This window comes from Pinus tabuliformis, chromosome 8 (genome assembly GCF_031772625.1).
Source record: "Pinus tabuliformis cultivar Carrire ecotype Pingquan chromosome 8, CPIR1, whole genome shotgun sequence".
In the NCBI taxonomy this organism is placed as follows: domain Eukaryota; kingdom Viridiplantae; phylum Streptophyta; class Pinopsida; order Pinales; family Pinaceae; genus Pinus; species Pinus tabuliformis.
Genome location: NC_142294.1, coordinates 1,701,516,455 through 1,701,588,543, shown reverse-complemented (window position 1 = coordinate 1,701,588,543; position 72,089 = coordinate 1,701,516,455). Strand labels below are relative to the sequence as shown.

The 72,089-nt window shown below is 37.8% G+C and overlaps 1 pseudogene; it reads right to left on the bottom strand.

Moving 5' to 3' along the window:
- Nucleotides 1-20,287: 20,287 nt before the first annotated feature.
- Nucleotides 20,288-60,867, bottom strand: LOC149242800 (receptor homology region, transmembrane domain- and RING domain-containing protein 2-like; annotated as a pseudogene).
- Between the last annotated feature and the right edge of the window lie 11,222 nt (nt 60,868-72,089).

The window sequence follows — 72,089 nt, the reverse complement described above, 5'->3', positions numbered from 1 at the left end:
AGAGATCTGTGTGAAAAAGGTATGTGTGAAGAGATATGTGTATGGTGGATTGATTAGTAATCAGGGATTAGTGAAGGTGACTTTATGGTGTTTGGGGTGAGTAATTCAGGTCAGTAATTATTTGTTTTATGAAAGGAAGTGTCCTTCACAATTTGAGTTTGAAAATTGTATGAATGCTGAATCAAGGAGGTCAAGCAAGTAGTTGCTTGCAAATCAAGGGTTGTAGCTCCTTCTAGTAGTAGCTAATAATTTAGGGGTTGTAGCTCCTTTTAATGGTAGCTAATAAACTAAGGGTCATGTTTCCTTTCAATTATAATTGATACAAATTTTAGGGAGTAGAAACTTCCTTTTCGCTGTAGCCAAAGAACTTTGTAACAACAAGTAGAAACCTGTCTTTGTGAAGTAATTTGAAGAAAAAGTTGAAGAATTTGTGTGATATTTTTTGTTTCTTATGTTGAATCTTGTGATTCTCATGTGAACTATTGATGAAGTATTTATTGGTGTCCTAGTATTCTACATTAGTGAAAGAAAGTTTTAAATTCTCTATAATATTGATTCACTCCCCTCTCAGTATTATCCTAGTTTCTAATAGATTCCTCCAAGACCCTCCTTACATATATCATTGCACACAATAAAATCTTCATTTGGAAGAGATATTTTTGGTATAAGTGCACTTGTTAATAAAAATTTTAAATGTTGAAATGCCTCTTTACAATTATGAAACCATTAAAATTTCACACCTTTTTTTTGCAAGGAGGTGATAGGATGAGCTATTTTGAGAATCTTTCATTAAATATTATATAATAACTTGATAAGCCGATGAAGGATATCACCTAAATTGTCACATTTTTGGGTGTTGGCGACTCTTTGATTGCTTTGGTATTTTCTAATTCTACTGCTATCCATTCCCGTGAAATTGTATGATCCAACTAATGAATTTGACTTTGATTAAATGAGCACTTACTCAATTTGGAACATAGTTGATGTTTTCTAAGTACTTGCAACACCATCCTTAAATGTTTTTCATGCTCTTCCATGGATTTTGATTACAATAGGATGTCATCTAAAAATTCTATAACAAATTTATCCAAATAATTCTAGCAAATGTCATTCATAAGACACATGAAGAAACTTGGCACATTAGAGAACCCAAATGGTACCACCATGAACTCATAATACCCACATCAAGTTCAAAATGATGTATTGTTTATGAATTCGTACTTAATCATTACCTGATGGTACCCTAATCTCTCATCAATTTTGGAGAACACTTTAGCTCCCCTGAGCTAATCAAACGAGTCATTTATTCTTGGTAAATGGTATTTGTTCTAAATTGTTACTTTATTCAACTGCCTGAAATCAACACACAACCTTATTGTACCATCCTTCTTTTTAAAAAAGAGCACTAGTGCACCCCAAGGTGACACACTTAGGCATATGTATCGCTTATTTAATTTTTTTCTAATTGCATATGTAATCCTTTACTTAGTTCCGATGTGCTCATTTTGAATGGTGATTTGAGCATTGGGGTAGCTCTAGGTATCAAATCTAAAGAGAAGTCAATATCCCTTTTTGGTCGTAAAATTGGGATTTCAACAAATACATCTTCGAATTCCATAAGTAACCGGTGGTCTTCAATGCTTGGTGCCTGATCCTTGGTTGCCTCCTCCATGTGGGCATCATAAATTCAACATCCTTTTCTAAAATTTCTGTTTAATTGCATGGCCAATATTTCCATGACAGAAATTGGCCTTGGAATTCCCTGCACTTGTCTTTTCTACCATTCTTTATCAAGGAAAGTAAATGATTTATTATAATAGCCAAGTATTTTATGGTGTTTCCAACCAATCCATAACAACTAGGGAATCATATGATCCCAATGGTATGGTTTTCAAATCTACAATTTTTCTCAACTCATTCACATTAATTTGACATTCTTTTACAAGTTAAATAATTCTTCTTTTGAATCCTATAGCTAAGTGAAATAACCAAGTTATGCCATGATTGGTTTCATTTAATTTAAATATTTCCACAAGTTTAGGATTAAGATAACTATGACTAACTCTAGAATCAATCAAAATGGAAATGGGTTGGTCATTTAACTTAGCTCCAACTTTAATCATATGTTCTTGATGATTTAGTCTATTTGTTTTCAAATGTTGATGATCTAAAATCTTGGTCTCTTACCTACTTAATTATCCCCCTTTGATTCACTATGGGATGGTTGGGTTCACTGATTTAGTTGAGAACTGTTCTTCAAAAATGAATGTTTATATCCCTTTTTCCTTTTCTCCACCTTGGCTCTTTTCCTGTCATCCCAAGTTTCGTAGAAGACCAGTTTTTTTTTCCTTGCACATAAAGGTACTTTTCCTTCCTCACAACTTCATCCAAATTCCTTGGTTCATAAAATTTAATTCTGCCACAAATATCTATATTTTTTAGTTTTTTATCCTTTATAAAGTCAACATATCTCAACAATGTTGAAAATTGTAGAAAATCTTGTAGATTCACAAGCACAAGACAAGAATCTACTTCTACTTTCAACCAGCGGAAGCCAATAGATCGATGAAAACAATAAAATCAAGAAGAATATAAATCAATGTCACATAATAAAAGATGTATCTGGGGATTTAAGCCACTACTCAAAACCCCACTATCTGTATTGCATATACCAAAAATATGAGTGAAGATACAAATCTTGTTCCCACTAGAACAATTCCACGCAAGTATGCTCAACTCTCTTAGCTCACAAGCTAGCTCTTGGCCAACACTTATCCAATTTTGCAGCTCTCCAAGCTCCTTATCTCTTGCGTAATTCCTAGGATGAATAACCTGTATTTAAAGGGAATTCATGCTTCCAAAACTACTTAATCCAAACATAGGATCAATCTCTTATGCATGCATGATATTTACACTCTAGTAAATAATACCATTGATAATACAATGTCCCTGCACTCTTGTCTCAACTGGGTCTTTCTCTGAACTAACATGCATGAGTTTCTCATGAGGGAATCTTCAGTTAATTGGAGTAGCACTAGTGGATGCATTAGTTCACCAACTGGCTGTTAGTCCTCTATTAGTTCCAAAAGCAATTTAGAACTGATTTAACTGAACATAACTCAGTAAACTAATTTACCTAATTACAACTCACAATTAAACTCATCATGGACCCCTAAATCTTAGGGAGAACATATACATGACTTCCAAAAGATTTCCAACTCGAAATTCCTAAGTTAATTAAGTTAACTAAACTTAAATATTTACAAGTTGCTATGAGAATAGAATTCAATTTTAATTCTCAGTTTAATTCAAGGACAAATTAAATTGGAAATTCTTGTTGCCATTTCTCAACACTCCCTCTCAACAAGAAAGGGATTACCAGCTACCCTGATCCTGTCTTTGTGAAACTTGAATTTACATCTTGACAATACGTTTGTCAAAATGTCAACATCTTTCTCCTTCATGGAAATGTACTCTAACAACATAATCCGCCTCAATACACAATATCTGATATGATGATATCAAATATCAATATGCTTGGACCGATCATGAAAACTTGGATTTTCAAAGAGTTTGATACAACTCTGATTATCACAGTAAATCATAGTTGGATCCATCTGTTGACCAAACAAACCAACCCAGATCTTCCTCATTCAGATGGCCTCACATGCTACTTGAATCGTATCCATGTACTATGCCTCTACCGAACTAAGTGCAACCGATCTTTGTTTCATGCTATACCAAGAAACTGTTGTTGACCCAATACTGAAGATCCCTCCTTATGTGCTCTTTCTGTCGGATGGACTCCCTGCCCAATATGCATCGTTGAAGCCTTGAAGCTTCACTCCTTCTATCCATCTGTACCATAATCCATACTGAGAAGTACCCCTGAGGTATATCAACACATGCTTTGCCACCTTCAAATACATCTTGGTATGGCTAACCATCGCTTGACTATGTTGATTAACTGCATAGTACATATCCGGTCATGTGTTCACCAAGTACATGAGTGAACCCACAACTTGCCTGCAAACAATAGCTTCCACTATTTCCCCTAAAGTAGCATCCTCCTTCCTCCAGTTACTTGCTATAGGAGTCTCCATGGGTTTGCTACTCTCCATCCAGAATCTCTTGAGTATCTCATTGGCATACTTTCCTCGAGACACAAACAACTCCCCATCTCCCTGCCATACCTCCATGCCAAGAAAGTAATTCATGAGCCACATGTGCTTCATCTCAAATTCTATTTCAAGGTCCTCCTTGCAAGACTTGATCAACTGATCATCACCTATCAGTATGATATCATCAACATAAATTACAATTATCAACAATTTACCTTCCACCACTATGTGGTACAGGTTCACATCTGCTTCACTCTTCCTGAAGCCCAACCCAATGAAGTAGCTATCTATCCTAGTGTACCAAGCACAGGATGATTACGTCATCCCATACAATGCTCTCTTGAGCTGACACACATGTGACTCAAGGTCAAAGGTCTCAAAACCTTCAAGTTGCTCTGTGTACACCTCTTCCTCAATCATTCCATTAAGGAAGGCTATATTCACATCCATTTGATGTATATTCCAACCCATTTGTGCTGATAGTGCCAATATGGATATGATTGACGAGTACCTTGTAACAAGAGCAAAGGTCTCATCATATTCAATCCCCTCTACTTGTGAAAATCCACGGGCCACAAATATAGCCTTATGCTTCTCCACACTACCATCTGCAACTTGCTTTACTTTGTAAAGCAAACGGGATCTCACCACTAACTTTTCCTCTGGTCTCGGAACCACATCCAAAACACTGTTACAAAGTATGGAGTCATACTCTCCACCACCTCATCAACCCAAACCAACTATTGCACTACTTCCTTAAAGGAAGATGGCTCTATCACAATACATTCACCCATAAGAGCCATGTATCCATTTTACTTCTCAGTGACCTCCTCTACCTACACTGAGAAGTGGGTGCTCCCACATTATCCCGTGCATCATCCAACAATCTGTCAACCTCTCTGGTGCGCTTTCTTCCCTCTCTCGAAGGCTCCACCTTAGTGGATGTCTCCACTCCCGGATCCTCTACATGTGGCTACTCCACATCAATTTGAGGCTTCTCAACCATAGGAGCTAAAATTTCCTCATCTGCATGTAGCTCAATCTCCCTCTCAAGGGAAACTCACATGGCCTTCTCCTCATCGAATCTGACATCGCTGCGAACCACTATCATCCTGTTGGTTGGAAAGTACACCCAATATTTGTGAGGTGTATTAATGTAACCCACAAATATCCCCAGCTCTATTGTCGGATCAATCTTTTTCCATGCATATTTGGTCACATGGAACTATACCGATGACCCAAAAATCCTAAAGTAACCAACATCTGGCTTCTTACAAGAATAAGCCTCCTTTGGTGTCTTCATCTCAAGTATCTGATGTGGGCTACGGTTCTAAACATAAATCATTGTGTTGTATGCCTCAATCCACAAGTGTAGTGGTAGGGCATAATCATGCAACATCTTCCTCATTGCCCCTACTATCCTTCTGTTCTTCCTCTCGGCCACCCTATTCTGCTGAGGGTTATGGGGTGTCGTTAACTCCCATTTAATACCTTCCTCTGCACAGAATTTCGTAAACTCATTTGAGACATACTCACCACCATTATCACTCCATAGAGATTTAACCTTCTTTCCCAACTCTTTCTCCACCAATGCTTTAAAATCACAGAACTTTGTGAAATTTTGATCCTTTTTCTGCATGAAAAGTATCGATCATTTACGAGAATAGTCAAACAAATATAACATAATACCTGTGTTTGGTTGTGGATGCCATCAAGAATGGTCCACACACATCTGAATGGACTCACTCTATAATAACCTCTGCTTTATTGCCTCTGTCATGAAAGGAAGACTTGGTGTATTTTCCCAAAGTACACCCCTTGCATGTATCAACTTGCTCAGGTGTACCTTTGGGAAGACCGGTAGACATCTGCTGCTGTTATCACTCAGGTTGTCCTTTTGATCAACACAAAAGGATACGACCGAGGTAACCACAGACCAATCTTTGGACTGCAGGTTCTAGCCCACCCGCAATCAGAGAGGGCTCTCTCTTTCTGATTTAGCTTTGTTGGACATTATTTTAGGCCAGTTATTGAGTTCAAGGGGGTTTTGTTTAAGTTTTGGTGGGAAGGATGATATTTCAGGTAAAGAGGCAGGGATAGCACGAAATTTTTAGAACCATTGGGCGTGGAGTCAAGGAGTAAGACTGCTAGTGCGTTTTCCTGGTCACAAGAAAGAATATGGAGCAAGCTAGCTGCATATGAAACAATAATTTAAGGTAAAAGATGGATTAAAGGCTAAGGAATGAGAGGCAATTAAGAATCTCACAGTTAGTTAAGCAGAAAGGAAATAAATGAGCCCTATCTAGGAGCAGTTAAGAATTCCTAGATAATAGTCATTCATATGTGAAATAGATCAAACATGAGCCATAAAGGAATTCATATTTATGCCTAAATCAAGAGGAAAACATTAATAAGCCACAGAAACTGAGCATAGAGTGCGGCTAAGAAAATTCTAAACCAATCCTTTGTTTTGTAACTTAAGCATATGTGAAATTGGAATAACAGAGGTAAGAAACACTTATTGATTCATACTGCAGCACAAGAATTCCACATTCATTTCTTCAGACCATTAGACACAGAGCAGATAGTCATTCCTCCAAGCTTTTCAACAATCTTTGATTAACTAAAACATTTCAGATATCCAGTGCGAGTCTCTCATGAATACTATCAACCAACCAACCCTTAAAACAATACAAAGGGTGGTATATAAAGGGAAAAATATCAAAACTTGTTTACTATAGCTTGACCTAAATAGGTCTGAAAGAAAAATGATTACTTTAACCTAATCCTATCCAGTAATAAATTCAAGGAAATATCTTTGAGCTGCGCTGAGGGCAGCCGTATCAAAACTAAGTTAATGTGTTGTCCTCGGTGACTTGGTGTAGGGTTTCTGCAATAACTGTGCATGGGTCTCTGGTCCATTGCTGTTCGGCGGCTTTAAATGCTTTAACTGTGATTTGAGAGCATTAATGGGCTTACACCGCTTTATTTGACTTTGTTGGAGGCCATTCAATGCTAAGCTGCCTTGGGAAATGAAGATTTTGATTAAAACATCCAACTGATACTCTTTGCCGCTCCATCCTTCCTCTGATACTCTTTCGCAGTGGAAACGGGCCGTTTCTCTCTTTTGCTGTGTATGAAATTGTCAAATAAATAGTTAATGGCCACTGTTTGGCCTTCTGTTGCTTTAAAACCTTCGTTTGCCCCTTTCTAAATGCTTCGCAAAGAAAAACGGGTCATTCTGCGCCTTTCGGGCTTGCTGGGGGCTGCACGATGAGGGTCTTTCCACTTTGGCCCATTTCCCGGCGCTAATCACGCATGAAAAACTGCCTCAGAATTTGAATCCGGGCTTCCTAAGCACGATTTTCGCCTTCGTGCCTTTTTGCTAATGACGTCAGCATGATGTCAGCGGGTGGGACCCAGTACAACGGTGACGTGGCAGGGTGACGTCAGCAGGGTGATGTCAGCATGTACGACGGGTGACGTGGCATTTACACGGTGGCAGAGACATGGCAGGGTGACTAGGCAGTGTGGTGTCAGGAGGCTGACGCAGGCAGATGACGTCAACAGGTGACGTGGTGCTGACGCAGGAGGGCGGAAGCGGTTTTCGGTTTTGGGCGCATCGCCTTTGGGCAGACAGCGATATCGGAGGAGGGGCTCCGCCACAGCCGAGAGGGCGACGCGTGGTGGGAGTACGGCGGGAAAACCGCCCATCTCCCGGACGCTAACCCTCGGGCTATTTGGGATATGAGGAGGCCCGCCCACCGTAGATCTGGGGCGCGGGCGATCGGACGGCCGACGGCATGGACGAGGCGGTTGAGGGTTAAGGGACGGGCGCGCGAATATTCAAATTTTAATACAATGCCGCCGGGGGGGGGGGGGGGTTTAAAACTTAGGAAATGTGGGTTTTTGGGGATTTTAAAAGTGAGCGGGTCGAATATTTGGTGGGTAAGACCTTAGGATGAGGTGGAAAATGGGTTTTTTCAGGGTTAGGGCTTAGGGGAAATGGTTATTAGTTTGACCAGTGGTCAAACTAACCCTTATAAGGACATAGATGGGCTAAAAACAGCCTCAGCTGAACTGTTTTTTCCCGGACTTAGATGAATAGGGCTATAGTGCCAGGGAGGGGGTATTATTATATTTTTGGGATTTTTATACATAGTTTTAGTAGGGGAAAGGAAAATAGATAGGGGGCTAGATAATAGAGTTAGGAGTTAATATGGAGATGACAAGAAAGCGCTAAAGTAAGGGACCTTAGGCTACAGAGGGAAAATATAACTTGTAGAAAAGATATGAGTGTATCTAAGTAAAGCAGATCTGTACTTAGGCAAATGATATGAAAATGATGAAACTAAGAGGAATCAAGTAGATCTTGACCTCTTCGGGGAAGTTAGTAAGTGATTTAGGGAATAAGAAGAAAGTGGAGTTAGTGATGTTCAACTTGAGCTCCTCCAAATGGAAAACTGCCTCCAACCTGTGATCTGAAAAGATATAATACTTTAAAACACAAAAGTGATCATGAATCATCATTCTGTAACCTCAAAACTACCTACCCAGCCTACTGGCCTAACATTTTTTCTTCTTTTTGGTTTGGGTGCACTTAGACTTGCAGACCCAGCTTTATAATTTTTCTTTTAACTGTCCACCTATCTAAATCTACACTTATTTCTGCCAAGGACCCAGATTAAGCAGTTGGGCTCCTTTGATTCTCTACCTATCTACAAATCTGCCAAGATTAAGCTGTTTGGACAGATATCATTCTCTATATTCTAAAACAAGAAATTGAAACCTAGGGAGGCCAAGATTAAACTGTTTGGCCTTCCCTTAACTGAAAACTCATCAAAATTGGAATACAGCAGTGGCATTTGGACTAGCACTCTTTCATGGCCTTTTATTTGACCTCTTTTGGAAATATGGAACCTTGCAGCATGAAAGATGACATATTTGGCATGTAAAAATCTCAATCATGAAATATGAACACCTGTTGCAATAGGAGGCTAACAGCTGCAATATCTTCAAATCCCCATGATGCAAGTGGCCCAATCACATGTGCTACAACTATCCAACGTCTCGGCTCTGCACCCTTGCTTCTTTTGCCCTCAAAGAAACACACTCTACCTCCAACTTATATAGATTATTCACCCGAATCCCTATCTTCCTACCTAACTCATGGCTATGTGTCGAAGGAACACCTTTACTTTCGAGAATATCACATCATAGCCTCTATCCTCAAGCATGGCAATGGATACCAAGTTCTTCTTTAGCCTAGGCACATACATAACATTATTCAAGGTGAGTGGAGCCCCGTGCTCCTTTTGAAAAGTATTCAGGTCTAATCCAGTAACACTATACTTCCCATCGTCACCTATCTTGATATGCATCTGGAGATCTTTCTCCTCAAGGTCACTGAATAACTCTTTTTCACTAGTCATGTGGAATGAAGCTCCATTGTATAAGTACCATACACTTCCCATCATTAATGACACCATGCATGCAATGAGGGAAAAGTCCAATTTGAATTGAGAGGCCAAAGGCCCACCCGCCGCTCCTCCTGATGACTTCTTCTTAGACTTCTTGAGTGGAAAATTTGTATCAAAATGGCCCAGCTCATGACACAAGATGTATCTAGGGAAATCCAATGCTCAAATGATCCAAAATCTTTTTCTTATAGATGTGTTAAAGAATTACATGCATAAGTTGTAGCTTAACATAGAAAAATTAATGTGCACATGAGAGAAGAGGAGAAACACATAAAGCATGAAAGAAGACAACAAGACTTGATAAAAGAGTTCGTTCGACTTGGACTACGTCTCCAGGCCCTGCTCGATCAATGGGGAGGCCTTCATTCATTAAGTGGCATGAGAAAGAAGAGTATAATCATCAGTGACAAAAAGGAGTTTTATACCTCCATACTAAAAAATGGCCAAAAAATGCAGAAATCTGATGGAGAAATGAACAACTCCATTGCGTTCGTGGCATCGAGAAGTGCTGAAACCATATAAAATTTGTTAAATTCTGACAAAGTGAAAATTTGGCCTTCCTGCAAAATTCTGCCTCAAGCTGCGTGCACTGCCTCCTCTACCTAGGTGCACTAACAAACTGCGTTTAAGTATAAAATCATCGGTGGATTTTCCCAAGTTTCTGTTGTGGCATGTTGGTTAGGGATCTGATTAATAGGGAGGAGGTTAGGCGGTCAAACCCCACCTCCTCCTTTTTTTTACATTATAAACCAACCTTTTTTTAAAAGTAGATTTTTGGTTGGGTTAGGCCCGCCTTGGGCGGTCCGCCCACCATACCTTCCCCCGGCTGGCTCCATGCATTAATTGTTTGGTGACTCATTTTGTTTGGGGTGTGGCTAGGTTCATGCCTCAAGGGCCGACCCACCACCCTATATTTAATGTTGTGGGTTGTTGGGAGTTCTGTGGTGTGGGTGGTAGGGTCATGGCTGCCCACCCCGTTTTGTTTACACAGTTCCGTGGGAGGGGCTGGGGGTTGTGGCCTGCCCCTCCACCAATTTTTATGTTAATATGCGGATGGTAGTTGGGGTGGCGGGGTTGGTTGCCCGCAACCCCCTTTTTAATATATTTTTTTTGTTTTTTAAAAAAAATTGTACAGTTTTGGGAATTCAGTTTTGGACTGAAGGAGTATTTTTAATGAGGTAACAAATTTTCCCAGAATCTAACCGAGTTAGCCGGATTCCGTCTACCGGAAAAAGTCCAAATTTTGCCTTCATTAATCCTGCCCAGTCATCAAAAGTTAACCTAACTTTGTCTGCCTCTATCTCCATCATCCGAACTCGGATTGGAGTGTCGTTCACACCGCTGGAATCAGGGTGATGAGCACTTCGATCAAAAAGTTCATCGTCTTTCCACCACTTTTAATTTTGAGCTTTTTTCATGCCATTGTGTCTAGAGATCCATTTGGATCAATCCTCCCCATTGAGGAGCTTTTGGACTGCTAAAAGCTTTATCAGTAAATTGGCAAGTGAGGGAATTGTTCCCTCACTCTTTCTTTTTCCAGCCATTTTTCCTTGTTAGGGTGCATCCCCTTGAAACCAACTTGAAGGTATTCCACGTCTCCCCATCTTGAAGTCCTGGTTTTTCTGTTAAGGATGATGTCTTCAGATAACTCATCGAGATACTCTGGTGCAAAGTCATCAACTATAGGGACATGCCCACCTCTTTAGTGTCCATGATCAATGGTGGCTCATACAACTTTAAGTTCTCCACATTCACTACGGAGTACATCTGCATATATATTGACAAATCGAGATGAAAGGAATTGTTTCCAATCTTCTCCAAGATGGTGGATGGACCATACCAGATTGGTCGCAACTTCTTCCCTTCTCCCTTCATCCTGTCCTTGCTGATATGGAACCACACATTTTCGCCCACTTGAAATTGATGGTTGAATTGGTGTTTGTCATGTTGAGCCTTGTACCATGCTTTAATTTTCTCCATCTGCTTCTTTACTGCTTGGTGAATCAACTGGATCCGCTGAATGAACTGTTGCGCTTTGTCCCTGTCATCACGTCCATTGGAGTCATATTCCCTTCCGAAGACCATATCAAAAGGGTCTTTTGGCAGGTAGCCAAAAGATGTCTCAAATGGTGAATGATGTGTAGATGAGTGCATTGCTCGATTGTAGGAATGTTGCACATATGGAAGATTCTCATCCCACAACTTAGGATGTTTTCCACAATAGCCTCGCAACAAGTGTACCATGGTGTGGTTTACAACCTCTGTCTGTCCATCATTCTGTGGATGGAATGTCGTGCTTCTTTTCAACTTGGTGTCCATCATCTTCCACAAGCTGGTCCAAAACTCTCTGAGAAAGCGAGAGTCCCAATTTGACACAATCGATGTGGGAAACCCAAAATGGACCCAAACATGCTGAAATAAAAGATGAGTAGTCTGCTCTGTAGTGATCTACTTTTTACAAGGCATTAAAATACACATCTTACTAAAACGGTCAACGACGACATACAAATAGTCATGACTTTTCCTATACAAAGGCAAACCTCCTACAAAATCCATCGACACACTTTCCCATGGACGACTCGAAATAGGGAGTGGTGTGTAGAGCCTAAGTTTTCTATTAGAGGGCTTTGAAACAAAACACATCACACACTCCTTTACATAGCGAGTCACAATGTTCTTCATATGAGGCCAAAAAAAAAATCTTTGTACATGACACAAAGTTTTTTCAATACCAAAATGACCAGCCATAAGGGAGGTGTGGGCCTCCAGGATTACATGTACCCTTTCTCTTGTCAGTATGAACAATTTTCCAAGGTGATATAATAGTTTCCCTTGCAAGTGATAGTTGTCCACCTATGAACCATGGGTTAGTTTTGCATAAATCTCCTTAAAGTCATCATCGTTAGCATATTTTTCAACATAACTTTCAAAGGATAACGAAGCATTATGCAAAATAACAAAAGTAGAAATAGGAGGGCGAGATAGCATATCGACCACTTTGTTGCTAGTGCCCTTCTTATAATTTATTACGAGATGAAACTTCTGAAGAAAACCCATCCAATTGAAATGAGGAGATTGCTGCAACTTGGTTTGTGACTGAATATACTGCAAGGGCTGATGATCCGTATGGATGATGGTCTCCTTGCCGATTAGTAGTATTTCCACTTTTTCACACTCTGGACCAAGGCATATAATTCCTTGTCATAAGTGGGATAGTTTATCACAGCTTGAGAGAACTTATCTGAATGGTAACATATCGGCTTCTTTTGCTGCATCAGTACAACTCCCATGGCATATCCACTGGTGTCTATTTCGATCTTGAATGGCTGTTGGAGATTTGGTAAGGCCAAAACCGATGTGGTGCTGATATTTTCTTTCAATATTTCGAAGGACTTCTGTTGCTTTCCTCCCTGTTGAAAGACTTTCTTTACACTTGTCAATGCGTGTAAAGGTGTTGCAATAATAGAGAAATTGGCAATAAATCTCCTCCAATACTATACTACACCCAAAAAGCTGTGAACCTCGGTTACACTAGTAGGCTTAAGCCAATTTACAATTGCTTCAACTTTAGAAGGATCATTTTTTAGCTGACCATGACTAAAAATATGACCTAGCTAAACCAAAGAGGTTTTCCCAAACTCACACTTTGACAATTTTACATAGAGTTTTTCATTTTTCAATACATCAAGCACTTTCTTCACATGACATACATGTTCATTCCAACTTTTACTAAAGACAAGAATATCATCTAGATAGACAAGAACAAGTTCATCAATGAAAGGCCTAAAGAGATCATTCATGACTCTCATGAAACTAGCTGGAGTGTTGCAAAGTCTGAATGGAATCACCATCCATTCTAACAACCCCTATTTGGTCTTGAAGGCCATTTTCCACACATCTTGCTCTGCAATTTGGACCTGGTGATAACCACTACGCAAATCCAATTTGGTGAAATAGATAGCATTCTTTAACTGATCTAATAAGTCATCAATGTGGGGAAGAGGGTAACGATTTTTCACCGTGATTTTGTTTAGTGCTCGATAATCCACGCACATCCTCCATGTGCCATCTTTCTTCAGCACTAAGACAATCGGTGAGCCACATGGAGAAGTGCTCGGTCTGATGACCCCTTGGTTCAATAGTTCTTGCACCTACTTTTTGATCTCCTCCATCTCAATGGTCAACATCCTGTACATGCCAATATTTGGTAAAGGAGCGTCATGTTGCAAATGGATCTCATGTTGGATTTCCCTCTTCGGAGGTAATCCCTTTGGTTCCTGAAACATCTCATCATAGTTAGAAATTAATTCACATAATTCATTTTTATGCACATGATCACAACCCTGGAAAGCATCGGATAATTCTACATCTTTCCCCCTTACAATCATAAGCATGCAACCCTTACTGGAATTCACCAAACTCTTCATTTGTCCTGCACTTACAAGGCTAACATTGATTTTAGTTTGATGAGCCCTTACAATATATTCTACCCCATATTTTTTGATTTGGTATTTGTTTTCATGATGGAAGAAGATTTCCTTTCTATCATATAGATATGGACTCCCTAACACCATGCCACATATATCCAATGATATCACATCATGTTTTACCTCATCCACTAACTTAGAAGCGATCACAAATTTAACCTTACACTGCTTAGTTACATTTAGTTTTGATTTATCATGTATCCATCCAAGTGGGTAAGGTTTTGGATGTAGTTTGGTTTCCAAGCCTAGCTTCTTTAATAAGGACTCTGAAATTAGGTTTTCTTGGGATTCGGTATCAAATAGAGTTTATACTTTTGTATGATTTATGATAACTTTAATATGAAATATCTAAATTCTCTTTCATTCATTACGAAGAGACTCATCTATTGAACTAGGACCTTCATGTGATTGAGAATTAACATGAGGTGTAAGAGTACCTTTTGTTCCTGCTGCTGTGATCAATGCTTCATATCCCGAATCAGATCCAAGGTCTTGTTGCACAATTACCACTATCTTCTGCTTGCCTTTTCCTCCATACTTCTTTGGTCTCTTTTTCGGGTATTGTTTCCAAAAATGATCGTCGTCATGACCTTCATTTTTGTAGTGATTGCATAAGATCTTTCTCCTTCATCTTTCTTGGTTAATTTCGTCCTCTTCTCCTTTCCTTTTCCTTTCACTTTGGGTTTTCCATTTGGAGGTTTGAAAGGTGGTTTCTTGAAATGATCATCTCTTTAATTTTTGCCCCTGTTCTCAAGATGAATTGCCTTCACACTAGCAGAATAAATAGTAGTTGGTTCAAAAAATAATAATGAATGTCTAAGGTAACTATGTAATGATCCAATATACTTAGTTACTACTTCAGGTGAGTCAAGTGCAATTTCCAAATTAAGTGCCTATTTTCTAAATTCCTCTGTAAGCTTCGAACATCCTGACCTATGCCTTGCCTTAATTATTGCCAATCCATTAAGGATTTTTGTTTGTAACACAAGGGATAGAATTGTTCCTTTAATGTAGAAATGAAACTAGGCCATGAGGAAAGAGGATGACCCACACTCTTATTGATTCACAATTTGCTTTCCCACCAAACGAGAGCAATGCTACTTAGCCGAAGAGAGGCCACCTGAATATTTGCCTCGTCCTCTTCGATCCGCTGAATCCTGCAGTAGATTTCAATCTTCCTAATCCAGTTGTTAAGCTTTTCTGCATTACTTTCACCATTAAACATGGGAAGATCAAATTTCACATATAATTTAAAGAAAGGTTTCTTAGATGCATCCCTTGAATTTCTATGATGATGGTGATGAGAGGAAGAAGAACTTTCACTCATGGAAGGAGAAGGAGGGGGTTCTTCTCCACCATTTCCATGCACTAAACCATGTTCTTCTAGATTTCTCTCTTCTTCTTTCTCTAGCCTTGAAAGCAACTGACCGACATTCTCTGCCATTGTATAGAAGGTTTTGCGGAAATTGCGCTTCTCTTCATGATGAGCCTCTTCACCTACCATGTTTCTCCTTCAATGTGCATGCCCCGCTTCGGGACCGAAATATTTTAATTTCCCTTCGCCTCTTCAGAGCCCATTTCTTGTTAGCATACAAACATGCAATTCACATCTAAGAAAGACCTGCTCTGATACCACTTGATCCAAAATATTTTGCTTATAGATGTGTTAAAGAATTACATGCACAAACTGTAGCCTAACATAGAAAAGTTAATGTGCACATGAGAGAAGAGGAGAAACACATAAAGCATGAAAGAAGACAAAAAGACTTGATAACGGAGTTCGTCTGACTTGGACTCTGTCTTTCAACCCTGCTCGATCAATGGGGAGGCCTTCATTCATTAAGTGGCATGAGAAAGGAGAGTACAAGCATCAATTACAAAAAGGGGTTTTATACCTCCATATTGAAAAATGGCTGAAAAATGCTGAACTCTGATGGAGAAATGGATAGTGCCATTGCATTCATGGCATCAAGAAGTGTTGAAACCATATAAAATTTGTCAAATTCTGTTAAAGTGAAAATTCGGCCTTCTTGCAAAATTATTCCTTGAACTGCGTGCATTGCCTCTTCTACCTAGGCGCATTGACAAACTACGTTTAAGTATAAAATTGCTAGTGTATTTTCCCAAGTTTTTGTTGTGGTGCGTTGGTTGGGAATCCAATTAATAGGGAGGAGGTCGGGTAGTCAAACCCTAACTCCTCCTTTTTTTACATTATAAACCAACCTTTTTTTAAAATAGATTTTTGGTTGGGTCAAGCTCGCCTCGGGCGGCCCACCCACCATACCTTCCCCCCGCTGGCTCCATGCATTAATTGGCTGGTGGCTCATTTTGTTTAGGGTGTAGTTGGGTTTGTGCCTCAAGGGCCAGCCCACCACCCTATATTTAATGTCGTGGGTTGTTGGGAGTTTCATGGTGTGGGGTGGCGGGGTCATGGCTGCCCACCCCGGTTTTGTTTACACAATTCCGTGGGAGGGGCCACCAATTTTTATGTTAATATGTGGATGGGAGTTGGGGTGGTGGGGTTGGTGACCTACCACCCCCTTTTTTTATATATTTTTTTGTTTCTAAAAACAAATTGTACAGTTTTGGGAAATCGGTTTTGGATCGAAGGAGTCTTTTTAACAAGGCAACAATTTTACCTGGAATTTGGCCGGAGTTGGCCGGATTCTATACACCGGAAAAAGTCCAAATTGTGCCTTCATTAATCCTGCCTAGTCATCAAAAGTCAACCCAACTTTGATTGCCCTTATCTCCTTCATCCAGACTCAGATTGGAGTGTCGTTCACACCATTGGAATCAAGGTGATGAGCACTTCGATCTGATGTCAAGTTCATCATCTTTCCACCACTTTGAATTTTGAGCTTTTTCCATGCCACTATGTTTGGAGATCCACCTGAAGATCCAAATTATGTGCATCCGATGTTGTTGGCTTATGAATTTCTTGATAAATGAGTTCCTTTAAGCCATTATCCTCTAGCACAACCTCCATTATGTCCCTCAAGGCTATAACATTTGAGCTGCCTTCCAAGGCATACTCAAGCTACAACTATAGAATGTCATCTACCGATCTTGAAGTATGTTTTGCAAATTCAAATTTCACCTGTAACCCAAAACTAAAAACTTCGAAATATCCTCTAGTATATTGTTCTCAACTGTGATACCATGTTGAAAATCTTGTAGATTCACAATCTCATGCAATTTACTAAAGCACAAGATAAGAATCTACTTCTACTTTCAACCAGCGGAAGCCAATATATCGATGAAAACAATAAGAACAAGAAGAAGATAATTGAATTGAGACTTCTGTGATCCATACCATTTTTTTGAAGAACTCGTCGGCAAAAATCACATGGAGAAATTTCTGTCGACGCGTTTTGAACCAACCAGTGTGGTTCATCATCAGGACAAGTTGAATGAGCAGATCAGGCTATGCACTTTAAATAGACAGGGCAGAATATCCAATGACTCAGATTCCTCGATAAGGTCACAGCTGAAAAGACACCAGCTGGTGTCTTTTCAGCTGTGACCTTATCGAGGAATCTGAGTCATTGGATATTATGCCCTGTCTATTTAAAGTGCATAGCCTGATCTGCTCATTCAACTTGTCCTGACGATGAACCACACTGGTTGGTTCGAAACACGTCGACAGAAATTTCTCCATGTGATTTTCGCTGAAGAATTCTTCAAAAAAAGAAGAAGATAAATCAATGGCACATAACACAAGATGTATCTAGCGAAATCCACTACTCAAAACCCCACTATTTGTATTGCATATATCAAAAATATGAGTGAATATACAAATCTTGTTCTCATTAGAACAATTCCGTACAAGTATGCTCAACTCTCTCAGCTCACAAACTAGCTCTTGGCCAACACTTAGAAAATTCTACAACTCTCCAAGAACCCGATCTCTTGCATAATTCCTAGTATGAATAGCCCGTATTTAAAGCAAATTCATACTTCCAAAATGGCACAATCCAAAAATAGGATCAGTCTCTAATGCATGCATGATATTTACACTCTAGTAAATAATACCACTAATAGTACACTATCCCTGCACTCTAGTCTCAATTGGGTCTTTCTCTGAACTGACATGCATGAGTTTCTGATGAGGGAATCTTTAGTTAACTGGAGTAGCACTAGTGGATGCATTATTGCACCCACTGATTGTTATTCCTTTATTAGTTCCAAAAATGATTTAGAACTAATTTTACTAACTTAACTTAGTAAACTGAGTTATCTAATTACAAATCACAATTAAACTCTACCTGGACCGCTAAAAATTAGGGAGAACATATACATGACTTCCAAAAGGCTTCGAAATTGAAATTCCTAAGTTAATTAAACATAATTAGCTATTTACAAGTTTCTATGAGAATAGAATTCGATTTTAATTCAAGGACAAATTAAACTAGAATTTCTTGTTGCAATTTCTCAACAAAAATTGAGTTAGGGTAGAGGGAGAATCAACATTCTTAATTCTTTGCCTTATTCAATACATTTACCTTCAATGTTAAAATTGTTACACAACTTTAATGAGAAAATACACACCATCCAGAATCAAATTAGGACACATAATATAAAAAAAATTACTTGGAAACCCACCAGGCAGAAAATATTAGAACAACTTTGTCTTTATTAATGGATGTAGGCACCAACCTACAATTACATTCTTTGCAAGAACCCACTTGTAGTAAGCACGAATCCCCTTTCAATTTTTTGTAGCAACCCACATATAGGGGACTCCAATCCCATTCAATATCTCTAGTTTGAATTGTATTTAATTTTGATCCAATAAGTTCCTCTTCAATAACCTTCATTGCTAGTCTCAACACTTGACAACACTTTGTCATGCAATATGGTGTGAACCATCTAGCTTCCTATTCTAAATATGATTTGAACCAATCAACACTTTGTTCTGCACTCTAATTTTAACCATTCTTCTCTCTATTATGCCTTCCAAAAAATACCCATACTCACTATCACCCCCTCACTTGTTTTTACCATATATTTATTATTTTTGTTTTCTCTTAGCGACTATGGTTTTAAATCAACCCACGGTATCATGTATTGACGATGTAAAAACTTGTAAATATTTCAATTTCCAAAGAAACATGATATTTAGTTTCTTTTTCAACATTTTGATTCTAGCCTTCTATTTCTTGTGGCTATGAATCACTCGAAATATCCAAGGTGGGGAATCCACTCCAAACATGAACTTTACCTGTAGGTTGTATTTGGCATGAAGTGTTGTGTTATTGTAACATGTTTCTTTCACGTATTCACGTGTTGATTTGATACAAGAACTAATGTGCATAAGAGCAGGGATGTCTTGTGAGACTAAGAGACTCAAAATAGGCTTTAATTGAGAGTCTTTCAATCTATTCCAAGAGTTTTCATATATTTTTCTTTAATGTTGTTAGCTAATATGATATTTTTATTGAATCAACCATCACAAATTAAATATTGAAATCATTCTCATCTCTGTTATGTACCTTGTGATCTAAATATTGTACTAACTTTTCACAAAGTGTGCGAGTTCAAATTCAAATTTGGGAACATATTCATCATGCCTCGAAGACTTCTCGAAAATCTCCTTGAGTTTTAAATCAAGAACTCTAGGGCATGGGCCAAGGTCATTTTTTATGTTTAAAAATGGATCATGTAGACAAAACCAAACCATGTAAAAGCCACAAACCTCCCTATCATCACAATGAATTTCTCGTTAGCCCTTTCTATTTCTCTTCTTCAATGAGATTTCGGGCCACACCTATGAGTTCATTAAGTAGAGACCTTTGAGCATCCACCATTCAAAAAGTAGTAATGTTTTAATTTCAACCTAATTATGTTATGCTCTCCACAATTTCTTGTCCACTTGCAGTTGCCTCAATGATATGCACTAATTTTATAAATGATGGAATAGCCCAAATTTTCCATCACTTTCAATCTAATCCAAACCTTCTGTTGGCTACAGCCCCCATGCAGTCATAATTGTCTCAAAAGTATCTTCTCACTTTCAAGCACTCAATAAAAAAATACATCATTCGAGAACTCTGTTGCTGGGGATTCTAGCCTACTCAGATAAATTTGTTGCAAACACTTCTGAATTCTCACAAATCTTGGTAATGCTATGTGCCTTTGAAAGTTCCCAATTTAATTCCTTATGTAACTTGATTGTTTTTATCCTTGCATTACACTTTCATAATAGAAAAAATATTTGCCATGTTGTGAACCTAGAGTCCATGCAGAGGAAATGAAATTTGTGGTGGCATGGGAGGATACACTATTTCTACCTAATTTTATAGTCTTCATGACATATTACATAGGTCTCACTACATAGGTCTTGCATGTCTATTTTTCATCTAGTACCAGACTAAAAATTATAATACATAATGCTTTTACTAATTGACCACTCATACCATGAAATTCATGAACACGTGAATGATGTCCAACATTTCTTAATCGATACCTTCATACAATAAGAGGGGAAATTAATGCAATTTCCCTTACCGACCATGTTTCGCTATCACATGAAGGCACACACAAAAGTTCCATATTTGGATCACTAACATATTTCGAAATATTTTCTCATGCTTCTTTAGAGTCGAACACTACATGAATTAAGACACCATATAAATTTCAAGCCATTGAAACTAGATCAATACTATCTTCATTGTTGTGGATAATGGCTACACTAAATCCTATATATTGTGCAATTCTAGATTTCTTCTCAAAGGTGCATGTACCCTAGATTAATAGAGAAAATAGTGCATATACACCTTCATGTGGGACTACTTTATTAGTTAGTGATGTATATGAATATTCAAAAAGTTTATCAATTTGTAAAACAATATAAGCTCATGGTCCTCTAATTATTGGAGAAATGTTTGCTTCAATAGCTTCAAATGATTGATATATATATTTTCTAATTAGGACCACTTTCATAGACTACCCTCCCAAAAGTAGAGAAAAAAAATCCAAATGTTGTTAATCCTTCTTTGTTCCTCTTTAAAATCTTTGCTCCATTTTAGACACATGAACCAACTCACGCATTATACCCTTACGTCACTCCTCCTACAAGGATGCATCCTATGATATTATAGCTTGCCTATAGATTGAAGAAGATTGACAATTTCTCCCATAATGTCCCGAAATTTTGACATCTAATATTTTTTCATATAAATTCCATCGCAATCATTCCCCCGTAATCAAATTACAACTCTAATCAATGACACCACTTTCTTTGGAATCAATGGCAACACATGTTTACTAATCTCCCACTTTGGCATTGATGGCAGCACCAATATACATAATCTATACATTGATGTGTTTGTGGTTGAAAGCTCCCCCTATCCGCTGGTTTTCTTTTCTTCTTCCATCTCTGCTTATTTCTCCCCCTTTGACATGAATGTTAAAGCGATGCATGGTTAGGCCTTCTTTGGTCGTAAATTACATGGATACTACTCCCTTTCACTTATGTTGTCTTTTACAACTTTTGATGGGAACATAACTCTCCATGGTATCAAATGCATTGTCTTTGTAACTTGCGCCACTAATGATCTACTCCCTTTTTTATTTTGTTGTATATTGACACTTTTATCGCATAACGTAACTTATGAAAAAGACATGGCAGGGGGGATTGAAATTATGTACTGTTTATTTTACTTAGAAAATGGAGGAAAAAGTAATCCCAACCTCTATCTAAGGTACTCAAAATTATATATGGAAAGAGGTTTGGTAAATATATCTACAACCTTCTCTTTTGAAGACGTATTCTAGTTTGACATTATGATCAACAATCTATTCTTTGTGAAAATGATACTTTATGGGTATGTGCTTTGTCTTAGACTGAATAGCATGTGTTGGGATGCATAATTGACACCTTTCTATACCTATTTTCCCTACCTTTTCTTATCATTTTGACTCTCATAGCCATACCTTATGGCTCTGACAATCATCATTAACTAAAGTATGTTTCCTTTCTAAGTGTTATCCTTTTTATCTATTTTTTCTTGTAATTTGACATAGAAGCTAACTACTTTAGACTACTTCATCAATAAATTGAAAAAGGGTTATGACATGGTGTGCGACTTTTTGAGATACTGTTACAAGACTATATTTCCCATTTTTTCCTTGCAAAGAATGGATCAATGAATTTGCTAACACTACTAATACATGTTGAACTCATATTGGACACACTATTCTCCTATGTTTAGTAATGAAGATTGATTTGGAAAGACATTGCGTTAGATCTAGCTTGACCATCGAAGGAAACATTTGTGGACAACGCAATTGGACTAGTTGGAATAGTTAGGGTTATTAATTGAAAAATCATTGTAATATTAGACAAGTTGTTACAACTTTGGTTTCAACTAGGGTTATTTGTTAAAAGAGAATTATTGTATATTTTTTATTTAGATCACATGAGAATTGAGATATTTTCATGATGATATTGTCTTTAGAAAATATGAATGCATTTTGTACTTATAAAATAATGTCCTCTCTCCTGTGAGGCACACATAGAAGAGAATAAAGGAGGGAGTACCAACACTATAATTTTGTACTTCAACTTTTCATTTATGAAAATATCTACCATTTGTGGCTTCATACCTTTATTATGAGTAACTTGTGTGTTGTATAATATACCAACCAATACTAAGAAGGAAGGGCCTTCCTTCTTAGCAGGGGTCACTAGTTAGAAAGTTACTGTAGCAGTGTGTTTAGTTATGATTCATGTGTGATTTATTGTTATTGTTACAGTCTTTTTCATGTATCAGATAGTTGCAGAATTCTAATCTTTGTTATTGTGTGACAATATAGGTCCTGTACCTATCCATTTATTAGTGTGGTGTTTATTTGATTTTTGTTACAACTCTTTTTCTTATTTACTTTATTTAATGGGTGTTTCAATCACTTGAGTGTTTATGGTTTCCAAGAGTGTTATTTATTTGAATTAGAGTGATTGTGTGACAACGTTGATTTTATTATACAACATGTGTATTTCATTTCTGAAAGTGTGAGCAAGATCTGAAGTGTAATAGAAGGTGTGTTATAATCTCTAAGAGTGACATTACAATGATTAGTTTGAGTTTTTATGAGTACTAATTCCGTTTGTTTCTGCATATATTTTGTGTGATAACCTTGAAACAAAATCCTACCCAGATTGAAAATTAATGTGAGAGGGAAATCAATTGTTCTGAATTAAAAGGGAAATTGATCCACCCAACTTTTTGGCACAATTGTTAGGGAGGCTATAGAGGTGCATATGTGTGACTAGTTTACATGCATTGATTGAGAGTGTGGTAGATGTGTTTCTGACTCTGAGGTTTTCAGGAAATAAGACAAGAGGTAAGAACTTGTGCATCGCTTCAACATAGTGAAGTGGGAACAACGTTGCAAGGATTTAGGGCACATAGGATTGCATTACATGAATAATGAAGAAGAAAAATACAATGCCAACAAAGAAACTAACCGTGTAGGTAGAAGAGAACAATAAAGAAAGAAGAAAAATCATGATATGGGAAGAGTAACATTTATATAAAATATAGTCTCAAAAGTTGAAGCATAATCATCTACTCGAGAAGTAATATCTAAGAATAAAGGATCAGGTAGAGCTTCTCAACAAAGGGAAGCAACCCCTGAGTCTTTTGTGCTGGGTGCACATGTTATGGAAGCATAATTTTATAAACATTCAGTATTAGAAACAAGCCTTGAAGTTTCTAGTACATCTATATCAGTAGGGGAAACATATCAATATTTGATAGAAGGAAAAGTGGATATAGATGAACGAGACCTAAAATCAAGTCTTGAATAATGACCACTTGATTAATACATTTTAGATTTTGGTAGTGTGGTGAAACATCCTGCTGGCCATTCTATTGCAAAGGGTGTTGTGAAGTCATTAGGACCACCTGGACAACCTGAATAGTTTGAGCAACCTAAACAACTTGAACATCCTGAGCATTCCCCATCACCGAGGAGGGATAAATCTCCTCCACTGGGAGGGCCACTTGTAATAGTTGTATAAAACCATAAATATTTTAGGCATAACCAAATGGTGGGAAGCTTAGTTACCACTTTCAAGTTCCCTATTAGAAACCTCCAGAGACAAGCCCCAATCAAGATAATCCCTTTGTCTACACTTCCTATTTTTCAAGGTACAATCACAAAATATATGGATACATTTCTTTTTGAATTTGATGTCCTTTGCAAAAGTTATGACTACACCATTAATGAACAGAAACTAAAATTGTTTCCAACCACATTAAAATGGGTTGCACTAAGATGGTTTATGGGACTTGGTGGAGCATCCATTACTACTTCGGATGGGATGAAAAAGATCTTTTAGAAAGTAGCAGGATTATTGTCATTCTAGAGATCAGGAGGATGAACTATTAATAATCACTCAGACACCAAATGAAAACTTGGAAGAGTATGTCGAGTGCCTTTAGTAATTTGCAAAGAAATCAACATAGTGATCTAGATAAGGAAATAGTTTAAAGCCATTTTGATCAAGGGAATGCAGGATGACTACCTTGATATGCTAAATATTTTAGGGAAGAGAGATATCTCTAAGGAGCCTTATGAGGATATTGTTAAACTTTGTTGAAGGAGTTCCAAATGATCAACAAGAGGCAGGCCTATGACACATGGTGCTTCTACCAGGATTCTAAAGTCAACCAATAATGGGGAAACACAAGCAGAAATTGGAGATTTGTTGGATAATTTTAAAACTGATATTATCAGCTCATCATCCTCTTAGCTTGATGTATTCCAAGCAAAGAAAAGATAAATTGAAGTAGAACAAAATTTAGTTATATTCTTCTCTTGGCACAGGAAGAAACATCCCCTGAGGGAATGTCCATTTAATAGATACAATATATGTGAAAATGATAACTCTACAGAATATTGTCCCTCGCTACCTAGGCTAAAATCAATTTTTAAGGAAGCAAGGGAGGATGCTGAAGTAACATATTTCATTGGCACTAATAATCCCTAACAGTCTAGGCCATCAGGTATGTTACAGGAACCCTTCTATTCCTTTAATTCTTTGTCTGGTATGTGTGGTCCACAAAAAATTTCCCAACCAATACAATACCCCATAGCTCCATGGAAGCTTCCTAATCCACCTATGGCCTAATATCTTGTGCCCTAGCTTTAGTGGCCTTCTCCTTCATGGCCTTAACTGTGGTGAGGGATTTCTTTTTCTAGCCAATTACTTGTTAAGATCTATTGCAACAATAGTTATAAATTCCCTGCAATGTGCTTATGAGTGGACCTTCATTACATACCCAACTACCTATACAACCTAACCCTAATCCCAATAATAAGGCAATATAGAAATTTGAAATCAAAATTCTCCCTTCTTATTATATCTCACCTGTGGAATGCAATAAAATTCAATCAAAATCAGGGAGATTGATAAACCTCACTACTTGTCCTATTATCATAAAAAGTGAGGAATAAAATTTATCAAGAGAAGAAATCCCAGTGCAATGATATTTAGAGAAGAAACAATTTGTAATAGTCGATGTTACCATTATTGCTAAAATAATTGACAATAATCACAAAGCTGTAATAACTAGTGATATTACTAACACCGCTTTAACAACTAGTAATACCCCTAATGTCTCTATAACAACTAATGCTACCCTGGTTGTGAAACCTGTAACAACTACTCGGAATGAAACTTCTGTGCATCACCTTTATCCCAAAAGATTAGATGAAGTCAAGAACACTCCTCAAACAAAGTCCGACTTCTTAAAGGAAATAAAAAAAAAGCTTATCTATTTGGATTTCTTTGCTTCAAGAAATTTGAGATGTTCCTATTTATGCTAAAAATGTTAAGGAATTATGTGTCAAAAATCCAAGTAGGAAACCTCAGGACCCCTCTATTGTGCATGTAATATGAAAGTTATAAAAATTGATGTTAGAGAATAATACACTTGCTAAATATGAAGATCCCGAGAACCCAATAGTAGTTCATATTGGAGGAAGAACTCTTCCAAACAACTCGATTGATTTAGGAGCAATAATTAATATAATAGCTAGGGAAATTGTTTGAACTACTTGGGATTACCAATCTGAGACCAACTCCCACTGTTTTAGAATTAGCAATGTTAATGCTGCTTGATAATTTTCCAACACTAAGGGGGTCTCCTTGGTATGAAGTCCCAATTATACCTCACGCCATTTGGGTTAGGAGCTCCATCTGGATACCGACCTGACTGCCATTGTATGTGCATTTTTCTTTGTAGAAATTTCTCTATGGATTAGCTAGCTCTTATACCATGTAGAAATTATGCAAATTCTCTACAAATCTTGCCTTGAGACCTATGTAGAAAATCTGATTGTAGATTAACTTGATAATGCAATATAACTAAACCAAAATACTATAATCTACTTCTACTATCAATTTGCTTTGCGAAGGCTTAAAGATCGAGCTGAATCAGAGCTAAACACATATAATTAGAAGAAGAAGAATCAATGCACATGAAACACATAAACTACTCAGGGAAAAGCCTCAACTAAAAACCCCACTATCTGCATTATCATACAAGATGGAAATACATCAAAATTATACAAAGCCTTAGCTCTCACAGCTAGCCAGCTCTCAGTACAATCCTCCTGGATGCTCATAGGCAATCAAGGCTTCTCACAAGCCTTCTCCTCTACCCTCCAAGCCCCTATTTCCTTATGAAGTTCCACTGGGATGATCTCCTTCACCCAATGGAACACTGCTCTCACACACTACTCTAAGACACTGCTCTAAGACACTGCCAGAACTGCGCAATCCTCAAGGAACCTTACCTTGACTACATGCATGAGCTTCCTTTATAGGAGAAAAAATGCAACTGACAGTGCACTGTTCTTTACATTTAGCTCAATTGGGTCTTTCTCAGAAGATACATGCATGAGTTTCTGATGAGGGAATCTTTAGTTATCTGGAGTACACCAGTTGAGTGCATGCATGCATCAACTGACTGATAACTCAAAATTAGTTCCTAAAATAGTTTGGAACTAATTTAACTGGACTTAACTCAGTAAACTGAGATAACTAATTACAACTCAAATATAACTCAATATTATCTCCTTAATTAAGGGATAATCTCCTTAATTTAAGGGATAACTCTTGCATGACTTCATAAAAAATTCTAACTTGAATTTTTCCAACTAATTAATCCATAATGAATTAATTAATTATTTCCAGATAGCTGGTGAGACTAAATTCGATTTTAGTTCACAATTTAATTCAAGGACAAATTAAAATTGGAATATTCTGGATTCTATTTTTATCATTTCCTGTTGCTATTTTCTATATTCTCTTGGATATAAAATTCAGAGATAAGTGTGAGTCTGGATGAAATATGTTAGAAAGATGTGAAAAATATCAACTCTCCATTGATGTCTCATGGGAAATGATATAACAATACAACAAAAACATCATGCACAACAATATGTCTTAAGGAAGCATCATATAGTTGAAACTAACTAAGACATACACAAGGGGAAAGCACTAGCAACCAATTACAAATTAGTTCACAATCAACCATTAACATTAACATTGAACCAAATGCAAAGATTCAAAGCAACACACAAGATGCATGAAAATGAATTAGTTTATAAACATGTAATCGATGTGTAACCACATGAATACATAATTGAAATATTATATAGCCAATATAACAACAAAGTAATGCACAAGAATCAATGCATGAACATAAATGGTTCTCATTAATATGTCGCCCATTCGAATACATATTCAATAAGCTCATCAAAATCCAATAGTGGGATGAGAGTAATTCATATCATCTTCATAAAATAGCACTAGCCTCACAATCCCTCCATCTATAGGCTACCAAGAGAAAGTCCTTTCAGCTCCTCAAGCACAAGATAACAATCCTTTAATTAGCCTAGCTTAAGTGCTAAAAGTACATTTTTCTTAAAGCACGAGGTTACATTTATAGAAATGAGGAGGGTGACCTTTCATCTTCTCGTATGACCTTTGGGCTCCCTCATGACATTTCAAATTATAATTGAATTTTGAGCTCCCCTAGGCCCTTTAGACTTTCACCATGACTTTTAGACTTCCATAAGACCTTTGGCATTCTCTTTTACCCTTCTCTATGGTTGTCCTTAATGAAAGAATAAAATTTTATAATATGATATTTGGGAGTCAACAAGCTTTCTTGTAGTATTTTGTTGATGTATTTGTGACCCCTGGGGTAATTGTCGTGTTGAGTCAAAAAATTCACAATCACCACCAATTGGATAACACATCCATCAAACATTTAGATATAAGCGCCCTATAACTACTTCACAATTCTAATATTGCAAACATAAACAACCATTGATTAAAACAAAAAGTTAGGACACTTCATAATAATAAGTTAACACAAATATAATTTTCATTCTTTCATTCCACATGAATAAAATTACTACCGTGCATATGATAAGTATCAAGAGATTTGAAGGAATTTTAAAGGATGTGTCATACCTAATAAATTCATAGTAATGTGTTTAGGAACCATACCTAATCATGTTATTGATGTTAATTTATCTTATCATTCAAGACCTATGCCCATTAGCCTTCAAATACATATGTCATTGTGTTAGTAGCCTTGAAATCTAGTAATACATCTTGTTGAACTTTGGAAATTACCCCAAAATAAAAAATAAAAAAAATTAACATGCTCTTTATACTACTTATGAAATAATTGTAGGTTTTAACCCCGTACAGAAATTACCTGCATACGAATTCTAATAATAGAAAATAAACAAAGGTGAGATCATAACACATAAAACAAATAAACACAAAGATTTTTCCCTGGATCCCAAAACTGGGACTAACAAATTGATTTTTCATTATGTTCCTTTCAATGTTACAATACATATATATACATGTCGAAGCATCCATAAACCCTAACCCATTAACCCTGTATTAGAACATAACCATAGTTCCCTTAATCGGATCTACATAATACCATGGTCTGAAAACCATCGTGCCTAAAACCATGTGTGAAATCCATGCTCAAAACCATAGGTAATATAGGGTCTGAAAAAAAAATTTCCCAGGGCGCTGCCCCCTGGACCCCGTGCAGGGGAGACCCCTCCATACCCCCTCAAAGGGGGGCTACCACCCCTGCGTGACCCCCCCGCTAGTCGTGGAAAGAATATAACACAACCCAACAATAATTTTCCATAAATTCTTGAATTTTCTTGAGCTTCTCTTCTCAATAATAGATGCATCCATCATACCATAATATATCTTCAAAATAGATAAAATTTCCAACATTATTTCCATAAATGTTTTGGCCACCCTAATATGGCATTATCAACATGAGGCCTTTTGATTTGACTTTATTTCCATAGTGTTTGAAATAATTCTGCATTTATTATACATTTTGGGATGCAACCTTCTTGCAACATTTTACATAGCACATGATCTATCCTCCCAACACATTTCGTAAAATTCCATCATAATGCTTCTAATTACAATGTTTGTTAAGTTACAACACATTTTGAAATATCCTGCAAGGTGATTTCATTCCATATTGTCTCTTTAGTGCTACTCATATGTATTTTGAATTTAGTGCTACTCATATGTATTTTGAATGCAATCCATTTGCATTCATTACCATCCCCTTGCAACACATTGTATATCATACCTTGCAATCCATATTGTCTCTTTAGTGCTACTCGTGTATTTTGAACGTAGTCCATTTGCATGCATTACCATCCCCTTGCAACACATTGTATATCATCGTTTGCATCTTTGCCATAACCTCAATGCATTTCTTGTATTATTCTTGCATTGTGGTGTTTGCAACACATTATAGTCTCCTCTCACTGCATTATGTCATTTCATTACTTGTTTGTGGCATACACTGCATTATGTCTTTTCATTACTTGCTCATGGTATGAATTTCCAACATATTCCATGGAGAGTTCCATGAATTTCCAACATATTCCATGAATTAGCATGGATAGTTCCATTAAGAGTTGCATAGCGAGTGATGGTGAGGTTTCTAGTTCTACCCTTAAATTATTTGATGGAGAATTCAATGGACTGCAATTTGGAAAACAACATTTTGGATCATAACAATTCCTTTCTCGCATACAATATTATGATATGTCTATGTGACAATTCCACAACCAAATATAAAGTGATATGACACCCTTATTGAATGACAAAGGCCATCTTATTTCCGTAGGATTTTGAACCACTATTTATACAATGCAGATCCATCATAGTTTTCTACAAATTACTTTCTCTATGTATCTCACTCTAATGGGATTTCTGAACTTCGACGTGCCTTACTGTTAAAAGGATGTTCTGAACTCCTATGTGGTCATATAGGGGCATCCTTATGTGGATTGCAGATTGTGTGGTTTATTAAACTATTAACAACACACTGTAATGCGTTTTTTTTTCAATGGCTTCTAACATTGCTTTGGCACCAAGGTTTCATGCAACCTTTAAGTAATTTTCCACGCTTTTTCGATAATTATCACCACCCCTATGTATGTGCCCCTTGAGTTTGATCAAGTGCACTGGTATTATCTATCCAAATGCTTCCATAGTTTCATTGCCCAATGCGTTGTTGGTTACTCTTTCGATGCACTAACATTTGTTTAGAGAGGACACTTGTTGTATTTTACATCATTTAATATATCCACCCTTTGATGTCTTGATTTATTCATAAATGCCTCAAGAGGTAGCGTTGTGCTTCCTTCCACATTTTTTATTATATTTTTCCATCTCGTCTCCCTTGGGCATGTGTATTTTCTTGTTCCATAAGTTTATCGAGCCCTTTAACAACATGGTGGATATATTTTCTTAGCTATTTTGAATATAACTTTCATTATCCACCTTGCATGCCACAACATAATGTAAGTTAGTAAAACTATGAGATATAAAATTAATTCAAAAAACTTCATCATTAAAATAATAACAAAAGGTATTGGGACATGATTCAATTGAGTTTCAAAAGGCCCAAAACTTTTAAATGAGTTCACAACAGAAAATTCCTTAATGCTTCAAATGTTCTTCTTAATATAAAAATATATGATGCAATATATAAGGCTTAGAAGAGCTAATCTCGAATGTATGGTGAAACTTCTCCACCAATTTAGCGGTACCTAAGCATTAATTTAGCTTTATGATAGAGACTATGGTTAGTATGAAATATAAGTTTAAGTAAGAAGTAATTATTATCATGACAATAGGATTTGAGATTGAAAACACACCTTAAAGGGCGAGAATCAAGATTAAGTATGAGTGTAATTATATAAAGTAATGTTATGCTACTTAATTATAATGTAGGTTTTCATTTCACAACATGTGAATGAAACAATTCTCCTTCAATCCCTAATGCATCAATAAGATTGCGACCCAAGATGAATCAAGGGGCATCCATAAGCATTGAGAAGTTAGATCGTTGAACAAATTAACCGGTTCAAGCTACAAACATACTTGTTCAACCTTGAAAAGTCGAGGGGGACCCAAATTTTGGTGGTAAGAAATTTTTAGGGTGTTTTTGTAGTAGCTACAAGCAGATAGGTTGAGAATCATACATGAAGGAGAATTGGATGATGTTATTGATCTGAAATATCTAATTTACTAGCATTAACCAAGATCTTTTCTTTGGTTGATGTTAGCAGAATTGCTTGAAAGAGCATGTAAAAACCATGTATGAAAACACTTAAAGAAGAAGCGGCATAAAGGAGTTCATAAGACAATTCACACAAACATTTGAGAACAAAATTTTTCTAGTGTGGACTATGTCTTTGAGCCTTGCTTCAATAGTGGGGAGGCCACTTCATTCATCTCATCAAAAAAATGAAAGTACATGGAAAAATACATCATTATACCTCCATTCCTGGGAGTAACTTGAAATTTGGCTACTGAAATTGCAACAATTACAACACCAGTAGATCCATCTCATCCTCTTGATACTTTTGACTATAAACATGACCTACTTCTAATAGGTGCATTGTTGTTTCGAACTTCATTCACAATGATTAATAACGAAGGTGGGTTTTTACCATGACCCTTAAATTTTGCTGCCTAGATGCAAAAATTGATTGCACCATTGTGATCCTGTGAAATTCTGGTTAAGATGAGTATAGTGTTGGCCCCATTCTTCCACTTGCAAATTTAGCCCCATAGAGAATCTTTTAGATTCCTCAAAGATTTTTCATAAAAAGTTTTTTGGGATATTCTAGGGAATATTCTACCTATGGAACTCTGTCTCCAGGTTTCTGCTTCAAGGTTCCATCTCCAATTTCCAATGGTTGGAGTTACCATTTCATGGTTCTGCCTCCATTTTCTCTTGACCTCCGCATGTCAGTCCTCCCATAGTCAAATGAATTATGTTTAAATAATAATTGTGTGGGTGTTAATATCTGTAACACCCCCTTCCACATTTACCCAGTTTGATCGGCCTTCCAGGGTAAACATGAGAGGAAGAGCTACTATGACATGACCCGACCTCCTAGATTCATTAGGGAAGTGGAGTCAACAACCAAAACTTTAATGACCTTCCTCAGGAGCTTCAAGACCCCCAAGAGATAAACAACCACTCTAGGTGCCCAAATCCTGAGATGGATTAATTTTTCACTGATCTAGGCTCCCAACCACATGCACAATCCTGCAAGCCAACAAATGTGACCCTAAGGTCGCATGCATAAGACTGGCTCCAAGCGGATACAACCCAAATTTCCTTATTTTGAGGGTGCGGTTAAGGAATCTGAGCCACCTTTTCAAGGTTAGTATTTAGAGCACTACCCAGAACTTGATGAAACTTTCTAGAACAATAAATGACATAAGGACAAAGACTCTAACACAAAAATTTATCAAGGAATTGACCTAACCAGACCTAACCATGAAAGATATTTCGTCAAACATATTGAGAACATGTAATCTACAGGTCATGAATTCATATCTAAACATAGGGGTTTGACACTTATCTGAGAATAATCAACAAGGTCTAATGACCTCTCATAATAGTTACAAAAACATCTATTATGTCATGCATTCAATAATCATTCATTTACCAATCAAAACATGATAAGAACCATAACTAGAATCTATCATGAAACCATGCTTATAGCCAATGTATAGCCAAAATAATAAAAATGATAGAATAACCATCAAATCCACATAATAACAAGTATAAATACTCGTGGAATATAACAAAAAAATAGCTCTTATTAACATATTCAAAATCCAACTAAGTTAGGGACTTCCACGTACTTCCCGACCATAGATTGGGCTGAAAAAAATATAACAGAAAAATAGCTCTTATTAACATATTCAAAATCCAACTAAGTTAGGGACTTCCACGTACTTCCCGACCATAGATTGGGCTGAAAAAAATATTTCTTTTAGCCAATCACCCCCGTGCCATATTCCAAGTGAGAATGTGGGATCTCATGGAATAAACCAAACATAACCAAACTAGGGATTGTAGAGGCCAAACCACCTCAACCCTCAACCAATGATTCCACCTCATTGTTAGACATCACTAACACCAACTTGATTGGTCTCTACCCAAGTTTTCCAAGGCTCTAGAGCATTTTCCCAATGATGACTCCAGGAACTAATAAATCAACCCACAACCTTCCATGGCTCTAGAGAGTTTTTCCAACCAAGGTTCCAAGATTAGTAATCAACCCACTGAGGGATTTAGAACATTTATTCAACCAAGGCTCCAGGACTAGTAACTCAACCCAAGTTTCTCCAAGGATCTAGAGCATTTGTTCCAACCAATGGCTCCAAGGACTAATAACTCAAATCGCAACCATAAGGAACCTAAGAAACAATCATAAACAATCATGGAAAAACCCATAACACCATGGCTATCTAGGAAATGGGAAGGATAAGCATACCACTGTTAATCCAGGCAATCCTCCATTCCAATGACAATTCATAACAAAATAACCACATGCATATACTATGCATGCCAAAACTAGCAAGGAAATCATACATGTAATTCAATACCTACAAAGAAAACCTGCTATCCCTTGCACTTTCCAGCTTTTTCCTTTTCCTTCTTTCTCCAAATCCAATGTAAACTAGAGTGCTCCAAGCATGCTACAACAATGCTCCAAGATTTATCCTAGTGTGCAAGAGTATGAGAGGGAGAACATAGAGAGAGATCCAAAACTAAACTAACAAAAGGTTACATTGAAAAAAGCTATGAACTGATCCTCAAAATCCTTTTTATCATTGAGGCATATATTTTCTTCATTTTCCTTCATTTTTCCTCACATGCAATTATGTGATCTTTCATGTTCCTTTTCTCCTATTTTCCATTATTTTCATAAATAAATGCCAATTATTTCCTCTTTTCCTTTGTCAATTTCCATATCCATTTGATAATCACAAGTGATCCCAATCACTATGTTTTTCCCAACATTCAACTTGTAATACATGTCCCATGACCTTGGTTATTATTTTTATTTATTTACATAGGAAATCAACCAGGGGATATTATAGACCCCTCCCCCTTGGGGGAACACCGTCCTCAGTGCTCAATGACACTTATGAACCAAAAAAACACATGTTGCCCATGGATATTTATAACCAAAATATCATGAACATTGTACTACTTATTTGAGCTTTATAACATAGCTCGATGTAGTATTTACATACATATGAATATATAGACATAACCAAAGCACAAAATTAAAAAATATAGCAAAGCACATGTCCTTAACCAAAAAATAGAGAAGGATACATATCCTACATCTAATAAGCCATCTCCATGTAGCTTCATTGGGGCCAGAGTGCTTCCACTACACTTTAACTTGCTTGGTTGCTCAATTCCAAAGCATGAGAATATTTCCATGCAAAATGCATTGAGGTTCTAACTGAAATTCTCCTTTTGGTTCCACCTATAATACAGACCAATCAATCACATGATCATCATCTTTCACATACTTCTTAAGAAATGACACATGGAAAACATCATGTGTTGGGTGTGGAGCCTGATTATCTTCCTGATTCACATATATTTATTCCAGCTAGATGTATACCCTAGGAAGATTGTAAACACTTCCACAAGTTTGGGGGGGGGGGGGGTGGGGTTCTAGGGGACTTGTCCCCCTGCGGAGGTCCTTGGGCCAATAGGGGTTCAAGGGCAGCGCCCTCGAAGGTAAAAAAAGATGTAAAATTACCTTGTAAAATATTGTAATTTCATAGTCAATTTGAGCAGTTCATTAGGAGGATGATCTAACGGTAGAAGATATGTTTAATTTAGTGTTTTTTTCCCTAGAAGGAAACCCCTCACTATATGTGAGGGAATTGTGTTGCGATTGGAGAGATATGCGTATTCTGAGAGAGAAAGGGAGATGAGACTATGTGAGAGCGAAGAGGAAATTACATTGGATATGTTGTAGGTTGTATCTCTTCATTTTGCTAGATAATATAAAAGGAAGGACTGGCTATTTCACCATGCATGTAGACCAAATTCAATGAACCACGTATATCTTTGTATCTCTTGTTTTATGCATTTTTTGTGTTTGTTTTTCCACAATATTTTATGAGAACCATTGCTGTGTAATATATAATTTTCTAATATCATGGACTTTCATTGTCAAAGGTAGTGCAAGTCTATAGGCTGCTGGTCCAATCCTCTCAAGAATGTTTAAAGGCCCACAATACTAAGGTTCCATCTTGGCACATGATCCAATCCTTAAGGAGCTTTTCTTGGGCTTGATGCGCAAGTAAAATTGTTCCCCAACTTGAAACTCAAACACTCCATGCTGATATTCATAGCTCTTCTGTATATCGTGCGTTGCCTTTAAATTCTTCTTGATAACTTGCATTTCCTGTTCCATCTCTGTCAACATGTCCGGTCCAATCAACACCCTATTTACTGGATCACTCCAAATAATAGGAGTATTACAAGTCCACCCTTAAAGTGACACAAATAGACACATCCTCAATGACTTGTGATACCCATTGTTATACACAATCTTCACTTGTGGGAGATAATCTTCCCACTTTCATTGTTGATGCATAACATATATTATCAATATGTCATCTAAAATCTTGTTGACCCTCTCTATTTGTCCATCTTTCTATGGATAATAAGTTGTACTGAAGGACAAATGTGTCTTCAAACTTGCAAATAACTCTTTCCAAAACCTAGAAGTGAACTTGGCATCTCTATCTAACACAATCTTCGTAGGAATACCCTATAACGTCACTATCTCCCTGATGAAGACCCGTGCTACCTCACTAGCTGAATTTATAGACTTCACTAGAATGAAGTGAGCTACCTTGGTCAACTTGTCAACCATAACCATAATAGAATCATGCTGTCTAGATGTCCTCAACAAACTTGTAATGAAGTCCATGGAAATGACCTCACATTTCCAGTTTGGAATTGGAATCGATTGTAGTAACCACATGGATGATTACACTCTACTTTTACTTGTTGAAAATCTAAGCATCTCGCAACAAAATCTTCCACCTCTTTCTTCAAATTTGGCCAATGGTAGAACTTCTTAACCACTGTAAATATCTTCTGATATCCCATGAGACTTGAATACAGATTGAGATGAAATTCCCTCAAGATAAGCTTCTTAAACTCACTATTGTCTGACACATAGATCTTGTCCCTAAATTTTACCGAACCATTTGCTATGAGATGATAGTCCATATCCTGTTCACGTGTACCCTACTGTTGTAACCTGTGATTAAGCTATTGGTACCTCTCATCCTATTCTCCTTCCTGCAAGATCTGATCTTGTAAATCTATCCTATATGAACTCATAACTGCTATATGATTTACGTGCACTCTTCTGCTAAGAGAATTTGAAACCTTGTTCACTTTTACCTTAATGTAACTGATCTCAAAGTAAAACTCATTGATCATGGAAAACCACATATCTTTGCTGGAATTCATATTAGGTTGGTCAAATAAGTATCTAAATCCATTGTGATCACTCATCAAGATGAACCTCCTTCCAAGAAGATAGTGTCTCCACATCTTCAATGCATGAATTATCACTTTCAACGCGAGATCATGTGTCACATAATTCTGCTCGTGCTTATTCAATTTCCTTGATTTGTAGCACACTACCTATCCTTCCTGCATGAGAACCCCACCAAGCCCTCTCTTGCTAGTATCTGTACATAGCACAAACTCTTTGTCTAGATCTACAATCTTTAGAACTGGAGCATTTGTAAGAAATTTCTTCAACTACTCAAAACCCTCTGTACATTCCTCAGTCCATTCAAATTTCTTTCATTTTCAGTGGAATGATGTAATAGGATAGACAATCCACGAGAAGTTCCCGATGAACCTTCTATAATAACATGCTAACCCCATGAATGATCTGACCTCATCCACATTCCTAGGAGCTACCCACTCCATGATAGCTTTGATCTTTTTCGGATCCACTACTATGCCTTCCTTGGAATCCACATGCCCCAAATAATGAATCTATGTCTGAAAGAAGCTACATTTACTAGGCTTCGCATACAATTGATGTTCTCTCAATATATTTAGCATTGCTACTAAATGTTCTGCATGCTCTTCGTCATTATTAGAATATATAAATATATCATCAATGAATACAATCAAAATCTTGTCCAGTTAAGGAAGTAACACACTATTCATCAAACACATGAAAGTAGTTGGAGCATTAGTCAAACCAAAAATAACCACTACAAACTCACAATGCCCATACTTGGTCCGGAAAGAAATCTTGTAAATTTCATCTTCTTTGATGTGTACCTAATGATATCTTGATCTCAAGTTGATCTTCGAGAACACTGCTAATCCCTTCAACTAATCAAACAAATCATCAAGTTGCAACAATTTAGGGTACCTGTTCTTAATCATCACCTTGTTCAACTGCCTATAATCAATGCAAAACCTAAGAGTACCATCCTTCTTCTTCACAAACAATAATGGTGTACCCCAAGGTGACAAACTTGGCATAATTTATCCCTTTTCAAGCTTTACCTTCAACTACAACTTTAGTTCCACTAACTCTGGAGTGCTCATCCTGTACAATGTCTTTGATGCTGGTGCTGCTCCAAGCATCAACTCAATATAAAATTCCACTTCCTTGTGAGGCGGTAACATTGAAATCTCTACTAGGAATACATCCTGAAACTATTGCAAAATCATATACCTATTCAATACCTCAGTATCCTCAACATCATTACCTTTATCACTAAAAATATGCACTGCAAACAATACACATCCTTTCTTGTGACTACACTTTGCTTACATAGATGTAATCATATTAACTGATGCCACCTTTTTCTTACCCTACAAAATTATCTATTCTCCATTGTAATCCAAGCACTCAATAGCCTTTGGCATAATAATCCACCTTATTCCTATGAATGTACAACTAATCCATATCCAAAAAAATATTGTATGATCCAAATGGAATCACATTTAGATGCACCAGTGTAAACATACTATTTTTCTCAAATGCACAAGTTCTTACCCAAAGATGTACTCTTTTCTTAGTACTTGTAGAAACTGCACTAACCAAGACTCTGCATGCACTTTTTTATTCAAACCACACTTATCCAATAGGTCATGATTGGTATAATTGTAGTTAGATCCAGGGTCAATCAAAATAAAAACAACTTGATCACAAAGCTCACCTTCCATCTCGATAATAAATGTTTGATGATAAACCTTCCTATTATCCAATGCTGCATAAATCTGAGGAATACTCCATCCAACATACCCCAATTTATGTGCCTCCTAAGCACTATAAATATGTGATCTACCAGCATGATGCTTTGGGAATCTCTCCTGTGATGATCCTTACCACAAATCCAACACTGCAAAGGCTTCCTACCATCACCCGTGTTCTGCTCCTTAGAGTGAAATCCTTGTCCTCTTTCTGTTGCGTTGAACTTCTTGTGTGGTGCAACATTCTCCTTGTCATATATATCCCGTGGCTTTCCTCTCTTCTTAATCCAATTTCATTTATTCTTCTCATTACCTTTCCTATCCTATTTAGACTCATACCGACGCTTTGATTGCTCATAACAATGTTTCAACTTTTTGATGGCTTCCACCAACAATCTAGGCTCATAAAACTCAATCCTATATTTGAATGATACCGACAACCCACTGATAAATCTATGAACATTTTCTTTATCCTCCTTAAGATAAGGCACATATCTCAACAACTCCAAGAATCTACTAGTATACTCCTCATCAGTCATCGATCCCATATTCAACTCATAGAACTCCTTTTCCTTGTCATCATAGTATCTCTCATATATATACTTCTTCTTGAAAAGTATCTTGAACTCACTCCAAGTAAACTCCTCTTCCTAAATGCCTCTGACATTCTTGAAATCTTCCCACCAAATATCTGCTTTCCCTTTAAGACTGAGGGTAGTTATCTTGAATTTCATGTTCTCTGAGTAATCATGAAACTAAAAGAACTTGTTCATCCCAAGAAACCATGCTTCTACATCCCATGACTTATTCATTTCTCCATCAAATGTAGAAGGCTTCACTTTATTGAACTCTTCTGGAAAGTATTTGTTCTCATTCCTCCTATACAGATGGTAATGATGATGTTGATGCTATCTTTCTGAACTAGAACTAAAATAGAACACACAATAATCACCCCTCTTGTCAGGTGTTTTCAAGAACCTACTGTCTTTGACTATATCATCCATATCAATCCTGTATCCTAACTGAGATCTACTACCACATGCCCCATTAGTCCTTTCCTCCTTTCCATGATTGATCTTGAGTGGTCCCTGTCTCTACAAGTATGAAAAACAATGAATGATCAATGCATTAACCTCTGCTTGTTTCTCCTATGCCCTGGAAAGTCTTTTTCATGACTAAATTATTATGTATTTATCTTCCTTACAACTTCTAATATCTGCTTTCAAAATTATAAATGTATTTGCTATGTATGGGGAATACTCATCACCATGATGCTCATCTGATCTATAGGGAGAGTCACTTGAAATATAATCCACCATTTTGATTAACATCTTTGATCTTCTACTTGCTGCAAGCATACTATGTCAGATAAACCAAACATAAACATAATCAACATACCTTAGTGAATTTTAGGGGAGGCTATCTCGTTTGCAAAATCAATCCAGATTAGCACGATACATGTATATATACAAAGTCATATCAATAGGTTGACATCATTCATGATAACACCAACTGCATACAATGACCTCATGCATGATAATCATAACCATTACGATACATGCATAACAACATATAGACATTAACATTCATGCATGAAAAACATATTCCACCCATCCAGTCAATGTTAGGGTCCCACCCTAACCCCCTTATTTATGTCATGGGATCACGTCATAGTCAAGAGTCAATAAAGCCCATATTAATATTTGTAAGTGGTTAACCCGTAATTAATGACGGGACCACAATTAGTTGCAAATGGGTCGTAATATTAGATAGATGGTATTAATAAAACCCACGGTATTGGCCCGTGGTATTGCATGTATGATTCATATATAAAGGATAGAGACTCTCTGCAAGGAGCATCATGTCTTATTTTGTTGTCGAGCTCTGCTCTATTGGAGGTTTCCCCCTCGAAGAGGCAAGTGAACATTACTCTGAATAATCAAATCATTGCTATTCTGTGTTCTGGGTATCTTTTCTTCGCATATTCTGTATTTGGGTATCATTTTGCAGGTTAAGAGCATAACAAGTGGTATCAGAGCACTTTCCAGGGCCAATGAGATCTCCAATTCTTAGCAAAAAAAATTTCGGCTAGAGACGTGTTCCGGAGTCTTTAAACCACGGGATCTGTCGTTGAGCACATAAACCTGCGGATTTAGGGAGGCATGCATGCAATAAATACAAGACGTGGTCACGTCGGTTGGACTCCCTTGTAACCCCTGTGGGTACCCCTTCGAGTAGTAGCGCATTAGACAGAACCGCGCATAGACTGTCTTCCACATACCCTCTGGGTATATCGGAGGCCCCCTAGGCTCCCTTGAAACCTCGCCATAGATAAACCATCGGCCGTCTTGTGGCTACAGTACACCGAGAACAGCACTTGGAGAGATTACTCGCCCGTACGATAGGGTAGTCGGGTTGTACGGCTAAGGGTACGGTAGATCCTCCTTAGTTAGAGCCCTGAAACATTGGGCCGAGTACTACTGCCAGACCCTTATGTATATTGCGATCTGTAGCACCTGACACTCCTCAAGACCATAGTTCCCTTTTCTATCGGGGGATCGCACATCATCTATATCAGATCCGCTTGTGCAAAGGAGTGCAGTAGCAGCAGCAGACATCAGTCCCGCAGTCTCGAGTTCGCAGATCAGTCATTCCGATCTATTAGATCCAGCCGATCCACAGCAGCAGTCTGAGATCTTCCGGGGCGCTTATTGGTGATCTAGCCCATCAGAATCAGGACGACGAGCTGAGCACGGTGGTACCATTCAATTATTAGTGAAAATTTTTTAGGCGGTCCCAATTGTTCATCAGGTTGGTGTATGGTAGAAACTAGAGCCCAAGCGATGGCCAATGAAAGGATGGACAAACTTGAAGAATCCATGCAAACCCTCACCAATCAGCTTAACGGACTATGTATCCAGGTCCAACAATTAATCCCGAAGGGCAAGGAGCAAGCCCATGAGGAGGCGTATAATGGCAATGAATACAATGAGGGTGAGTCTAGCCACTCTCCTCACATCTGGCACACCCACCAACAACCTAGTCAGCGACCTCCCAAGTTGGATATGCATAAATTTGATGGGTCTCACCCGTCGGCATGGATAGCCCAAATGGAGCAATATTTAAAATTGAATCGCATCTTAGATAATGCGACTCAACTTATGTTGGGGAGCATGTACTTGGACAATGAAAGGTGGCAATGGTGGGAATGGCATCAACGTTGCAATGGACCTTTTAGGACTTGGTGCCAATTTACTAAAGCTCTTCAAGACCGCTTTGAACAAGAAACCTCTTTTTTGGGTCGTCTTACTAAGCTCCAACAGACGGGTACAGTGGATGAATATATTACAGCTTTTGAAGCCTTAGCCTTCCTCACTTGGGGTCTCTCAAATGTGTTCTACATGGAATGTTTTATCAGCGGTCTTAAAGAAGCCATCAAAGCTCAAGTCTTACTGCACCACCCTCCCACATGGATAGAGGCTTGCAAGGTAGCCCATAACGTGGAACGTGCATTAGCAGCCCAATACAGTTGCCCAAATTTCGCCACTAAAGGTCGCCCCCCATAAGCTCACAACATGACTCAAACACTGTGTCACCTGCGGAAATGGCCAAAAGAAGAAAGCAGGGACTATGTTACTACTATGATGAAAAATACTCCCCAGGTCATAAATGCAAGGTGCCCAAATTTTTTCAAATAGATGCCATTGACTACAGCTCAACAGAAGAAGATCCACCACTTGAGGAACATGAGGCGCTAGAAGAAGACAACCAAAGGGACAATGTCTCTCACGAACCAGTTATTTCGTTGCATGCGTTGGCAGGGATTTCTCCCCCTCAAACTCTCAAAATCATAGGTTTTCTTAAACGTCGCCTAGTAGTAGTCTTGATTGATAGTGGAAGTACACATAATTTCATCCATCAAAAAGTCGCAGAAGCAGTGCATTGTTTTGTACGAGCAGTTTCTAACTTCCAAGTCCAAATTGTAGATGGGGGCACAATGAAATGTGAAGGCCGCTGTGATAATGTCAAACTTCAAATGGGGGATTATCAGTTGAAAACCCACATGTTTTCCATACACATGGGGGGTTGCGAAATTGTCCTCGACGCTGAATGGCTCCGCACTCTTGGGCCAATCACAATGGATTTCCAGGAGTTATATATGAGTTTTAAGCAGAACAACTCCACACATACCCTCCGTGGACTCCAGGCGGGAGCCCCCTCTATCATCAGCTCACATAGGATGGAAAAATTGTTAAAAAAGGGCCATCATGGAGTGGTAGCTCAATTTAATGCCATCCAGGTAGTCGAAACCAAGTCTCTGCCAATTCATCCTGAGATGCAACAGATTTTAAATAACCATCTGCCGGTCTTTGACAAGCCTCATGAGCTTCCACCCTCGTGAGGGGAACATGATCATAGCATCACCTTGGTTCCAGGGGCCCAACCCCCAAATGTGTAGCCATACAGATATCCATTCACCCAAAATAATGAAATAGAAAAAATAATCAAGGAACTTTTGGAAGCAGGTGTCATTCGTCCCAACATTAGTCCTTATTCATCCCCTGTGGTCATGGTGCTCAAGAAAGATGGGGAGTGGTGAATGTGTCCCGACTTCAGGGCCCTCAATAAGTTGACAGTCAAAGATAAATTTCCCATCTCGGTGGTTGACGATTTGCTGGACGAACTCAATGGGGCTCAATTCTTCACTAAGTTGGATCTTCGCTCAAGCTACCACCAAATTCGCATGAAGGAAGTCGACATTCCCAAGACTGCTTTCAGAACTCATGAAGGCCATTATGAGTTCCTGGTCATGCCATTTGGTCTTTGTAATGCCCCCTCTACTTTTCAGAGCCTTATGAATCACATTCTCAAACCATATCTCAGGAAATTTGTCCTTGTCTTCTTCGATGACATCCTCATCTATAGTGGCACTTGGGCTGCACATCTTCAACATGTAGATCTACTCTTGCAACTACTCTGCAAGCATAAATTATTTGTCAAGATGTCCAAGTGTTCGTTTGGCATGGAAGAAGTTGAGTATTTGGGCCACATTGTGGGGCGTGAAGGTGTCAAGGTGAACCCCAAAAAGATCCAGGCAATGCAAGAATGGCCTCAACCTAAGACCTTGAAGAGCTTGAGAGGATTTTTGGGTCTCACAGGATATTATCATAAATTTGTCCGCAACTATGGCCGCATAGCGAAGCCCCTCACTCAAATCCTAAAGAAAAATTCCTTCTTCTGGAACGAGGAAGCATAACAGGCATTTACCACTCTAAAAAACGCCATGTGTTCCACTCCAGTCTTAGCACTACCTGACTTCACCAAATCCTTTGTCATTGAATGTGATGCTTCGGGGACAGGTATTGGGGCGGTCTTAATGCAGGAAGGGCAACCTTTGGCCTTCACAAGCCAACAACTAAGTGGGAGGAATCTGGGCCAATCTACCTACGAAAAAGAAATGATAGCCATTTTACATGCAGTCGAGACCTGGCGACCTTACTTATTGGGGCGACGTTTTCAAATCCGCACAGATCATCACAATCTTAAATATTTTTTGGAGCAATGCCTATCCTCCCCATAACAAAATAAATGGCTTGCCAAATGCTGGGATATGATTATGAGATCATTTACAAGAAAGGGAAAGACAATAGTGTAGCAGATGCATTATCTCACCAATTTGAGGAAGAAAGTACTGTGCTAGCAATTTCCCTCCCCATTCCAGAGTGGATTTAAGAGGCTCGCAAGGAATGGTTTTCACACCCCGGGCTATCCCAACTCATTTCTCAATTGCAGGTAGATCCAAATTCCACCAAGGGCTACTCGTGGCAGGATGATATTCTTCGCTACAAGGACAGAGTCGTAATAGCACCAACATCCACCCTCAAAAGTCGCATTTTGGAAGAATTGCACTCATCTCCCATTGCAGGACATTCGGGCTTTCAGAAGACGTATGCTCGCACCAGAAGATCATTTTTTTGGACAGGCATGAAAAAGGACATCCTTACTTTCGTAGCAGAATGCGATGTCTGTCAACGCCACAAAGGGGAAACCATCAACACACCAGGCACATTACAACCATTGCCCATTTCGACATCAATTTGGACGGAGGTTTCTATGGATTTCATTACAGGTCTTCCAAAGTTCGGGAACAAGTCAGTCATCATGGTGGTTGTGGACCGACTGTCGAAGTATGCTCATTTCTACGCCCTACCCCATCCGTTTACACCAACTTTGGTCGCTCAATATTTGATGGATCAGATTTTCAAATTGCATGGCATGCCCACTTCTATTGTGTCCGATCGCGACCCGATCTTCACCAGTAATTTTTGGCAGGAACTTTTCAGGATACAAGGCACTCAACTAAAACTCAGTACTTCCTATCATCTGCAAACGGATGGTCAAACTGAAGCCGTCAACAAATGTCTAGAAACTTACCTTAGGTGTTTCACTTCATAAAAGAAACACCTTTGGGTACAGTGGTTACCTCTGGCTGAATGGTGGTATAACACCAACTATCATGTCACCACCAAAATGACTCCCTATGAAGCAGTATATGGTCAAGTTCCGCCTTCCCCTACTTCTTATCTCAAGGGGTGCTCCAAAGTACAAGCAGTGGATCAACTCCTACAACACCGCGCAACTATGCTCGCCCATCTTAGAGAGAATCTTCATCAAGATCAGAACCGCATGAAGCAACAGGTCGACCAGCATCGCTCAGAGCGCCAATTTCAAGAAGGGGATCAGGTCTTTTTGAGGCTGCAACCATATAAGAAAACATCACTCAAAGACAAGGGTTGTCAAAATCTCTCTCCAAAATTCTACGGACCATACCAAGTACTTCAGCGCATTAGAGAAGTGGCTTACAAGTTGGCTTTGCCACCTACTGCAAAAATCCATCCAGTTTTCCATGTATCGTGCCTCAAGAAAGTGATTGGGAACAATTGCCGAGTTCAAACCAGTCTACTTGAATTAGACGAAGAAGGGTCAATCTGGCTTCAACCCGAACAGGTTCTAGACACACGAGACAATCACCTGCGCGGCTGCATGATCAAGGAAGTCCTCGACAAATGGAAAGACACCTCTCTGGAAGATGCAACTTGGGAACCAACCACTATTCTTCAGCAGTTTCCGCAGCTTCAGCCTTGAGGACAAGGCTAGTCTTAAGGAGGAGGGCATGTTAGGGTCCCACCCTAACCCCCTTATTTATGTCATGGGATCACGTCATAGTCAAGAGTCAATAAAGCCCATATTAATATTTGTAAGTGGTTAACCCACAATTAATGACGGGACCACAGTTAGTTGCAAATGGGCCGTAGTATTAGATATATGGTATTAATAAAACCCACGGTATTAGCCCGTGGTATTGCATGTATGAGTCATATATAAAGGATAGAGACTCTTTGCGAGGAGCATCAGGTCTTATTTTGTAGTCGAGCTCTGCTCTATTGGAGGTTTCCCCCTCGAAGAGGCAAGTGAACATTACTCTCTGAATAATCAAATCATTGCTATTCTGTGTTCTGGGTATCTTTTCTTCGCATATTCTGTATTTGGGTATCATTTTGCAGGTTAAGAGCATAACAGTCAAAGTGTTGAACTTGAGAGCTTTGATACCATTATGTAACATCCCTCCCACATTTAATTAGCTTCACTAGCCTACTGGGGTAAACTTGAGAGGAAGAGCTACTATGACATGACCCAACCTCCTAGCTTCATTAAGGAAGTGGAGTCAATAACCAAAACTTTATTGACCTTCCTTCGGAGCTTTAGGATCCCAGGAGCTAAACAACCACTCCAAGTGTGTTAGGTCCCTATAATACTAGTGTATCCCAGTCATTGTTATTGTTAGTGTAGCCCCCTATTGTTATTGTTATGCCCCATAACATCCCACTATTTTTATTGTTGTGCCCTTACATTATTGTTGTCATGTAGGCTCTAATTATATTGTGACCCTTTAGACTCCTATATATAACAACGGGGTCTTATCATTTGTATCATCCAAGAAATTTTTCATTTATGTGATATAAAAGAAGTTTCCCCCTCAAAAAGGCTATTTCTCAAGTCATTGATCTATGTTTTCTTCTATTTTGTGAGCTGCTTGCTAACATTTGGTATCAGAGCTTTGGATTCTAGGGTTTCACTACTGCAAACAGGTCATCTCGACATTTTTTATACAACTTTTTTCTACAAAGGCTTAGAATATAAAATTGAGATTACATGGAGCTGAAAGCTTGATGAACTTCTTATAAATAGTGCAGATCTTGTTTTGTTATATTGTTTAAGATATGGTCCAAAGAAGTTATGATTTTTTCATGCTCCAGAATTAAATCTCAAACATGTGACCTTGGGAAAATGATCATAATTTCCTCTATGAGCATCGGATTTGAAATTTAGAAAAAGTTGTTGAAATTGCATGGATTTTGGTTTTTCATGTATCATTTTCAGCGCTGAAAGTTGAAACAGTGACACATGTCATTCCTTACAAGCTCACTCTACTGAACCAGTCCATAATCAAGGAATCGTGGGAGATTTGGAATAACATTATCTTGAAGAAACGAATTTTTATTTAAATTTTAGCATTGGAAATAAGACTCAGAGGGCCACCACAAGATAAAATTTCAGACCTTGGAGATTCAAACTTACTATGTTACAACAATTTCAATATATAGCTCCTAAAAAGCAAGAAAAAGGTGTGTATGTTTTTAAATTTTGCATTAATTTTGTTTGAAAAATCAGTTCGAATTTATTCAAAGGGCATAGTGAAGCATATATATCATTGTTTTATTCCAAAATGTATCGAAAAAAAAAGATATACACACCTAATAAGAAAATAGAAAGCTCTTCTATGACACATGAAGAAGAGGAAGAATTGCAATATGATATATCAAAATTACAAGACCAAGTGCAACGAATTTCACTCTCACAAAGTGAAACAAAAAATTAATTAGATGCTTTAAAAGTAAACATGGAAGGTTTAAAAAAAAAACATGGGATTTTTTAAAGTAGACGTGGACACGATGAATGTCAAGTTGGAAGGGTTGACAAAGTTGTTGCAAGTAAGGCTTCCCAACAGTGACAAGATAATTCATGAAAATCATGATGAGGACAATAGGAATATGAATTATTATTTTAGAGACTCCAATGTTGGGTTTAAAGTCCACCACAATCCAAATATCGATATGAGGAAGTTTTATGGCAAGGATTCAGTAACATGGATACTATTGATGGAGCAATATTTTGATCTCCATTATGTGCAACACACACAAAAGGTATGCATTGCACCTTTATATTTATAACCCAATCGATTTGTATGGTATTGATGGCTTTGTTCTCATAAACCACTTGTCACTTGGTAATTGATAAATCTCAAAGAAAAGGGTTCAATGGAGGAGCCCATTGAGGAATTCCAAAAATTGAATATCAGGGTAACTTATATTCCATAGGAGCATAACATTGATGTATTCATAGGTATTTTAAAGGATAACATCCAATATGAGGTTTGTATTTGGGAACCCGATTCATTGGAAAAGGCATTCAGGGTGGCAAGAAAAGTTGAAAGAAAAATTATGGAAACAAGGAAGTCTACCACTCACAACTATAAATATGGAAGTGTTGGTGCTCCTAGCCTTTCATAAACTACAAGTTTGACACCATAACAATTGGAGGAAAAAAGAGCAAAAGGGATTTGTTACAGTTGTGATAGAAAGTATACTAAAGGTCATAAGTGTTCCAAGAAGAAATTATTCTACATAGATTGTGAAGATGAAGAAGAAAAGGAACAAGAAACATCAAAAGAGGAGGATGTACACTAGAAACCAACCCCATAGAAAGAAGAAATGAACCCGAGCATATCTTTTAATGATTTGGCATGCATTACCACTCAAACTCTCAAGATAGAAGGATATATCAATAAGAAAAAGGTAATTGTGTTTATTTATTTAGATAGTACCCATAATTTTATTTATTATAAGATAGCTAAGGAATTGAATTGCTTCATATATCCAGCACTAGAGTGTCAAATCATGGTTGCAAATAGAGACACTATAAACTGCTCTCGAAAGTGCTATAATATTAAGCTAACCATTGTGGAATATGTATTCAATAGTCTAATGCTTTCCATTGCAATGGGTATTGCTGATGTTGTACTAGGAGTCCAATGGTTACAATCTTTGGGGATTATAGATTTTAATTTTCAAGAACTTTTCTTTATTTTTTTTTGGGAAGGAAAGGAAGTTGAAGTAAGCGGTATTGTAGGGAAACTAGGAAATATAATCAAATCTAAATTATGGCATGAAAAAGTTTATGAAAAAATAATAACGGGGCATAATTTCACAATTATGCTCATTAGAGGTTCAAACATCAAAATAATTTATTTCTCCAGATCTCCAAAAAGTCTTGGACAATCATTCCAAGGTATTTGAGACTCCCAAATGTTTCCCACCTATTCATGATCATGATCATGCTATTCATTTGATTCCAGGAAGTGTTCCTCCAAACATAAAACCTTACAGATATCCCTATGCTCAAAAGAGTGAAATTGAATGTATGGTTGCATAAATGCTAGAGGCCGGTATAATTCAACCTAGTTTGAGTTATTTCTCTGCTCCAGTAGTATTGGTGTACAAGAAGGATGGATCATGGCATATGTGTCTAGATTATAGGGAGCTAAAAAATATCACTATTAAATATAAATTTCCCATTGCTATCATTGATGAATTATTGGATGAATTACATGGAGCAATTTACTTCACTAAGCTAGATCTTTGTTCAGGATATCATCAAATTAGAATGAACACTGAAGACATTCTAAAAACAACATTAAGAACTCATGAGGGTAATTATGAATTTTTGTTCATTCCTTTTGGCCTTACCAATGCACCTTCCAAATTTCAAGGTTTTATGAATTCCATTTTTGAACCCTTAGAAAATTTGTGTTAGTATTTTTTGATGATATACTAATTTACAACAAGTGTTGGAAGGATCATGTTCAACATGTTGATAGAGTGCTCAAACTATTGGAGGAGAAACAATTATATGCAGAAACCTCCAAATGTTTCTTTGAAGTGCATGAGGTGGAATATTTGAGTCATATTGTATATCATGAGGGTGCTAAGGTAGACCCTAACAAAATTGAAGCCATTAAGGAATGAAAAATCCCCACAACCATAAATCATCTTTGAATAATTCTCAGGTTTACAGTGTATTATTGTAAGTTTGTTAAGATTTGTGAGTGAATAACAACACCTCTAGCAACATTATTGATGGAAGATGCATTTTCTTGGACTCTAGAAGCAAATAAGGCCTTTGAACATCCTAAAGAGGAAATGTGCCAAGCACTGGTCTTACCTATTTGAGACTTCACAAAAACCTTTATTGTGGAATGTGATGCCTCAGGAAATGGAATTGGTGCTATTTGAAAGTCGTCTAATCAAGGGAAAGTATTTACACAAACCTATTTATAAGAAGGAAATTTTGGTAATACTACATGCACTAAAGAAATGGAAACCTTACCTAATGGGAAGACACTTCAAGGTAAAAACAAATCATGATATTCATAAATACTTTTTGGAACAAATATTTTCTTCAGAAGAGTAGCAAAAATGGGTCACAAAGATGTTGGGTTATGAATTTTAAATCATCTACAAAAAAGGGAAGCAAAATGTTGTTGCAAATGCACTCTCAAGAAAGGATGAGGATGTGGAAGCATTTATTTGTTCCATTTCTATTATCCAGCTTGATTGGATAACTAAATAATGGGATGAATGGAAGAATGATGAAGAGGTGTGGACACTCATTCAAGATTTGTAGCAAGATCCAAATACATTTAGCTGGAAAGATGATTCATTATGGTACATATTGCTTATATCTTTGTAATAATTCCCAACTCAAGCAAAATACTCTTTTGGAATTGGACACCTCCCCCTTAGGAAGGCAATCAGGATTTTTAAAAAATTACCAAAGGGTCAGAAAAGAATATTTTGTGGATGGCCTTAAATATGATATTCAAAAGTTTGTGGCAGAATGTTTGGTTTTCCAACTCTTGAAAAATGGAACAAGAAAATCCTAATTTAATTTTGTCCTTGAATTAAATGAGAAATTAAATTGTAATTCTAATTCTCATAGAAACCTGTAATAGTTAACTAAGTTAATTTGACTTAATTGGCTTAGTTAATTCGAGTTGGGAGTCTATTTAGAGTCATGTAGAGTGGTTCCTAAATTTTAGGGGCCCAGGTTGAGTTCTTTTGAGTTGTAATTATTTAATTCAGTTTAACTGAGTTAAATTTAGTTAAACTAGTTCCAACTGATGAGGGAATTAGTGGGAGATCCAGTAGTGGGGTGTAATCTATAGTAGTGGGGTGTAACCAACATTGCTCAACTACTAAACTGAAGATTCACTCATAATTAACTCATGCATGTCAGATCAGAGAAAGACCTAGTTGATACTGAAGTTCAGGGACAATGTATTATCAGTTGTATAATCATCTGAATTGTACAGGTGGTGCATGCAATTAGAGGAATGCCTATGATGGATTGCACAGTTATGGATGAAGAATTTCCCAATTAAATATGGGCTAATTCCCAAGGAAATTGCGCAAGGAAATAGGAGCTTGGAATGTATCAGATTTGGCTAAGTATTGGCTGGAGCTTATTTGTGAAGCAATGAGATAGATTGTGATAGTGTAGGGGTTTCTCAGGCTTGAGAAATCATTATAATATTCTCATATTTTCTAATTAATGAAATCTACAGGTAGACAGGTTTTTAGCTGTGCCTTTCCCCATAAATTTATTGTGTTATGTGCGATTGAATTCTTTCTCTTTTAAGATTTGTGATTTCATCGATCATTTATTGTTTCCACTGATGAGCAGAGTAGGTTCAAGTCAATTTTTTTATCATATTACAATTTTCATTTGTAATCTACAATGAATTTCTACATGGTATCAAAGCTGAAATCACTATAGAAGAGGAGAATACAAGTTTGTCTTTTGCAGGAGAAATCCAATTTGCAGTATCATACTCCAGAGCCAGCAAGATGCCGTTCTATGGATTGAGACTTGAATATGCCCTTGAGGGTAGTTAGAACTATATTTCTTGGAAGGATAGGATGGAGGAAGTGTTTGAAGATAAAAATCTTAAGTAATTCATAGACAAAGACATTTCTAATCCAACCGATGCTCATGATCTAGCAGAGTGGATAAAGTGTGTGGCAAAGACAAGAAGGATTATCCTAGAAGGAGTTTGATATCATATTGTCTTGAACCTCCATGGCAAGGAAACTCCATTTGCAATGTGGAAGGCCTTGATAGACCTATTTCAAAACAACATTGACCATAAGAATATGTCACTAAAGGACAAGCTTAGAAAGATAAAGATGGAGAAGGGCAACACAATACCAAAGTACTTGACGAAGTTCACCCAATGTTGGGATGAGCTTGGAAGTGTCGGTGTTATAGTTGCTGAAGACGATTTTAAAACTTCTTGGACTTCCCAAGAGCTAGAAAAGTTACTAGGACTAAGTTAGTAGAGGGAGAAGCTATCAAAGTGGAAGCGGTTGTGGCCCATCTTGGTACAATAAGAGATTTGGCAGAACACTAGAGATGGATCCTCATCCAAGCATGATAATGAGGAGAATTGTGCCTTCTATGGAAAGGCGAAGAAAGGGAAGGGGAATTCATCCCATTCCAAATAATATTCCATTCAAGGTGGCAAGAAGAAGGACATGTTGAAGATTAAATGTTTTCATTGTCACAAACTGGGACAATATGCCATAAAGTGTCCACATAAGAAGCCCGATAAGAAGCCCTCAAGAGGAGCAACAGGTGAAGTTATTTCTTTGCAATTTGAACTAGATTTCACCCTCATCACTTGTATGGTGACATTGGTGATAGGTAGTGTGTGGTACCCGGATAGTGGAGCCTCATTCCATATGACTGGAAATAAAGAGTTCTTTAGTGACTTAGAGGAGAAGGACCTCCATATGCACATAGAGATGGGAGATTATGGGAGGTATAGCGTGACCGACATTAGTACTATTACCTTTCAAAGGGAGTTGGATACTCTTGTCACATTAAAAAATGTCATGTATGTTACAGGTTTGAAGAAGAATTTGGTTTTAGTTGTCATGTTGGAGGACCATGGCTACGATGTGATATTTAGCAAGGGAAAGGCTTTCCTTCGTCACATAGCCTCAAGAAAGGTGAAGCAGATCAGGGTTTGGGTGAAGAACCTCTAGAAATTGGATGTAGAAGACTACACTACTTTGAGCACTAAAGTAGAGAAGGTGCAGAGCCGAGACATTGGTGAGTTGTGGCATAGAATATTCGGTCACTTTCACCACGAAACCTTGAAGACCATGCAACAAATTTCTACAAGACTTCCCAAGGGTACACTAGAGCAGAGGGACACATGAAAAGGGTGTATAATAGGGAAGTATACCAAAGCTTCCTTTTATGATAAATACAATCCAACGCAAGTGATCATTGATTGATTTCACTCAAATGTGTGTAGACCATTCTTGATAGCATCCACAACCAAGCATAGGTATTATGTAATATTTGTTGATGATTTGTCTCGTAAGTTTTGGATTTTCTTCATGCTAAAGAAAGATTAGACTATTAGTTTCTATACCTAGGGACCTTGGTCATGTTAGTATTTCTATGTATCTAAGGTCAAAATTTGTAAATATTAGTCATGATCACCTGACTATTATTGTTCAAAGAGGTCCAGGTCTACATTGGGTATCATGTAAAGCTTTTGATTTTGTTAAGAGTCCAATGTATAAAGTCATGTTTTTCCTTACAAAGGGAAATCATGGAAAGTCTTTGGTCACTTGGAAAGAGGTACAAAAATCATGCTTTACAAGTCCTTCGTTATTGTGAGTTGGTTGGTCCCATTCTAAGTCATAGTTAGAATGACACCTAAGTCTAGAGATAATGTCTACATAAAAATAAATCATGAAACAATCTTGACATAGAGTTGGAGGCTCTTTGATATCAGTTTGGATGTCATTTCAAAAGGACAAAGTGATGAACTCAATAGGGAATAATGGTCAGGAAGATAATCCTTTCTTTTCCCAATGTGTTATGTTTTCAGAAAAGTGTTGCACATTCATGATGTTCTTTCTAAATCATGATCACCACTTTCACTCCCACTTGAAGGCATTCCATGTGATCATTTGAAATTGCCTTTTCATCCCTTATCACTCAAGTTTTCATTATCTACATCGAAAATCTTGGTGGCTCATTTCATTTGATGCGAAAGGGAGGCAGGGGCACTGCAAGTTCACACAATGCTCAAATTCTCGCATGCCGATAGTCAAAATTCGCTCAAAGGTAAAAATTTAACTCTATCTTTATCCTTAAGTCTTGAAAGAACTCTAAAATTTGTTTTGGAAGCCAACATAAGCCATCTAAAGCCTGCAAAAGGGATAAAATTTCTGTCACTTCTTTTATGAAATTCGCTTCGTTTTTTTCTTACTTTGCATTGTGCTTTTATCATAACCTGTTGCAATTTCACACAGTGGGCTCATCTCCCTCTTTTCTCGCTCCTAATTCACCTTTCCACTATATGAACCTTTACATGTAATACGTTCCTTTGCCTTAAGACTATAACAAAGTTGTTCCCCTTAAAATTTATGCCTAAAGGTGTTTTAAAAGTCAAAGTTCTTTAGCGTTACATTTCTGGCTTACGCACTGCGATTGTCCCTAGTTCAGATTCTTGCCAACAATTATAAAATTCAGAGTTTTATAGGGTTTTCGTGAGAAATTCCATAGATGTAAGTCTTAGTATAATTGTTGGGTTATATCTTAAGTCATTGTCACAATATTTAAATACCATAACACCTCCATTGTTGCACTAGCAAGTTGCTCATAGCCTTAAACTATTCATTGCTATAAAAGAGAAACTATGCCAATTCCAGAAGACAAAAAACACAAAGGATGAGGACTATATGTTTTAAACCATAGGATATCACAACCATCAATGCAGATCCAACCATCAAAATGGCCTTTCAACAAGTAGGGTGTATGAGATTTTGTGAGAAAATTCAGGGGTATCATTTGCAGTTGACAAATGAATTTGCTAGGGGTTTTGATGGTGTGCAAGCAAAGGTGGGAAGTCTGAATTTTCTAGTCTCTTGAAACTAAACCAATAGCTGAGGCCACTGAGATCCATTTGAGTGGAGAGGAATGGTTAAAAGGAATGAATTTTGATTTCATTGATTTTAAGGACTTTCTCAAGCCAAAACCCCAGAAAGAGTATGGTTCAGTTGTTCCAAGGAGTTATTTACAAGATCATCATAGAAAACTATTGGAGGTTATTCAAAGGTAATTCACATGGGAAGGGAGGTTTAGTAAGGTGTATCACTATCACAATAGGCTCTTAATGCACTTTAATGGCAAGAAATATTTTAATATTCCCTATTATATGTTTAGGAGTCTATGTAATATGGTTGACTGAATTCAAACAAAAGGAAGTCAAGTTGAGGCCAGTTTGTTTCATTTTTCATTAACTAAATTGCTGGTAATGAAGGAGCTTGAGAAGAAGGACCAATCATGACAGGATTTTTTGGTTTCTTTAGGATGAGCAGCATAATATTGAAACAGTCAAACGACTAAGAAAGACACTCCTTCAGTTGTGATTAAAGAATATTCGCCTGCAACAAAAATCTTAGTTAAGAAGCCTTTGACTAAAAGAAAAATGGTTGATAAGAAAAGTGCTAAGAAGCTACATTTCTCACCTGAGGTAGAAAAGGTGGTAAGGGTGCCAAGAACAAGAGCTACAACCAAGAGTGATCTGAAAATGGTGCACTTAGGCTTCTTGTCTAACTTACAAGAACCTCTCCCACTCCCAAAACTTAAATATTCCCAAGACAACTATGATTAACCAATGCGGAATTAATAATGCTTGAAATATGGTGTATGCTTGTATTTGCTTTTAATCTGTTTATGTGCTGTAAATTGATTTTATTAAACTGATATACGACATATAACAATGAAACAATGCATCCAACAACAAACGCACATAAGACAACAATTTAATATGGAGTTCACCCAAATTCTTGGGCTACATCTCCTTGAGCTCTAGTCAACTCAACTAGGCTCTCTGGGATTATGGAAGTAGTCCTTTTTACAAGCTCTTGGCTCAAATCCACTGTTTTACATAAAAACAATGGGTTTAGGCACCATTTTATCCCTGGCTCTTGAAGCTCTTGACTGTTGGCTCTCAGCTCTTGCTCTGGCTCTCAGCTCTGGCTTTGGCTCTTGGCTCTGGCTCTGGCTCTTGGATCTGGCTCTAGCTCTTGGCTCTGGCTTTGGCTCTAGCTTCTTTAGCTTTCTGCACCCTTCAACTCTCTGGATTTTCACTTGAACTTCAAGTGACCCCAAAGGATCCCTCAGCTATTCTGCGCAATAGCTTTTTCACTCTCTCTGCTTCTGCCTTCTACTATGCCTTATGACTTCTTCTTCCCTGTGCTCTCAATCATGCACTTTGGTTCTTTTGATGCATCTTCCCATCTTTTTGGCTTCCCTGGCCATTTCTCTACGGTTCATTGTCCCTCTACAATTATGTCACTTCAAAATGCATGATTGCCTGTAAAAATGCATGCTGTAGCTTGGCATGATGATCAGGAGCTGTTATAGAAGGAATCAGGGCCATTTCATAGGCGATAACCCAGAAATATGAGAAAATCCATTACACAGGCATTTTCCGGAAAATACACTATTAAACTTGTATTTCAGCCATGAAACTCCCTTCAATTGCCCTAAATCCCTTCGGGTCTGCCATTAGTCATCATATCGCATCACATTAGTGTATTGGGAAAAATCCCAAATACACGGGAAAACACTATAAAACACGACAAAAATCCTTTTATCAGACTTGAAAACTTATTGCATCCACCCTATAATCGTATCAGGTCTGCCTTTGGTTGTTGTCGTAATCTCTACCATCGATCTGCGTGATCTCCGATCCAATGGTCATCATGCATTTTCAGGTGGCTTAAGGGTACGGAGGTTACCCACCCGAAAAGGCGGTTTTCCTCTTTCCTCTGCCAGCCACGTGTCGACCAGTTTGTGGGATTGGGCGGAGCCAGCCCAAAACCGTTTACTGCTTGAGGTCCGCCCAAAATCCACCTTTACGGAACTCAAATTCTATGTAATCGGGCTTATAACTCCCCTTCGGGTCCATTTTATTGCTTCGCGTGTTGTTCCTTTGTATTTGGGTTTTTACACCAAAAAATGTTAATATACAGAAGATCTGAATTTCTGGATTTCAAAATTTATAAACTGCGTCGGGTCCGGAAATCGCCGATCGCCGATTTAATCCTGGCAGTTCATTCCTCTCGCGATCCGATGGATGAGATTTCCCGTCGTGATCGTTATCGCATATCGCATCACATACGACCCAAGGATTTTGTGCATTGTCGATGTCGATTCACCGATCAAATCATCGGTGATCAATGTATCGCATGATCGCAATCGCCAGTTCCATGGTCTCGATATCGCATATGTGTCTGCCTCCGACCCGATTGATCGGATCAGCGGAACGGGGTTTCTTTGCCTCCGCTTAAGTCCGTCCCCTTGCCTTTTTCCGATGCGATTTCCCTTTATAAGGTTTTTTTTCTATTTTTAGGGGTTTTTGCCTCTCTTTTCAAAGAAATAGGGCATCTTCTCTTTGTGATAACTTCTACACCCTAAGTCCATTTTAGCCCATTTAAGTTGCAGTAGATCCAGAAGGAAAAGATCTCTGCAATGGGGCTATTTTTAGGAACTTCCTTGGACTTTATTTTTTCCTCTATGAGGACCACTTAGACTTAGGAGTCTATCCAAAATCCATTTTGGATCAAAGAGATTACCTGTGGGTCTTCCATCTTCACCTATTTGAGTTATGGAATTAGAGAGCACACAAAATGAAGTGGAAATTGATGAAAGGGACCATAAAATTGAAGAGTTACAAGATAAGTTGGACCAGGCCCATGTGACAATAGCATACTTGCAAGAGGAGAATAGGGAGCTTAGGCATAAAGTGTCACAAGAAAATATTCATCGTAGAGAAGAAGAGGCACAAAAGGAAACATTGGCACATGTTACCTAAGGCAATGGTAAAATGATCATTTATTTCGAAGAGCTGAAGGATCCAGTTGAGCATTCAAGGAGACCTCAAACTAGGTCTGCTACCAAGGTTTATATGTAAGTAAAGGAGATTGTTCAGCCTATGGTTTTTGATGAGCAGAAGGAATTCGAGAAGCTACTAGAACAACTTGAAGGAATATAACACCCAGTATATCAGCTTGCAGAGAAAGATCATAGGGATACATTGAATTTGTTTAAATAGGTATAGGCTATTGAACCAATCCTTGAAAGAGATAAATACAAACTGAAGTGGACCTTGCCACTGCATAGGTAAGTGAAAATTCTATATGTATAAAACTTGGTCCTAAAAAGAAGACTCAGCTTGGTGAAGAAGAAGCTTACTAAATTAAAGGAGGTTGGAAGGAAGAGGAAGAGATGTAAGTTAGAAATACTTATAGAGGCTAGTATAAAGGTGAATATCCAACATGAAACCTCAACTTAGCTCTGAAACTATGTTTTTGGTTTAAGAGATTAGAAAAGGTAAATTTTTATGAAACTTGCAAAAATGCAGCAAGGGGCTTGCTGTGCTTTTTATATAAATTTTGATAATGGTGGGATAGTGAAGTTGGAAGTTGTGCTATCACGAGGGAGTTATATGAAGGTTCCATCATCCACTTTGATGTCTCTAGTACTTTATATTTAAAAGGAGTCACTACATATTCGGTTTTTGGAGGCACTACGAAAGTAGACATTGTTGCTGCGAAAGTGGGGAATATGTCGAAGGGAGGTCTATGACCATTTTGAATCTTATTTGTGAGGTTTAAAAACATCACAATAGTATTTGAAAACTACCGATTTGCTTCATTTTGACAGACATGGGCTGCAACTATACAAAGCATGGAAGCTACCTCATTTTGCTGTGAAACTACCTAATGTGCTGCGAGTCTGGACAGTCAACACTTCTCAGTTCAAATTTTAAATATTTGACTTCTAGGAGTGATTTAGATAATGTATATAGGTGGAAAATTATCTTAGGTGCTGTGTTTAATGTTTATTGGTCAATATTCCAAGATAGTTATGTTTTAGGCTTGGATTGGTTGTACGTAAAATTGCTCCTGTTTTTAGTTATGCACTAGATTTTGAATGTATCTAGTTAAAAGTTTGTTTTGGTCAATTATTTCGACCACCTATGGTAGGAGATCAAATCCTTCATGATGTATAAATATATCGAAAGCAATGTAAGTGTTTATGTTGGTTGATATTAGAGAAAAATATTTTTGTGCACTATATTTTTGAAAGCTTTTCCAGTGAATGAATGAAATAGAAGGTAATTTGCAGGGATTCTTGTGTCAGAATTTTGGTGGTTTGTGCTTCTTTTAGCTTGTAAGTTATCTATGTGTTTACATCCCTTTAATGTGTATCTTATTACTTGGAAAACCAAATGTTTGATTCATAATTTATCTTTAATGATGCTCTGTTTTAGTTTGCCAAGTTATTAATGTTTTCAACTTAAAGAAACATTTTAGAATTCATCCATGGTTTGATGGTCTAAGGTGTTTATTTCACCTTTTCTATATTCATCCCCTACAAAAATTTAACCTAAATTTCACCACTAAAGATGCCTACCTTTCCCCTATGGAGAAACCCTCTCTTTTCCATCATATCATTGGACAAAACTGGTTTGACATGACTCCATGCCCAATGGACCTACCTTTTTGCTCATCAACAAACCTCTAAAAATCAAACTTTGTTGAGTTTATTACATAGCCTAAAAATCATATTTGCTCTGTAGCCTAAGTGAGAGAGCCCTCTCCAGGATAGAAGGGCTAGATTCTGGCCTAAAGTGGTTTGTGGTTATCTCTGGAATTCCTTTTTTAGCCTAGGGAAATCATAGAGTGCTAACAAAGACTCTCACTAAATTTTGTGAATTTAAAGCACTCGTCGAGAAAGATATTGGGAGGAAAGTTAAATATCTCAGAAGCGATAATGGTAGAGAATATATGTTGAATGAATTCAAGAACTTCTGTGCATAAGAAGGCATTTGACAGGAGTTAATGACACCTCATAAGCCACAATAGAATGGGGTGGCTGAAAGGAAGAACGAAAGTATTGTGGGAGCAGAATAGACGATGTTACATGATCAGGGCCTACCGTTGCACTTGTAGGTTGAAGTATGCAACCAACTTTTTATTTGCAGAACATAAGCCCTCATCGAATTATCGGGATGAGTACACCAGAAGAAGATGTTTTTCAGGTAATAAACTAGATGTGGCACACTTTAGTATCTTTTGTTCATCAGTCTACTGTCATGTTATCAAGGATGCATGGAAAAATATAGAGCCGACAACTGAGTTGGGCATATTTGTTGGGTACACTGATACACCTCACAACTATTGGGTGTACTTTCCATCCAATAGGATGAAAATGGTTCCTAAATATGTGAAATTCAATGAATATAAGGCCATTAGTTGTTCCCTTGAGAGGGAGCTTTAGTTACATGCGGACGAGGAGCTTTTAGCTCCAAAGGAGGAACCTAGGGATGATGTGGAGCAACCACATGCAAAGGAGTAGAGAGTGGAAGAAACCACTCATGCAAAGACTTCCAGAGATAGAAGGAAGCTCACCAGAGAAGTTGACATATTGATGCATGATGCTAGAGATAATGTGGGAGCACCCACATCACAACGCAGGTAGAGGAGGTCACCAGATCAATACATTGGCTACATTGCCCTGTTGAGTGAGAGGTTAGAGGTTGAGCCATCCTCATTCGAGTAAGAAGTGAAAAAACCAATATGGGTTGATTCTGTGGTTGAGGAGTATGACTCCATTATCAAAAAAATGTTTGGGAAGTGGTCCCAAGAGCAATAGACAAGTTAGTGGTGGGTTCTAGATGGATTTACAAGGTAAAGAAAGAAGAAGATGGGAGTGTGGAGAAACACAAGGCTAGATTTGTGGCCAGAGGATTCTCTCAGGTGGAGGGAATTGATTACAATGATACCTTTTCTCCGGTAGAAAGGTACTCATCAATGAGATCCATTCTAGCACTGTCAGTGCATATGGGATGGAAGATACATCAAATGGATGTGAAGAAAACATTCCTCAATGGTATTATTGAGGAATATGTGTATATTAGGTACCCAAAAGTATCTGATACCTTCAACAAATACTCGTATGTGTTCAGACTCAAGCGAGCATTGTATGGAATGAAACAAGCACCCCATGCTTGGTACACTAGGATTGACATCTATATCACTGGGTTGGGCTTCACCAAAAGTGAAGCAGATGCGAACCTTTACCATATTATGGTTGAAGGTAAATTGTTTATTATGCCGATGATTTGATTCTAACAGGTGATGAGACACTGATAAAATATTGCAAAGAGGATCTTGCAAGAGAATTCGAGATGAAGGATCTGGGGCTCATGCATTACTTTCTTGGTATGAAAGTATGACAAGGAGATGATGAACTATTTGTCTCTCAGGGAAATTATGCCAACGATATACTGAACAAGTTCCATATGGAGAGAAAAAAACCCATGGAGAATCCTCTAGCAGGTAACTGAAGGAAGGAGGATATTACTTTAGGTGAAGTAGTGGAGGCTACTATTTATAGACAACGTGTGGGTTCATTTATGTATTTGGTGAACACACGACCAAACATGTGTTTTGCAGTTAACCAACTTAGTCAATCCATGGTTAAGCCAACCAAAATTTATTGGAAGGTAGCTAAACATGTGTTGAGATACCACAGAGGCACCACTTAGTTTGGTATTTGGTACATACGGATAGAGGGAGTGAAGCTTCATGGCTTCACAGATGCAGATTGGGTAGAGAGTCCATCTGAAAGAAAGAGCACATTAGGAGGAATCTTCAGTATTGGGTCAACAAAATTTTCTTCGTACAACAAGAAGTAAAGATTAGTTGCACTCACTTCAACAGAAGATGAGTAGATGGCCACTAGTCAAGAAAATTGTGAGGCTATCTGGATGAGGAAGATCCTTGTTGGGTTATTTGGTTAGCATATGGATCCTACAATGACTTATTGTGGCAACCAGAGTTGTATCACACTCTCTGAGAATCCATTTTTTCATGATCGGTTCAAGCATGTAGACATCCGGTATCACCATCTACGATATTGTGTGTAGAGGAGAATCATGTTGCTAGAGTACATTAATATAGAGGAGCGGGATGCAAATATTTTGATAAAGGCATTGTAAAGATGAAAATTCGAGTTTCATAGAGGCAATATTTGGGTAGAAGATAATCCCTTTCTTGTTGAGAGGGAGTATTGAAAAATGCAACATGTTGGATTGATGGGTCGTGACCCAGGTTTAGTGTTAAGCAACCAAGAAAATCCCTACACTACTGACCCTTTTAGCATCAATCAGCAAAGTGCGGACTGAAGTCTCACCTGAAGCAGTATGGGGGGGATGAAGGAACCAAGTTTCCGCACCCTGAGATGGTTGTGATGTCGGTTATATGCCCTAGCATTCCTTCACGCAGAATTATAAGCCCTTTAGGGCTTATCAAAGTACGTCTCTTATTCATCCCTGAAGCCTCCATGAAAGTCTCGGATCGTCCTTCACAGACCCTAGATAGATAGATCAGGAACTTACGCACCTCTGTAATTACTCTTACTTTTTTATTTATTCATATTTGGTTAAGTATCAGTTAAATTTAACATGCATTATGATTATCTTTGCGTAAACAAATATTCTTACTTGTGTTCATATGACAAAGTAAAATACATAGATTCGCGCATAAATATGGCATTAATTCATAACTCGAGTATTCAATATAGCATAATCACAACATTCATAACAAAAGTGAAATAATGCATACACAAATAATCCCATAATACTTCTCTTTATTGATAATATAGATTTCCAATATAGACTCTGACTACCCTGCGCACACGTCTGTAGGGGTTCGCGCACTCAGCTTCAGACTTCTATCCTAGGCCTCTGTGTAATTAGTTGAAGAGCCTCTTCCTATGCTAAGAATCTTCGCTCCTAGCTCTCATAGACCCATAAAATTACTCATAACTCTATCCAAAACTTATGAATTTGCTGCCTTAGACTCTTCTAAGACTCCCTTTTAATGCAATCCCATGGTCCACGAACCAAGGGCAGATTTGATCAAGCTGAAACAAACTATCTAAACTAAGGACGAAAACCCTTTTTTACTGCTTACATCTTCACACTCCATGGCCACAAGATGTAGAGACTTTACATTCTTTACACAAAACTTGGGGTTTTGACCCCAAAATTGAACCCAGGGGACCCGTTCCCAACACAACAAGAAAATCCTAATTTAATTTTGTCCTTGAATTAAATTAGGAATTAAATTTTAATTGTGATTCTCATTGAAACTTGTAATAGCTAACTAAATTAATTTGAATTATTTGGCTCAGCTAATTTAAGTTGGGAGTCTATTTAGATTCATGTAGAGTGGTTCCTAAATTTTAGGGACCCATGTTGAGTTCTTTTGAGTTGTAATTATTTAATTCAATTTAACTAATTTAAATTCAGTTCAACTAGTTTCACGTTATGGAGGAATTAGTGGGAGATCTAGTAGTGGGGTGTAACCTGCAGTAGTGGGGTTTAACCCGCACTGCTCAACTAGTAAACTAAATATTCACTCTTAATTAACTCATGCATGTCAGATTAGAGAAAGGCCTAGTTGAGATTGAAGTTTAGGGATAGTGTACTATCAGTTGTATAATCATCCGAATTGTACAAGTGGTGCATGCAATCAAAGGAAGGACTATGATGGATTGCACAGTTATGGATGATGAATTTCCCAATTAAATATGGGCTAATTCCCTAGGAAATTGCGCAAGGAAATAAGACCTTGGCAAAAAACATATTTGGCTAAGTATTGGCTAGAGATTGTTTGTGAAGTAGTGAGATAGATTGTGATAGTGCAGAGGTTGCTCAGGCTTGAGAAAAGCATTGTAATATTCTCATATTTTCTAATTAATTCAATATACAGATAGTAGGGGTTTTTAGATGTGGTTTTCCCCATAAAATTATTGTGTTATGTGTGATTGAATTCTTTCTCTTTTAAGCTTTGTGATTTCATCGATCATTTATTGTTTCTACTGATGAGTAGAGTAGATTCAAGTAAATGATTTTAGCATATTATAATATGCAATTTGAACCTACAAGGAACTTCTACAACAAAATAAAGTTGAGACAATTAAGACCCCGAGTTTATTACAACATTTATCCATTTCGAGTCAGCATTTGGAGTAGGTATCAATGGATTTTATCATAGGATTACCCAAGTTTGAAGGAAAGAGTCTCATCATGGTGGTAGTTAATAGGCTTACCAAGTATGCACACTTTTGTGCATTCTCTCATCCTTTTAAATCTAGTACAATTGCTATTTCATTTATGGAAACAATTCAAAAGCTACATGGAAAACCAAAGATTATTGTAAGTGAGAGAGATCCCATTTTTACTGGATTTTTTTGGACATAATTATTTTCTTGTCTTGGTACTCAATTAGCTCATAGCTCATCTTATCATCCTCAATATGGCAGGAAAACTAAGATAGTGAACAAATGTTTATAAGGATATTGTTGGCTTGATGGGCCCTGACCCAGGTTCATCGTTAGTCAGCCAAGCAAATCCCTACACTACTGGCCCTTTCAGCATCAATCCATAGAGCGCGGACTAACGTCTCACCTAAAGCAATATGTGGGGCTGCAGGAACCAAGTTTCCGCACCCTGAGATGGTTGTGATGTCATTTTTTACCCTAACCCTTCCTTCGCGCAGACCTATAAGCCCTTTAGGGCTTATCAAAGTACTTCTCTTATTCGGCTTTAAAACCTTCGCGAATGCCTCTGATCGTCCTTCACAGACCCTAAATAGTCAATTTAGGCACTTACGTGCCTCTATAATTACCCTTACTTCTATGTCTACCCAGATTACTTAAGTATTAGCTAAATTTAACTTGTACAATGATTATCTTCGCATAAACAGATATTCTTACTCGCATTCATATGACAAAGTAAAATACATAGGATCGCACATTAATATAACATGAAATCATAAACCCAATTTTCAACATAACATAATCAGAACATTCATAACATAAGAAAAATAACTCATACACAGATATCCCTAGAATAATTGTTATGTAAGCAAGTTCCCTCTATGAACAGAGGCAACCACTCTAGCCCTAGAGTGGGTCTTGTCACAACAAGAATAATATCAAAGAAAATTCTCTTATTAGTTAATGTCATGAAGGCCTACCTTCAAATCCTCCTTTGATAAGTTCTTGTCGTGTTGGTCTAATTCTCGTTCTAATCACTTTTGTACTTGAAACAACATACAAATAACAACAACAAACATAATAGAATACAACAAAAATGATATACTTAAAGGGTCAAAGAACTTCAAGCTATCAATATGCAATTTGACATAAGAAATAGGTAATAAACCGTTGGTTTGTATTAATATGAACTGAAGTAAAACTTACAACCATGTCTTGACGTTGTACGTCTCCTTGAAGGGTCCTGTCAGCATGTCTCCGCAAGCATTGACTCATGAATTGTCTCCCAAGAGGGTGAATAAATCTCTCTCCTACCCAAAAAGGAAAAAATATGATGCTAGAACACTCATCCAACCAAACAAATCCACACAAAACTATCACAGGCTAAGTTACGTTAGAAGCTACTCCCCAACTCTACTCTCTCTATCTTTAAATTCCACTCCACTTAACTTGAACTATCGGATCTCAGCCATGAAGGAGATATTTATAAGAGGAGGAGCCTCCATAAGAGATGACAAAAAGAGCTTATCCCTTTGGGAGGTTGTACAAAGGGCGGAACAACCATCCCAAAGGAGGGAGTCGAGCTCATCTGATCCAACTACCAACTCTAGGACCACTCATCAACAATTTTTTAAAACAAACTCGCCAAAAGTAGCTCGTCGTGAGTGAAACATAGGGATAGAGCAATGACGTCGCTAGGATTAGCTCAATCTTTGCCATCTTCATGGGTGGATTTACTTATGACTCGTGACGACCCAAAAACAAAGGTTAAAAAGGGTTTGCTCCAGGAGTAATGAACTGAGGTATTCTTACTAATACGACAAGGAAGATACCAACACATATTTTGCAACATGACACAAAGAAGGTGTCATTAACACGGACCAGGAGTGTCTAGGATCAGGGAATGCAGGTTCAGTGACAAAACACTGTGTAACAGATGCCCCCTAAAGCATGAAGGTCGAGAGAGTGGGAGGGGTGAAATGCTTTATGATTCCATAATTGAAACAAAACACCATCACAGAGAACCTACAAACACAAGTACAACTGATACCTTTGATACATAAGCACACAGTGAAAGGAAATACATATGCATAAGGCATGGGCATAGCCATCCAGAAGATAAACATAAATGATCTATGGTATGGACGCATCCATCTAATTAGAAGGACCATATAAAAGACTCATATATGGTTGCAACCATCCAATCAAAAGAGTCATGTATAGAATCATGAACTAATACATGCAACCTGGACTTGTGTAATCTGGGCCCAGGGTCTTGAATCTGAACCCGATCAAGGTACAAATTCTAATATGCGAATAGATGTGCTGAAGTTGAGCATACTTGAAAATCGCTTGATTACCGGTCAATGACGTAAACCATTAACAAGCGCGAGAGAGATCACCAGTAATGTCAATGGTTCTCAAGGTACTGCTAGTACAGTCCATGAAGTGTGAAGAATGATCTGAAGTCAAACACCCGTGAAATCACCCAATCGAAGGCCAATAATGAAACCCCGTCGTCGAATGCGATTAACTTTCCATTAAGGCATGCAAGCTCCAAGGTACCAGAAAGGAGTCTCTAGATCAACTTCCAGGATAATGAGCTGAAGTCGACAGGAAGTGATTGGTCAAAGGAGGGCCATAATGTTTCCCACATCATCGACGCGAGACAAAGGAACAATATGGATGTGGATGAGACAAAGAATCTAAGGAAGGTGTGTAAGGATACAAATTGAAAAAGGATTAAGCTCTTGAACATATCGGTGACACGACTCTGAAGTTTGGCAGCATTTTGGTACTAAGGGATCAAAGGTCATGATGATGCAACAAGGATCAGATGGAATGAGGCAAAATGGATAACCCAAAACCCGGAAGACCAATGATAAAGTGAGGATATCCCAACCCGACTCGAAGCAGAAAGAGTGTCGATGTTCAAGAGCGACAAGATGCTGTAATAATTAATACAGCCAATGAAATACTTCAAATTCCCCCCCCCCCCCCCCCCCCATTTATGGCGAGTACCCCAATTAATTTTGATCGTAAGCTTGAAGGGGATAGCATATGCTTGAATTGTAAGTTCATCCTTCGGACGAATCTGACCTAGTATGTTTAACAAGCCCTAGGAAGGAGAAACTCGTGTTCGTATGGTGACGAATCCAATGTCGTTTGATAGTTCAACGAGTCCAACAAAGGTGTAACTCGGTATCTTTTTCATGTTTAGAGAGTTTGAAAAAGACACGTAAAAGAAAACTCCACATGGTCCCTTTTCGTATGTTTGTGTCTCTTAAGCCCGAAAAGGTAGAAAACAATACTTGACAGTACTGCTTGACCATTTCAGACAAGGAGTACCGTTTTTGTAAATAGTGCCTCCCAACCCAAAAAAGGGGTAAACTTATACTGGGCACATGACATTTCACATCCGTTACCGAGTTTGAAATGACAAGGGCTCAACTATCTTTTCATTTTTAAAGGGTTAGAAAAGAGCTGAAAGTGGACCCCCCATTTTTATTCTCTTTAACAAGTCAAAAGGGAAAATATTCGACCATCTTTTCATATTTTATGAGTCAGAAAAGAGCTTAAAAGTGACCCATCTTGGAGGAACAAGTGGTATAAATGGTAGCAACTGGTTCCGACAGTGGTGGAACTACTCAAAACATGTAATGGTCAAGAGGCTAGCTAATAAAACCACTCATCGCTGCGATCCCTTAGGAAAGGAAAAACAACCAAGTGAAAGCATATGATCGGCGAAAGAAATGGTAACGATGGAATGAAACAACCAAGGCTCATCTAGTAGAAATTGTTGAAAATGGCAACAAGAAATGCTATAAATAGAATCTCAGGTACCAGTGTTGGACATAGAAACAAGGAATGAAAAATGGAAATGCTAAAAATAGCATTGCTATAAATAGTATTTTAGGATAGTTTCCAATTTTAGTTAGTCCATGAACTAAAATTGAGAAGTAAAATTCGAATTTGATCTTAGCAGCTGTTTGTAAAATAATTAATTAATTCATATTGAGTTAATTAGTTGTAGAAAATCAAACATGAAGTCTATGTGAAGACATGCAACAATTACTCCATTGATTAAGGAAGTTATCCCTTGATTAAAGGAGATCGGGATGAGTTGTACTTTGAGTTATAATTAGTTAGCTCAGTTAACTGAGTTAAGTCCAGTTAGATTAGTTCAAATAGTTTGTTGAACTAATTGTGAGTTTAATTAGTTAATGCATGCATGCATGTAACTGCTGCACTTCAGATAACTAAATATTCTCTCATAAATAACTCATGCATGTCAGTTCAGTCAGAGACCCAGTTGAGATCAGAGGAAGGGACAATGTACTATCAGTTGGAGGAATTTTCCTATATAGGAAACTCATCCATGCAGAAGGAATTATCTCCTTCAGGATTGTGCAGTTACTTTTGAGTTTAGTGAGCAGTGTGAGAGGTGAATTCACACAGGTGGCAGCATTGGACCCCAGGAGAAACTGCGCAAGGAAATAGGAGGCTTGGAGGGTAGAGGAGAAGGTTTGTGAGAAGCCTTTGACTGTCTATGAGTAGTAGAGGGATTGTACCAATAGCAGGATATCTTGTGAGCTAATGCTTTGTGTAATCTGAACATATTTCCACTTGTATAATAATATTGATAGCGGGGTTTTTAGTTGAGGCTCTCCCCAAAGTATTCTTCTGTGTTTCATGTGTGATTGAATCTTCTTCTCTGTTATATGTGTTCTGATTGATCTAGCTCAAATTGATTAAGCTTTTGCAAAGTTTGATTGTAGAAGTAAATCTGGTATTTTGCTTTAGTATATTGCATTATAAGGTGACCTACAGTGAGAATTTATACAGAAATTAGCTGATAAAAATGGTGATCACGAGGGTTAAAATTGGGTATGGGTTCATTTTTACATAAGCTTGAACCATGGAGAACTCTACTTGGATTCGGTTTCATGTTTACAAAAGATTGAAATGAAAAACTATGCTTGCTATAAGTTTGCATGCCCCCACCATAATGACTCAAATGAGGTACATGCTCCCCAAGCTTCATGTCATTCAACTAGGTGAATGGAATGAAGGTTCACTTGCGAGATCTTGGAAATACTCGACTGGGATTTTACGAGATCTTAATCAAAGACTCGATTTGAAAAGGGAGTTGCTTCATTTTTTAATGAGGTTGACACAGTAAAAGAACTATCCTCAAGACCCTTGTTTCATTTTTTAACGAGTTTGACACAAGACAAGGAACTATGCTCACACCCTTTGTTTCATTTTTTAACGAGGTTGACACAAGACCAGGAATTCTCCTCATCTCTTGTTTCATTTTGTAATGATAAAGAACTATCCTCATCTCTTGTTTCATTTTTTAATGAGGTTGACACAAGAAAAGAAGTGTCCCATGACTCCTTGTTTCATTGTTAACGAGGTTGACACAAGACCAGGAACTATCCTCATACTCTTTGTTTCATTTTTTAACGAGGTTGACACAAGACCAGGAACTATCCTCATCTCTTGTTTCATTTTTTAATGAGGTTGACACAAGACCAAGAACTATCCTCATATCCTTGGTTTCATTTTTTAACGAGGTTGACACAAGACCAAGAAATATCCTCATATCCTTGGTTTCATTTTTTAACGAGGGTGAAACAAGACCAAGAACTATCCTCATACCCTTTGTTTCATTTTTTAATGAGGTTGACACAAGACCAAGAACCATCCTCATATCCTTCGTTTAATTTTTTAACGAGGTTGACATAAGACCAAGAGCTATCCTCATACCCTTGGTTTCATTTTTTAATGAGGTTGACACAAGATCATGAACTATCTTCATATCCCTGGTTTCATTTTTTAACGAGGTTGACACAAGACCAAGATCTATCCTCATACACTTTGTTTCATTTTTTAACGAGGTTGACACAAGACCAAGAACTATCCTCATACCCTTTGTTTCATTTTTTAACGAGGTTGACACAAGACCAAGAACTATCCTCATATCCTTTGTTTCATTTTTTAACGAGGTTGACACAAGGCCAAGAAATATCCTCGTACCCTTGTTCATGGACCATACGAGAACATGGCTCCCAAGAGATCCTCACTAGATGGAAGAACCACACTTTGGGAGGAATACATGTCATTTCGTACCATAGACAGATCAGGTTCCAATTCCCCCAGTACATAATGTACAATCCCATCTGTGTAATCATCAACAGATGCAGAGACGGAACGACTAGCCACATAATTGACCTATGGCAGGGAAGATACTGCTTGAAAACAAGAGCCGATAGGGGATGATGGTTTAAAAGGAGACGCCTGGTGACCAATGAATGACATTTGATCAATAGTCACAATTCTTCCTTTGTGCAGAAAACAAACCACACGGAAAAGTGAAGAAACAAGAGCTCCCATGACATACACATAGTTGCATCCAAGGTGGAGATTGAAATCTAACGGACCTTGGACTCCTATCACATATATATAGACGGTCTTTCCTCCCAGAGTAATAGGGAACTGCGGAAGGATCCCTAAGGGTTGACTAGTTCCTCTGTTGAAAGCCAATAGATTCTGGGTGACTGGCACAAGCTTTGGGTAACCCAAATCTTGCGAAGTAACATGATGCTAACAGATGCACCTTCATCTAATATAGTGCTAGGTACTACCGTATTATATGATTGTAGTGTTATCTGGAAAGGCACATAAGATGGGAGGTAGAAAGTAGTTAATGGACCCCAATCAAAAGAGATGACAAAACTACTTGGTGGGGGTATCATATGATTTCCCCCATGCTCTACAGGAATAGAAGAAGGGCTCTCCTGAACAACTGAGATGAGAGGGTCACTCTTCGATTCACGAGAATCTAAGGAGATAAGAATAACATGAGTAGTAAGATCACTACACTCTTCCAAGATAGAGTGAGCAAATGGTGGCAGAGCTAAGTCGTTACTCTTTTCACCCAATGGTTGGTCGGCGTTAAGTTATGGTATGTTCTATGCTTATAACAATTTACTTCTTTTTCTTATTATATTCCACCGATTAGCAATCACATGAACATAAAGTAAAGTGCAGATAGAACATTAAACGATTGACAGAAAACAAGCAAAGACAAGGGACACAAGATGTGGCGGCTAGCCAGGGACAAACCCCAAAATGTGTGGGGAAACCCTTTGATCAAATATTATTTTATCTTCAATAATTCAGCAGAGAGAAATAGTACAATAAATCTGATTCATATCAGCAGTAGCAAACCCTAGATCAGTAGCATCAGCATTAGCGACTTCATTATCAAACTAGGGCAGACCATATCTCACAAACCGACACTCGGATTGACTTCATTCCACCACCAAAAGTTTCGGCTTCCAGAGGAGGTTCGGATGAACCTACAGCGCAGTTCAAATGAGGAGATCTTCTAGGCCACGCAAGTCAATCTTTACTTCTGCAGTTGTAGCTTCAGTTTCAGCAGTTTCCGGCTTCAAACTAGGGCAGTCGATATCTTGCAAACCGTTCATCGGATTGACTTCATTCCACCACCAAAAGTTGCAGCTTTCAAAGGAGGTTCACATGAACCTACAGTGCAGTTCCAAATAGGAGATCTTCTAGGCCACGCAAGTCAATCTTTACTTCTGCAGTTGCAGCTTCAAATTCAACAGCTTCCGGCTTCACATGTGAGAGAGAGAGAGACCCATTTCAACGCAGTAGAGAAGAGACTCATATATGTGCAGTAGAGAGAGAGAGATGTGATGAGATGAGTGAGTCCAAATGAGGAAAATTCCTCTTATATTTATACACAACGTTGGTGGGTGAATAGATGTGACTGTTGGGCTTCTGAGCCTACATGAGTTGTAGGTCGGCTTGATAATAATTCCATAATCAAAATAAATTCATATCTTCATGAATACTTATCAGAATTGGATGATATTTATATCAATCCTACATCTCTCGACGAGAGGAATGTAATAAAAATATTATTAGCCATGAATAAGATGACCC